The sequence below is a fragment of the Salvelinus alpinus genome, chromosome 25 (genome assembly GCF_045679555.1).
Source record: "Salvelinus alpinus chromosome 25, SLU_Salpinus.1, whole genome shotgun sequence".
Lineage (NCBI taxonomy): Eukaryota > Metazoa > Chordata > Actinopteri > Salmoniformes > Salmonidae > Salvelinus > Salvelinus alpinus.
Window position 1 is genome coordinate 24,351,221 of NC_092110.1, and position 66,782 is coordinate 24,418,002.

A 66,782-nucleotide genomic window follows, 5' to 3' on the forward strand; every position below is an offset into this window, starting at 1 on the left:
ACACATATCACATACTCCTCCAAACACATTCATACAGACATACTGCTGGATCAGACACCACTATCACACTCCACATTCCCTCTCACTGTTTAGCCCCACAGGTGTCTGTGTTTTCACAGAGGCCCCTTTTTTCCAACCAGGGGTTTAGATAGTGGATTTGGCCCCTGGAGTGTCCTGGCTACACCCGATGCACTCATTATGAAGAGCTACTTTCTGTCTCTACTCTACACTGGCCCAAATCTCACAGTAGGCAGGGAACAGACAACCTGAGTGGAAAAGCAGCCACACCTCCTGGTCAGAGTCATTATTTAACATCCATCTCTCCCCGAACCACTGTTTGAATAAGAAACACCACTGACAAGAGCAAATTCACATGATTAATATCCAAAATAGCTAAACTTTCAATTGTCAAAAGCTAGAATTAAGCGGGGCCGGGGAATGCTGTATTAGTAAAGAGTGAGAGAAAAGTGCCTTCAACACCATCAACCACAAAGAGTGCAATTCCATATCAGTCCCGATGCCATTCCATATCAGTCCCGATGCCATTCCATATCAGTCCCGATGCCATGCCATATCAGTCCCGATGCCATTCCATATCAGTCCCGATGCCATTCCATATCAGTCCCGATGCCATTCCATATCAGTCCCGATGCCATTCCATATCAGTCCCGATGCCATTCCATATCAGTCCCGATGCCATTCCATATCAGTCCCGATGCCATTCCATATTTTGCCTAGGAGTTTTTCTTTATGTGGTTTTTGGAAAAGACCCCACTTTTCCGACCCTGCCCCAATTTTCTTTAAATACGACCTTAATTGGTTTGATTTCCTACCTCCGGCCCTGTGGCGAAGGGGGTGCTGGGGGGTTCTGGTGGCAGGCGGGGTGGGGGTGGAGGAGACCCAGCCCACTGCAGGCGATCGGCACGCTTGGGTGGCTCTACAGTCTGGGCCTCCATGGCAGCGCTACCAGTCCCCTGTTTAAATGCTGTTTGTGGACAGACCTTGGAACCCCATCACTGGAAACTGACATAAATTTACACAGCAACCTCCTCATACACACACATACCCACAAGAACACACACACTTTTACTTTTACAGTTCTAATTTTGCCAGTCTGGCTAAACCTGTCTAAATGAGTCTGAATCAGGAATGCAGATATCTTCCACTCTCCCCACTAATCACTCACACACACACACACACACACACACACACACACACACACACACACACACACACACACACACACACACACACACACACACACACACACACACACACACACACACACACACACACACACACACACACACACACACAAACAGAAGCAAACAGAAGCAAACAGATGCACACACACACACACACACACACACACACACACACACACACACACACACACACACACACACACACACACACACACACACACACACACACACACACACACACACACAAGCAAACACACACACACACATATCACACCCCCTGCCTCCAAAATCAAAACCAGTCACTGACAAAAATATTTTTCTTTGTAATTTCTCTCACGGACAGACAGACAAGCCTATGAGTGCGCCTGCCGCTTGTGAGGCAGACATGAGTAATCAAAGAGGAAATAAGACGTAGCGTCTGGGTGAGGCCAAGCACAGCTCTACAGATCTGGAGCCAGGCCATTGTTCTGCCCAGCTATTGTTTCCACCACTGCTGTCAGACTGGATACCAGCCCACTGCCCACCGAACATTATACAGTACAGTACAGGCTAGCAGTGTAGGCAGAGTACTTGGCTGGAAGAGAGGGAGGTGCTGGCACATCAAAATGACAGCGGAAAGACAGTAAATACTAAAATCAAGTAAAATCTAATTTTATTAGTCACATGCGCCGAATACACCAGATGTAGACCTTACAGTGAAATGCTTACTTACGAGCCCCTAACAAACAACGCAGTTTTTTTTATTTATTATAAGAATACATTTTAGTAACAAGTCATTAAAGAGCAGCAGTAAAATAACAATAGCGAGACTATATACAGGGGGGTACCGGTACAGAGTCAATGTGCGGGGGCACCTGTTAGTTGAGGTAATTGAGGTAATATGTACATGTAGATAGAGTTATTAAAGTGACTATGCATAGATGATAACAACAGAGAGTAGCAGCGGTGTAAAGGAGTGGGTGGGAGGGGTCTAATGCAAATAGTCTGTGTAGCCATTTGATTAGATGTTCAGGAGTCTTATGGCTTGGGGGTAGAAGCTGTTTAGAAGCCTCTTGGACCTAGACTTGGCATTCCGGTACCGCTTGCCATGCGGTAACAGAGAGAACAGTCTTTGACAATTTTTAGGGCCTTCCTCTGACACCGCCTGGTATAGAGGTCCTGGATGGCAGGGAGCTTTGCCCCAGTAATGTACTGGGCCGTACGCACTACCCTCTGTAGTGCTTTGCGGTCAGGGGCCGGGCAGTTGCCGTACCAGGCAGTGATGCAACCAGTCAGGATGCTCTCGATGGTGCAGCTGTAGAACCTTTTGAGGATCTCAGGACCCATGCCATAAACAGGAAAATCAGGAAATAAAAATGATGACAATGAAAATAAAATGGGTATAGAGTGTTACAGGAGGCATTTTTTTCATTGAGCAACACCATTACAGTATATCATGAATGCCACTTTATGAGGTGTGCGCAGCAGAAAGTGGCTCTCACTGGGTCATCCTCCATCACATACAGATAATTGTTCTCAGGTATAGTATGATGCAATGGCTGCCACTGTGGTCTACCACTGATCAGATGGTTCAAGTCAAAAACATGCTCATCATCACGTTTACAGTGAAAACTACAGCCCCCTCTCTCAAACACCCTCAGAGGCTGCAGTTACAGACCTTCAGAGGTAGAGGAGAGTTTTGGCCAAGACATTGGCCTTGCTGATGACTGAGCAGACACAGTGCGCGTGGGGAAACTGGATACACACACTGAAATGCCTCAGTCTGGGGCAGGCGAGGTGTTGATTTTTACTGTAACCAGCAGCAACCAGGCCAATTGATCTGTTTAATATGGACTGGAGAGAACGGACGAGGCTCTCCTTTTTATGAACTGTGGAAAAAAAATACACATTTCCAACTGATGCTCCATCCCAGGGCATGCGGTTGAGCCGCAGGAGAAATGGACCCGCGGGGCTTCCGTAGCTCTATGATTCTCCTGAGCGCTGGAGCAGAGAGAACACAGGGACTCTTCCAAAAATGGTACACACACACACACACACACACATCCCCGGCAGACGTCTCTGTGGAAAAATGTGGTCACAGAGTGAAAGCCCAGGAGCCAGAGGGAGAGCAGGCCAGAGCAAGAATAGCATGGTGAGTCTCTCTCTCGTGGACAGGCCAGGGTAGGAGACACCATGCCCAGCTGGGACAGAACCTAGAGGGGAAAACTGGGGCAGGATATCCCAGGTCTCTGAACTCTCTATGGAGGATTTACTGGGCTGGTGAGAGAGGATCAAACCAATGCACTGATTTTGTGAGGCTGTCTTTCAGTTCAACTCATAGGCACTACATCAAGGAAGTATCATGAAATACATGTGGACTGGTGTGTGTGTGTGTGTGTGTGTGTGTGTGTGTGTGTGTGTGTGTGTGTGTGTGTGTGTGTGTGTGTGTGTGTGTGTGTGTGTGTGTGTGTGTGTGTGTGTGTGTGTGTGTGTGTGTGTGTGTGTGTGTGTGTGTGTGTGTGTGTGTGTGTGTGTGTGTGTGTGTGCACCGAAATGTGTTTCTCTGTGAGTATATGGCTGCGTTTTTTCAGTAATTGGTCTTTTGACAAATCAGATCAGCTCTGAAAAATATCTCATGTGAAAAGATCTGATTTGATTGGTCAAAAGACCAATTAGTGGAAAAAATATCAGAATTAGGCACCATGTGTAAACATGGCTGTTGTACCATCAAAGCCACTTACCCAATAATCACTGTGATTTGAAACAGCGTCGGCTACAACATATTTCACAGGCACCGAGAGGGACCTCACTCCTAATAAACAACTTTAATAAAAACAAGATGTCCGCTTCTCCGTCCAGAGAAGCAGAGCCAGACACAAGCGAACAACAAAATCGAGCAGGCTCCTCCAACCTACCCTACCTTTAAAGCTACGCCAGCCCTGCGGTTCTGCTCAAGGTTCTGGTACCATATAACACTGACTCACTTCAGACCCTGTTCCAGATTAACCCCTAACTCCTCCCCATATCTCCCCACCCTCCCTTCCATCATTAAAGGTACTGAACCACACCATTGTTCCACCTCCTATTCTTACTTCAAGAGGTCCCGGGTCGAGCCAAGGCATTTACTGTAACATGTCCGGTGAGATTATCAGCAGACAGGGTTGAGTTGGCCACAGCTCCCTGCAACAAAGGAGCAGGCTAATCTGGGCTTTGTGGAGGTCTTATGTTCAGAGCAGGTCTCCTGGTGAACTGACATCCTTCAGGAGTAACACTTGCTGTCTTATTAATGGTTAAAGCATTCCGACAGGCCTTTTGTTACTTACTTAAACCCTGCACTGGGCCTAATGGATGGCTAAAAGCCATTAGGAGAGACAACCTGCCTCTATTGTCTACTATGGTAAAGCGGCAGGGCAATCGATAGTGCTTTTCTTCCTTCTCCTCCTCCAGTGTTAATTTGAAATGTGATGGCAATATGGCTCCTGGCGAGTAAAGTAGACACCTTGGTTCAGATCAGAGGACTGAGAAACTGGGGGCCGGAGGAGCACCTGCGGTGAGAGGTAAGATCAGAGGTTCAGTTTGGAGTACATCACACTGATGTCATGCTCCTGCCGCGATCTACTCTACTAAACCATGTTCTGTTTAATTCTGTTCTGTTCTAGTGAACTATAGTCTTCTCCACTCTACTCTTTTCTATTGAACACACAATAACACTTTACTTGACACCCAACGTCATAACACGTTATGACACGGTCATAACCATGTCGCAATATGTCATAACAACTTACGTAATTTGTTATAATATGGTGATAACACTGTCATGACACATATTTACACCTGCTGTGACATATACTGCGTTATTTTATGGCTGGTTATGACACCTACATAAGAGTGTCAAAACCCACAACACCTACCTCACAAGGCAAAACATTCCATTACACCATAGCCTATGTGTCAACAGTATGTTTATACTATATCAAATGTTTTGAAATTGACCATATTACATTATCATTGTAATTGTGCACACATTGATGTCGGACATGCACCAACCCCAATGCTCTGGTGCTGTACAGTACAGAGGCAGCCAATGTGTGGTGTTCAATACAGGCCTACATACCATGAGACTTGAAGGGCTTGACATTAACCTGTTTATCCACTTGTCCTTCAGACAAGGAGGTGACTGAAAATATTTTCGTGTTGGTTGATGCAAGAAACCAGTTAACAAAATAAAATGCATTATTATTCCAATACCATTATTACAGAGAATCAGACAAATTCTGCTACCCTCTGCCTATTGGCTATTTAGCTTATTCAAGCCTGTCTCAAAATACAACACTGCCCCTTCAAGACAAAAAAAAGCTCTTTACTTGACTCGCTTTTCAAAGATGTCTGTAAATGTACACGTTTTGTGCTCTTGTAGGAAGAAATCACTCCCCTATTGCTGACTACAAATGATCTATAACTGGTCTAATAGCGCACTAACTAGCAAAATATGAACAAAATGTGCACACGTGTCTACATGCAGCTCTCGCTTTGATCTCAAAACAAGCGCATCTACTCACGACTACAGCTGTAAATACAGTCCAGTTCAATGTAAATGGCACATATCCATATATGGCAAAGGTCTATTTGCATATAGACTTACTGCAGCTCTGATTGGTTATGCTGCACTAGTCTGTGTAGAGTACGGGCTGAGTCTTGTGTGTCAATGCAATAGAATCCTACCTACTCTGACAAAAGAACCAGGAATCACCAGTATGTTGAGCAAACAGATAATCCGATGTGTGTGTGTGTGTGTGTGTGTGTGTGTGTGTGTGTGTGTGTGTGTGTGTGTGTGTGTGTGTGTGTGTGTGTGTGTGTGTGTGTGTGTGTGTGTGTGTGTGTGTGTGTGTGTGTGTGTGTGTGTGTGTGTGTGTGTGTGTGTGTGTGTGTGTGTCTTTGTACTAAAGTGAACTAGCAGGTTCCCCTTTTAGACCCGTGGCACATACAGGGGGATAGAGGTCTTTGAAGTGCTGGGTCTGCCATCCATCTCCAGCTTGCTGGCTTTCATTTCATGCCAGCTTCTGTAGAGACCAGGGATATTAAAGAGAAACGCTCACTTGGCCCCTGCCCCTCCCTACCACATCTCCATGGTGAAACTACAACTAGAGTCCTAGGCCACTGACTCAGAGACAGAGTACAGCACAACTGAATGATGTGGTGAGGAAATTATTATATTGTCAGAATGCTTTAGTGTAGGGCAGAACACAATTTAGAGAACTACAGTGAAGTAAATAGAGTATGGTGGAGCACAATATAGTGTGTTCGGCAACACTTTACTTGCTAAACACATGCAGACAGACTTAAACACACACACACACACACAGCAATATAGTCTGCCACATACCAGACAGATATGCCTTGAGGGAAACTATGACACACTAGTGTAATACATTGCAAGGCAGTTCTCCTTGTGCGTAGAAAAGGAAGGTGCTTACAGAGCAAGTATTTGATGTCTAATAATTTTTGGTCACAGACATAACATAACAAAAGCTATTGAAGTCTCATAAAACAACCCACACAACATGATCAGACATACAAAACAAGAAGAAGATACTTAACTCAAGAAAAACAACTTTGCACACACACATACTTACACACACATACACACACTACCTGAAAAAGTGCTGACCATATAGAGGAGATAAGAAAAAGGCAGAACAGTTTCTGCAAGGTCAGGAAAAGCGATCCCTCCAGGCTTGCTGTGGCAGAGTGTCCTCTAGTGGCCATTCTGTTGAATAATACCATAGTGGAGCCTGAGGTGCAGTCTCGCTGTCTCCCCTCCACAGACTGTAATAAGCCCTTCACTACCAGGCCAGCGCAGAGCCCGCAGTCACCACAGCCCTGCCACAGTGTGTGAGTGAAGGGGCCAGAAGGGGGTGAGACCAGACCACCTCACTGGACAGCTCAAGGGGACCACCACACCGTCCTATCTCCCACCACAGTCCCCCGAGCCCTCCGGAGGAACCTACCCACTCTCCCACATTTTAATTAACACTAAAACAAACAGTATGCACACAAACCCACCCTGGTTTACTGCAGACCATACGGCGAACGGCTGCTCTGAAAATAATAGAAAAGTCTGGTTTCCAGTTAGACCGCCCTGTTAAGATGGTGGAGGGGTGACACGGCGTCACCTTGTACAGTATGTACATACCTGTACTGCTGTTGGCACCCTGCTGTGCCCCAGTTACATCCACTGTCTGTCACTGAGCCACTGGCACATTGTCATCAAAGAGAGACTGCAGGCCTATGAATGTAGGAAAGTCACTCACTCACTGACACTGTCACATTGCCAGAAACAGTCAACCCCTCAGAAGAAACACAACCAATAAGTCAACTGCAGTTAACATCAGATAGCCCTATAATAAAACATTGACTTCTGATATAAACCAAAACACATACAAATCAAAATTTTTAAATAATTCATATTAGCAGAACAGCAGAGACATACAGTAAATAGCCTATACCTCCAACCCCCTTTGGGGAAAGGCCCATATCTCTGTTCTTTATGGTGATTGTTGCTGTTTTTAGAGAATGCAGTTGATAACAGATAAGGCCTCTGTTAGGACTAACACAGCCCAAAACTAATATGCCTACATATAGGAGCATGATACATGGTGCTATTGACTTTCATAAAGCCGGATAGAAAAACACACCTTGTTGGAGGATCAACATTTCAAACCCCCGGCGCTTTGGTTTTCACTAACAAGTCGCAGACGCTGTTTTTTTCTTAAGGGACGTGTCGGATGCCAACATATTTTCTGCATAAAGCCAACGCTGCTGAAGATGTAAAGCGTAGATAAAGTGCATGGAAAGCATTATGGGACTGTGAGATTTACAGAACTGGAGTCAGGGAGGAATGTTTCTGCCCCGTCGCCTTCCAAGAACAACAACACACCGCGTGCCCGCCATGCCAGAAGCGGGCGCTTTTTCGCGTCTCGGGTGGGTTGGTGCGTGTGAGGGGTGCGTTAACGTTTTTCAGCAGGCCAGCTTGGGCCTATACAGTGAAGCTGAACACTGTGCTTTGTATCGTGGCCCGTGGCACAAATCAACGGTGAACAGCTCTTGGCAGCCAAAGTGGCAACGCAAAAACGATCATGAAATTAATATTTGTCCATAAAAGTTCATTTAACACCCGTCTCCCGTGCCTCTAATATAAAGCTGTCCTTCATCAGGAGTAATGGGATGAGAAATGCCAGATATTGAGTATGAATGCCATGTTGTTACTTCAGCACAACAGCATCAATCCACATAGGACTGTCTGGCTCTATCAAACTAAATTGGACTCAACATAATACACCTCTAATCAGTCTGGAGAAGAGGGTGGATTTTGAAGATTGCCTGCTCTCCCCCAATGTTGCCTTCCCATGAAAAGTCTTACATAAGATTAGGCCTGACTAAACTAAATATTTTACTCCAAAAAAGAGTGAAACAGGTCACATAATGAAGATAAACATGTTGTCCCCCACGAAGGATGCAGCCCCCACACACAAACACACACCCTTGGGCCAATTGAGATATCGCATGTGACTAACAAATTTCAATTAATTAATATAATTATTATAAAATGCCCGATCTCTATGGAAAAATGCATAATTCACCCAAGTTTAATCTAAATCGGGCCAGTGCTGTCTGAGATATCGCGTGTGACTAACCGCCCTGCAACTCTACAGCAATTGGGCATGTTCGGCATAGAGCCCCACAGTGGACGCATCATAATACCAATAAAAACTAGCTGCCAAACACGGAAATGGTTCCAATCGTCTTTCCACCATTCATTTTTCACATAGTGAATTTTACAAACACTTCAAATTAAGTATGTGTTTGGTGTAGGCTTACCTTGGTGTGACTTTTGATGAACGTGTAATTCTCTCTCAGACAAGGTTAGTTGTATCAATATATTCGCCTCAATTTCCTCCAAAAATGTGAAATGCTAATTAGCAACAGAAGCCCTCAGCAAGACTACAAATTCCTGCAGGAAGCTCCTGAACGTCATCTCTAGCAACAGTGTCAGCTACCATTCACCAGCGCCATCAGAGACCTGTGCACAATCCATGATGAATCCATGTGCTGTATTGAAATTAATTGAATAAAGTGTTGAACTTCTTACACACCCCTTCACTTTCTTAGCTAGCCACTGACTACACTTTAGCCAGCTAGTTAGAAGAGCAGTAGATACAAAAACAGTAGATCCAAGTTTATCAAAAAAGATAATTGTTTGTACAGTATGTCACCTATTTGTCTAGTCCAGACCTTATGGCATTTTTCAAGGGTGAGCGTAAGAGCATTTAAAGGGGAGAAGACCACTATAAGTCTGTCAATGTGGAGAAGGGCAGCTACAGTGAGGGGCAACACACCAGTTTTGTCAGGACCATGAGGGATAAAGACTATCCTATCCTGTGTCGGTGAGTGTAGCTATTAAGTTAAGATTGAGCATCTTAGAAATACAATGTGTTCTATACAGCGGTCAACATTCTACAAGGAAAGAGCCACGTAATCAATTATAGTATCATTAACCAGTTTACCCCGAACACCAGACTTAGATGAATGATAACTCAGCTCTAGAATGTTGTCATTGATGAGAATGAATAAAAACATCTATTGACATTCAGAATGATTGACTTTGTTTAGACATCCAGTCTGTAGTCACATGACCAGAGACTAATCTCAAAGGCAGAGTATTTATTTATTTGGATTGGTACATGCATTCACAGTTTTGATTTATAGTATCCTTCCCACTGTATGATTGATAAAAGTTTGTTTACTTACAGTGCATTCGGAAAGTTCAGACCCCTTGACTTTTTCCCCAATTTGTTACTTTACAGCCTTATTCTAAAATGGATTAAATTGTTTTTTCTCTCATCAATCTACACACAATAAATACCCCATTATAACAAAGAAAAAACAGGTTTTTAGACATAAAAAACTGAAATATCACATTGATATAAGTATTCAGACCCTTTTACTCAGGACATTGTTGAAGCACCTTTGGCAGCGATTACAGCCTCGAGTCTTCTTGGGTATGACGCTATAAGCTTGGCTAACCTGCACTTGGGAAGTTTCTCCCATTCTTCTCTGCAGATCCTCTCAAGCTCTGTCGGGTTGGATGGGGAGCGTCGCTGCACAGCTATTTTCAGGTCTCTCCAGAGATGTTCGATCGGGTTCAAGTCCGGGCTCCAATCCTGCGTTGTCTTAGCTGTGTGCTTAGGGTTGTTGTCCTGTTGGAAGGTGAACCTTTGCACCAGTCTGAGGTCCTGAGTGCTCTGGAGCAAGTTTTCATCAAGTTTCTCTCTGTACTTTGCTCCGTTCATCCTTCCCTCGATCCTGACTAATCTCCCAGTCCCTGCCCCTGAAAAACATCCCCACAGCATGATGCTGCCACCACAAAGCTTCACCATAGGGATGATGCTTGGTTTCCTCCAGACGTGACTCTTGGAATTCAGGCTAAAGAGTTCAAGCTTGGTTTCATCAGACCTGAGAGTCTTTTGGCAAACTCCAAGCGGGCTGTCATGTGCCATTTACTGAGGAGTGGCTTCCGTCTGGCCACTCTACCATAAAGGCCTGCTTGGTGGAGTGCTGCACAGATGGTTGTCCTTCAGGAAGGTTCTCCCATCTCCACAGAGGAACTCTAGAGCTCTGTTAGAGTGACAATTGGGTTCTTGGTTACCTCCCTGACCAAGTCCCTTCTCCCCCGAATTGTTCAGTTTAGCTGGTCGACCAGCTCTAGGAAGAGTCTTGGTGGTTCCAAAATTCTTCCATTTAAGAATGATGGAGGCCACTGTGTTCTTGGGGACCTTCATTGTGTAGACATTTTTTGGTACCCTTCCCCAGATCTGTGCCTCGGCACAATCCTGTCTCGGAGCTCTACGGACAATTCCTTCACCTCATGGCTTGGTTTTGGCAATGACATGTACTGTCAACCCTGAGCCCTTACATAGACATGTGTTTGCCTTTCCAAATCATGTGCAATCAATAAAATGTACCATAGGTGGTCTCCAAACAAGTTGTAGGAACATCTCAAGGATGATCAATGAAAACAGGATGCACCTGAGCTCAATTTCGAGTCACATAGGTCTAAATACTTACAGTATGTATTTTTTTATAAATTTGCAAACATTTCTAAAAACAGGTTTTTGCTTTGTCATTATGTGATATTGTGTGTAGATGGGTGAGGAAAAACATATTAGAATAAGGCTGTAATGTAACAAAATGTAGAAAAAGTCAAGGGGTCTGTCACGGATCCCCCCGGTACTGCTGCTCATTCCGTTCACCAGCTCCGAAGGTCTACGTCACCGGCATTCACTGAACTGTATTCATTACCACCAACCCCGGACTGTCTTGTCTCATTACCCACACCTGGTTCCATTCCCCCTGATTAGTATGTGTATATATGTGCCCTCTGTTCCCCATTGTTCTTGTCTATTATCGTCCCATGTCCGTTAGTCTGTGCTCTGTTGTATCGGCTTTCGTGCTACGTGTTTGTGCACTTGTTATTACAGGTTTCGTCCCGTGTATTATTTAGACGTTTACACCTCGCTCTTTTGCTTGGGTTACATCCCTATATATATATACGTGTTTGTTTTGGGCTTAGTCCCTGTCGTTTTCATAACATACTTTATTTTGGGTGGAGAAATAAATACCCCTATTACGTATTCCTGCACCTGTCTCCTATCATTATACAGCGTGACAGGGTCTGAATACTTTCCGAATGCAATGTATCCTCATGTGAAAATTGCAGTTTATTAAATATTCTACAGCTATAATGTCATCAATCAAATCAAACTATTTATATAGCACATATAATGCATTTCAAGATGTTTAAAGTCGGGCATTGAAAGGCATGTGGCACTTAACATCCTTTCTCTTTGTAGGTCTCTATCGGTGACCAGCAGTGGTGGAAAAAGTACCCAATTGTCATACTTGACAAAAAGTATAGATACTTTAATAGAAAGTTACTCAAGTAAAAGTGAGTCAGCCAGTAAAATACTACTTGAGTAAAAGTCTACAATTATTTGGTTTTAAATATACTTAAGTATCACAAGTAAATGTAATTGCTAATTGTGTATTTGACTATTGTCCTGCTACGCATTCAAAGTATAATGAGTAATTTTGGTTGTCAGGGAAAATGTATGGAGTAAAAAGTACAATAATTTCTTTAGGAATGTAGTGAAGTAAAAGTTGTCAAAAATATAAATAGTAAAGTAAAGTACAAATACCCCAAAAATAACTTAAGTAGTACTTGAAAGTATTTTTACTTAACTATTTTACACCGCTGGTGACCAGGGGATTCTCACTACCGCATGCGAATGTTTCTGTGGAGCTCATAAGTGTAGCCATGCAGCTGCATTGGCTATTTTTGCGGTTCACAATATCGACTGTACTGGAGTGGAGGAAGCCAGCCATGCCCAACCAGGTGCAGTCAGTGGAGGACCTGTACCCGGCCTAAGATTACAAGCCTCTGTCCCGAGAGCCCACAGAGGAGGATCTTCAGTGGCTAAGGAACTGTCTCTGGGGCAGGTTCAGTGGAATGGCATATCTCCTTGAACCTGAGCCAGAATAACCGCTACCCTCCCTGTCATCCCTGTCTGTACCAGATATTTAAATAAAAAAAAAATATATATATATACTACCGTATATACTACCGTTCAAAAGTTTGGGGTCACTTAGAAATGTCCTTGTTTTTGAAAGAAAAGCTCATTTTTTGTCCATTAAAATAACATAAAATTGATCCGAAATAAAGTGCAGACATTGTTAATGTTGAAAATGACTATTGTCGCTGGAAATGGCTGATTTTCAATGGAATATCTATATTAGGCGTACAAAGGCCCATTATCAGCAACCATCACTCCTGTGTTCCAATGGCACATTGTGTTAGCTAATCCAAGTTTATCATTTTAAAAGGCTAATTGATCATTAGAAAACCCTTTTGCAATTATGTTAGCACAGCTGAAAACTGTTGTTCTGATTAAAGAATCAATAAAACTGGCCTTCTTTAGACTAGTTGAGTATCTGGAGTATCAGCATTTGTGGGTTCGATTACAGGCTCAAAATGGCCAGAAACAAATAACTTTCTTCTGAAACTCGTCAGTCTATTCTTGTTCTGAGAAATGAAGGCTATTCCATGTGAGAAATTGCCAAGAAACTGAAGATCTCGCACAACGCTGTGTACTACTCCCTTCACAGAACAGCGCAAACTGTCTCGAACCAGAATAGAAAGAGGAGTGGGAGGCCCCGGTGCACAACTGAGCAAGAGGACAAGTACATTAGAGTGTCTAGTTTGAGAAACAGACACCTCACAAGTCCTCAACTGGCAGCTTCATTAAATAGACTGGTGTTTTGTGGGTACTATTTATATCTAAGCGACCCCAAACTTTTGAACGGTAGTGTGTATATATATATGTATAAAAAAGGGCACCTGGGGCATGCAGACATCCTGGCTGGCATGGGGCTGTCGGTGGAGCAGCAGGAGGCTATACAGCAGGCAACAGTTGGACAGTCCACCAACCCAAACTTGCACACCGTGAGGACAGGGAGGTTGACTGCCAGCAATTTTGGAGCAGTAGTTAGGGCCAAGCGCACTACTCCTTCGCTGCAAAAAAGGGTCCGCAGATCACAGTCGTTCAATGGGGTGTTGTCTGTAAAGTGGGGCACAGATAACAAAGAGGAGGACATCAAGGCTTTCAAAATGGCTACAGGGATGGATGTGCAGGAGTCAGGGCTTTGGATCACGGGGTCTGGGATCAGTGTTCTCGTCACGCCTCCTGTCAGTACCTGTTTTCAGGGAAGCCAATGGTCCAAAAATATTCCACATAGTTCATACACACACACACTAGGCTCCAGGAATAGGTTATAGTACATACAAGTTTTGCTCAAAGCAGCCAACTAAATTGATGTAGTTAAAGTGTAAAGATTCACCCATTTTGAATGTTATTATTGTTTTTGTGCATCTCTGAGCGATGTTCTATCGATTCTCTGGGTCAATTCATGTTTTCATGTGTATCTGAGATATTGCCGTTCAAGCCGGCAGAAATCTGTCCGGTTTGACGTAGCACCATGATAAAGTCGCACTCACTGCACTCGAAGTTAATAGGATACGACTTTTTGATTTTTCCTTTAACTTTCTCATGGGCACAGTGGGAATTTATATCTGTGATGTTCAAATAATGTATTACTCCGTGTCTTACTTGCTGAAGGCCCCAGTCATCCCTGCCTGTACCTGACATTGTTGAAAAACAAGTGAACATTTAATGAAGATACACAAACAGTAGGCTTATATTACTTTAAAGTTTTGCTCAATGCAGCCAACTAAAGTAATGTAGTTCATCTCTGCACAGTATGTTAGTTTGTCAGCTAACTAGTCAGCCAGTTTAAGTGGAATGAATAACTGACAATATTTAAATTTAACTGACAATATTTAAAATGAACTACAAACATCAAAGCAACATCAAAGGAAAGGGCTACCTGCATCATCCCATCATCCCAGAGAGAGAGAGAGAGGGAGAGAGAGAGAGAGAGAGAGAGAGAGAGAGAGAGAGAGAGAGAGAAAGAGAGAGAGAGAGAGAGAGAGAGAGAGAGAGAGAGAGAGAGAGAGAGAGAGAGAGAGAGAGAGAGAGAGAGAGAGAGAGAGAGAGAGAGAGAGAGAGAGATGATTTTGATGCCTCTAGAAATGCAATGTTTTAACGTATCAACATCTTTATCTGGACAGAAAATCCTTTGTCATAACACAAACCCACCTTGGACAATGTGATAATTGGTCCCTCAACACTTAATCCTCATGCCTCGTTTGTTCTTGTTTCCCAATCAACAGCTACTTTTTTTTAACCTTTCTTTAACTAGGCAAGTCAGTTAAGAACAAATTACTATTTTCAATGACGGCCTAGGAACAGTGGGTTAAACTGCTTTGTTCAGGGGCAGAACGACAGAATTTTACCATGTCAGCTCAGGGATTCGATCTTGCAGCGCTCTAACCACTAGGCTACCTGCCGCCCCACTTCTCTGATGAGTGGGTCTTGGAGGTTTACAAGTGCACAGCAAGTCTGCACCAGGACATTACATTAACAATGCAGATAAGGTGGGATGAATTTTGAAATCTTTTAGTTCAGGATTTGCCCTCTAAACATGGATCTTGTTTCTCGCTATGTCTTTTGTGAGATGTATCTCACTTTCTGTGAACCTTCCGTGCTTCAGGAATGGAGGAATGTTCACAATGACTCCTGCAGGCATCAAGCTTTGGATCAAGAAGCCTTCGTCAAAATCGCCAAAATCATCTCAAGACGTGAAGATCTTCTCAAATCCCGACATCTGGACAATGGCTTTGTCCGACACAGATCCTGGATACAGATCACTGCAGTATGTTATCACCTCATTAGGTGCAACTCCCAGGAGTAGCTTGAAGAAGCGCATTGAACACTACACAGAGTAGGTTTGCTTCTGCAGATCCATCTTACTTGGAGTAGCAACTTCTATGTCAGTACAGTCAATGACCATCCTGCAGTTTCTGCTGAACATCTGAAAAGACGCAGGCAAGCACATTTGGTTCTTCTCCCGACTTGGAACAGTCTTCATGATTCTAATTTAAAAAAGCTTGTGGATCACGTGAATGAAAGTGATGGTAACATTGCTGACAATGTGCACGGGCGTGCACGGGCGGGTCGTTGACCCGTAAATTAAAGACCTGTCCCCTGACATTGGGGTTCCATAACAGGCCTGTATATATCTAAGGTCGACAGAGACAGTGACGGAATCCAACCGACATTGCTATTCCCAGCCTACAAGATAAGGTCAGTAAGTCTTTATTCACGAATTTGGGGGAATATTTTAAGACATCTTGGACTTGATATTCTAAACACCTAGAATTAATCAAGGATCTTAGGTATTCTAAACAGATTCACTGAGACGGTTTTTACTTTGTGTATTAACGAAATCGATAAGGGAGCAGGTTCGCGAAGACCTGAGGTACATGTGCACTACCATAAATAAAACTAGCTTAATAATTGAGGTCTGTGAGAAAAGGCCGACAGGTTATTAAAGGTTATTAAGAAAGGACATAAAATAGGTGCTGTGAGATAGGACGGGGATTTTGTGTAAATAGGATAACTTAAATGGTTCATTAACATGTGGTAAATTAACCATAGATCCGAATCAAAAGCCATACCTAAATAAAAGTCCTAAATTGAGAAGAGGCGAGGATATAAAATAGGGTTTGTGAGAAAGGACGGTAATTCTATGCGAACAAGATAACTTAAATGGTTAATTAACATGTGGTGAAATAATAACCATAGATCCGATTCAAAAGAAAATACTGAAATAAAGTCCAAAAAGGAAGGAGGGAAAAGAAGGGAAACCTAATATAGCGGGGTGAGATACGAGATATTAACGAGTCAAAAGTCACAAGGAACAACAGAAAAATCGGCTGCTAACTAGGGCTTTACGACCCCTGGAAATTAGCTTATAGTTGTATACGGGTGAGACCTAATTCCCTACTGGGAAGAATAGGTGAGTTAGTTTATATTTGGCTGTAAGGGATTCAGGTCTGAATAGTTAAAACTTTTACGATTGGTGATAGTTTCTGATTATTGTTTTTTTGTTTTATTGTTTAGGTAATACCAGTGAATTTGAGCAGGAAGTTAATGTATTCTAACATTATAATCTGTTTCCATTACGTAGAACAAAAGCAGATTGACTGAAGGTGCTTTTCCTTAAGGGAACTATACAGTCATCTCTCATGGCAGACCTTGTGGATCTGCTGCCATAAGGTTTGGGTTTTCTGCTCAACAAAATTAATGATTGGAGGGAGTACAATGGAATTATCATTATTATTAGGTTTTGTTTGTGGTCAACGTTTGGGTTTCTGAATCGGTGTAGTATAATGAAATGCTGACCAAGTGGTTGTATTTTTTTCTGGGAAAAGGAGTGTTTCATTGTCTCTCTTTGGAAAGATATCTTAAAGGGGTACACACACACATGGAATATTAGAAGTTATATTTTCTGAGTTTTAATTAAACACGTGAATTCTTTAGATAAGGGCATGTTCTGGGAACCTGGGATACAACATGTAGAAAATGTTTGATGGTTTTTCTTTAATTTGTCTAATATAGTAAGAAACACTTCTTTGAAAGGGTGGTATGACTTTTGACCTCTATCATGGCTTTCCTTTGTGGTCTGATCAGCCTCATGGGAGGGCCATTTGGATAATGAATTTAAGGTAATTTGTAATATTGATTTTAAGGTAATTTGTGTAAATGATAATTATAATGGAGTTTATATTTCTTTGACATATTTGTAATTTGAACCAATGAGAAGAAAGATAGGGCATAACCTTTGACTAAGGGTAGACTTCCTTAAGTCTCTCTTCCTATGGCCATAAGGGTACAATCATTTTTCTTTGTGGAGGGTTTCATAGTTGGGATTTTGATCTGATTATGTCATTTGAAACTTTGTTTTATCTTTTGACCAGTAGTACTATTTTTTATACAATACTCTCATGGAAAAGTATGGTTTAAAAATGGGGCGAAGGTGGGTTTATAAAAAACTGTCATAAGGTTATTTTGCTATTTTGGCTTAAGTAATTTTAGTAATCTAGCAAAGTTTTATTTTCCCTTAGGTAGTCAGCTGTTGTTGTATGCAGTGTAAGAAATTTAACACAACAAGGCTGTGAAATTGATATAATAGTATTATTATAGTTTGTTGTTGAACAAGGTTTTAAAGTTAGCAAGAATAAGTTTAATAATGGTAGACTTATGTTAAGTATTTAGGACATATTCTGAGCCAACAGGACAGGGACATATGACATCTGTGGTGATCCAGGATCATTGAGAGTATCGAGATAAACTTAATCGAACTAGGTAATAATCTTAAAGATTATTACCATAGACATGTTGATTTTTCTAAAAATCCATGAGTGCAGACAGGGAGACAGTGAGACATTTAGTCAATATTTGGAAACAACCCATATTTGATACTGACTGTTATAAGAAAGAGCGACAGACAGATAGAAGGAAGGGCAGACGGAGAAGCCCTCCCCACACTGCTGAGACCTTGATGGTTGGGGAGTAGCATGAGGAGAGAAGATAGAAGTGACACAGAATGGGTAGATAACAGTTACTGAGTGGAGACAAAAGGGGAATGAAAGCTTTGTTGGTTTCAGGAACTAAGGTGTTAGACACTGAACCATTGCCCAGAAATTATTCTGCACAGCAGGCCGAAATAGTAGCATTGACTAGAGCCTGCGAAATAAGAAAGGAGAGAAAGGTTACTATTTACACAGACAAGCACATAGGCATTTAAAACCATACAAAGCAGCACAGTTAAATCTTAAAGAAGATAAGACACTTGACAGAGAATTGTTACAGGATAGCCAAGAACGAACGCCCCAGGGAGAATTGGACATGTGGAAAATGAAAGGGGCAATCCTACAAGATAAGGTCTGACATAAGGATAATTTACTAATCTTACCAAAGTCATTGTTTAGATACGCAGCAATATTGATACATGGGCAGAGCCATGTATCAACCGGAGGGATGGTAGAGGTAATTAGACAACACTTTGTAGCATACGGAATAACAAACTTATTTTTTTTTTTTTATGTTCACGTTGTGTTATTTGTGCACAGAATAATCACCAGGGTAGACAGAAAGCAGGTTAGAGGAAGGATGGTAGAGCAGGTTAGGAAACACTGCAGGTTAGGAAAGACTTAGTGGCCTAGAGGATAACTACTTAATGGCCTAGAGGATAACTACTTAATGGCCTAGAGGATAACTACTTAATGGCCTAGAGGATAACTACTTTTTTTTAAAGAAGGGGTGTTTAACAATAATAGATAAGCATATTAAATGGGTAGAAGCATTCCCAACTTACTTGGCGGACACGATTATGGTAGTTAAAATATTAGGTCAAGATATTATCCCTAGAGTTGGTTTACTAGGATCTATTTCTTTAAATAATGGATGACATTTTAGCTAATCAGGTAGAACAAATAGAATGCCAGAGGTAGGGACCAGAACAGGTAGACATAGAAGTTGAAGATATACTAGCAGAACACATGAGAAGACTGTTTGTTAACCAAACCCGTATGTCCAAGATTTTGTGTCCAACAGGTGAATAACAGGAGAAGGTGATTCACTCAATCCAACCAGGAGACTGGGTGTGGATCCAGTCCCTGAGGAGAGTAGACTGGAAGCAGCCCCGTTGGGAAGGCCAATACCAGGTTCTGTTAAACCACCGCCTTTGCTATTAGAAGTGCTGAGAGAGTCACTTGGGTCCACGTTACCCACTGCAAGAAGGTATGTACACATATGAGCACGGCTGATCACACACAGAGTTAGGAGAAGAACCGAGTACCAACAGGGTCCGGAGGTTACCTCCTTAACGAAGATTTCCTATCCCGACCGTTCATCACTGTGGGTGATCCTAGAAGTGTGAGTATGGGGTGGTACCTAGCAGACCGACTAAGGGCAGGAGAGGGTTGGCGGTTTTTGGGAAGAGTAGGGACTCTGAGCTGCATCATAGTCTTGGTAACCTTTCTGATACATCCAGATCCACCACCTTCCGGTTCTAATTATATGACGACATTGTCATTGATAAGAAGTAAAATATCAACTATATAATACACTGATGAGTGACTTACAGAATAAGGAGTCAAAGAAGATCAAGATGTAGGATTTAAGGTAAACATTAAACAATTCCCTAGGAAAGTAAATAACTTTACAGGGAGTGGGTTGGCCAGATTGAAGTACTCGGCCAACCCACCTCGGTTCACTTTAACTCCTGATGAGTACCAGTGTTAAAGATACAAGAATGGTATCGAGTACATAGATGATCACAGATGTTTTAATGGCTGAAAGGTAATCGTTAATGTGACTGACTTAGGTTTGGAAGTACAGGAGAAAATTCTTAACCTCACCTTAACCTCACCTAAATTCTTAACAGCACCTATAACTGATGTAGGGTGGGCTCGTACCAGCAAAGGACGCATACGACAGAAACTACCAAAAAGGGTGTTTAGGAACTTTCGCCCCGGGGTTATTGGTCCAACCAGTTCGAGTTAGTCATCAGAGGCCAGTTATAGGAAGCTAAAATAGGCACAGGAGGAGTTTTGACCAGGATGGGAGTCTAGATGGATGCTATTGGCATCCTCAGGGAAGTTCCAGAAGAATCAAATAGGTGAAGGCTTTACCACTACCTTATTTTGGTGGTTGACAATAAATAAAAATGTGGATTGGATTAATGACATCTATTATAATTAACAGAGATTCGTGAATGATACTGGGGATGCAGTAAAGGGGTTCTCTGACCAATTATCCGCCACCTCCCTCATGACCTGGTAAAATAGACTGACTCTCGATATGTTATTGTCAGAAAAGGGCGGGGTATGTAGAATGATTGGGGTTCATTGCTGTACGTTTATTTTTTAAATAACACAGCTCCAGACGGATCAGTGACCAAGGCCCTGGCTGGATTAACCACATTAGCTCATGAATTAGCAGAAAACTCTGGGGGGGATAATTCTCTAACAAATTGGTTTGACAGTATGTTTGGGAAATGGAAAAATGCCATAATCACTGTGTTATGGGCAACCTTCACCTGTATAACAGTGTGGGTATTATGTGGCTGTTGTTTGATTCCGTGTATGCGAGGTCTCATTTCCAGGACTCTGGAGAGGTCGATGACGCAACAGATGGTGAGATATGGACCGATTCCGAGCTCTGGCCAGTGGGATGATGAATACATGCCTCCAAACCTAGTAGATGATTCTGGTTCCTTCACTGACGAGGAGCCAATGTTAGATGAGACTATCTTCAATGTTTAGACAGAGACTGTTTCTTTCATGAAGATTATGATGAAAATCCTAAACAGGAAGAGTCATAATTGGATATAGGCCTAGAACAGTCATTGATGAGTATCGAATGAAAATACAGGTATTGGTTTGGTTTATTCTTGTATAACATTTATGTTTTCATATAGTGTTTGATATATCAGTGTGTATTATTTAGTCATTAAGGGTGGATTGATAAAATAATTTATATGTTTAAAGATAATGATTAAATAATTCCACTCTGAAACCATATAATTGTACGAAATTTATTAGAATCATAAAACTATAATCTGATGATGTGTGTAGTTTTAGTCAGAATTAGAACAAGGACCTTTTGTTCCTTTTTAGTATGTAAGCAGGGTGCAAGTGTGAAACAAATGATAAGAGGAGCTATCGACAGACAAGCTGGACTACTGTGTTCCTTACAGGACATTCTGTCTCCACCCGTGGAGGGGAGAAACTGTTAGGCTTGCAGACAATTATGAAACATGTTGCAGATTAAACAATGTATCTGTGTAGTGGAAAAACACAGACTGTCTAAGCAAGGCGTAGATTAAGATTTGAACTTGTTATAAAGACTGGGTTTGCATTTTTTATGTTAGAACGTTCCCGTGAATAAACATGTTGACTATTGTAAGCTGGGACTCTTGTCTGTATCATTCAACCAGAATCTTACAAACTCTGAATTGCAGACTGAGTAGATTAATTGAAGTAATTGAAGTTTATGAACATTGATAACAAAATTATCATAACACATGTCTAACTGGCTTCACAGGTCATTTGATTAGACATGTACAACAGATGGACAGATGAACAAAATCGTTTGTGTTTTGTATGAGGAACGCATTGAGCCCACAAGTCCTTTATGAGCTAACTTGCCAGCTAACTTAAGCTAATGTAGATAACTAGCCAACCAAGGTACCTAACTAGCTAACCCACCAGGCGATATTTGGTCAACATTAGCTCACCGTTTGTGTAGTCAGACTTTTCTAAGTGGTGTCATGCGCGCTAACCAACTATCCTTGCCATAGTGCCGGCCTAACGTTAGCTAGCAAGTCTGACTACACCAACAGTGAGTTAATGTTAACTAGCTAGCTAAATATCCCTTCTCTGTTGGGCTAACTCTAGCTAGCATGTCACCATGTGAAAAAGTATGACTACACAAACTATGAGCTAACTTTAACTAGCTGGCTAGCTCACTAAAGAGGTCACAACAGTCATTATGCTGGTTTTCTTTTTACTTGTAAGGAATATGCGTTGTACATGTAACTATAGTCAGGGGTTATTTAGCATCTGTTCATAAGCACCTAGCTAACCACAGATTTTTGACCTAACAAAAATAGCTTGTTAGCAGCTAGCAAACCTTATCACACGGCTCCAGCAGCTTACAGAGGTCGGAAAACGATAAAATGCACATATGCTTATTGGAGTAGTGGTTACAATCCGGTACATAGCACAGAACCATCCTTGCTTCTGATCGACAGAGAGACCTAAGGTTAGCTAGTCGGTTAGAAAGGCCAGAGTAATTTAACAAAATCTAGTCATAAAATGCTAAGATAGGTAATTTGAAAGATGCTAAACAACAATATACACAAGAAATACAAAATATAATTTATTTAAACAAGAAACTACAAAAAGGCTATAATATCCACTAGTTATTCTATTTGACTTTACTTGTTAGGTTCCTTGCAACTTGTTGCTGAGAGTTTGCATGGAGAAATTTTTCGTTTTTTTCCACCCTGCAACACTGCCTTGAGTGATGACGTTAAAGCTTGTGACAGGATGTGTAGTTCTGCATGTTAGCCACATTAGCAGCTAATTAGCATTTCCTTTATGGTATGTAATTACAGGCAAATATATTGATAAGAGTTGCAGTACCTTGTCCGAGAGAGGTTTCCTTGGTTATCAAAACGTCAAGCCAAGGTAAGCCTACACGAAACACAGACCTTATATGAACTCGTTCTAAAATCCCCTATGGAAAAATGTATGGTGGAAAAACGATTGGAACCATTTCCGTGTTTGACCACTAGGTTTTATGGGTATTATGACTCATACTGTGGCACTCAATTGCCATCAGCCATTGAGGGGGTGCTTCCTTGGAAATCAATGAAAGCTGCTATACTGCCTGCATTGGCTCACGTCCAATGGCAGCGTCCAAGCTCAGGAATCGCCGAGGTTCAATTCTGAGGTTCAAAGAATGACGCTCACGTTCATTCTATCTTATGAGTGGAATTAATGAGAAAAAAGTTGATTTCAGTTTGTTTCTGGTGTAGCAGGTAGAAAGTCACATTGACACAATCTTGATGGCAACGCTTAACTTCCTTTCATGGGCAACGATGCGCCAGGCCAGCTAGTTAACATTAGCCTAACATTACTATATCTAGCTACATGTTGAACTTCTATCCTCTCAGGCCAGGGGCACAATGTATGAATGTATGGTTGGATCAGAATCGCCGTTATAACCAACGGTCAGTACGGAGAATTAAGTAAAACCACAAGTCCAAATCCCTATTTCCATCCACTGCTAATTTAGGAAACGGATGATTTTAGCTGGCTAGCTAGACACCGGAGGACAAAGACACAACGGGATGCAGCAATTCAAGTTTTCTGTCAATGACCTTTGGCTTCTAATGTGATGTGATTGGATTAAGCTTCTGACAAACTGGCATCCCCTGAGACTTTTTTTTTTGGTGCCCCAGGACCATTCACAGCTGAGTTTACTCAGCTTAGCTCAAAGCTGATTTGCTATTATTATTATTTTTTTAATTCAATGGAGGCCAAATGCTTGCTGACTTCCCTTGAATTCAATGCTACTGGGGACAACAATGTCATACTATTTTTGACCAGACAGCATAGATGGGCTACACATACAGAGACGGAGGGGCGTTGTTTCGTTCGCTTGGATAATCACTCCAGTGAGATACATTCAGCCTCTTGCGAATTGAAGGAAATTTATGAAACACAGAGACACAAAAGAAAATTTATTTTGTATGTTTTTCTTTTTGTCATTTTTTTGGGGAAGCCTGGCTTCCCATGGTATCCATGAAAACACGCCATAGGATACCAGTCAGTCACTATGATAACAGACATGAATTGTGAAATATGGCAAAATATATGGTCTCTATTGGATTCTTATGTGACCACAGACACCAACAAATAAACAAAATACATATTCAGTTCTAAAGAACAAGGGTATTGGCTGAACAATTAGTGCATTTAATATTGATTGGTTAAAAAATCCTTCCAACCACTTGCTCAAAAACATATTTTATGACCATATAGTAACCAGAGATACACTCATAACATGCCATTGTCTCTCTTAGGAGATAACATCACATTGACACAATGCTGATGGCAATGCTTATGGTTATGGTGACTAGCTCCCCCTGTTGGTGATCTGGCTCCTGCCTTCCTGTTCACGCCCAGAGCAGAGCAGAGACTGGAACACAGAAAAGGCTATATGGACACTACTGACCTGCAAAGCGATATTTAATTTCAGAATTTGTTCAAGTTAGGTTACGGTTAGGGTTAGGGTAAAGGTCAGTTTTAAAGTTTGGTTAGTCGTTTTACAGGTCAGGAGTGTCCTTATAACCTCTCCCCTGGAACACAGCACAGGCTTAACATATCAGACACACAACAACCCCTCCTGGTTTTTCCCTCATTACACAATTACCATAATACACCACACTCACCTCACCCCTAATAACTGTGTGGTCTGACTGAATGATAGCCAGCCTTGTTTTGGTTACACACACACCACAGTCCATCTGTTTATGTCTGGGTGGATTTCCTCTGTGTGAGTTATGAGGAAAGAGAGAGACTGTGTGAAAATGTTATTTAGCCAGAAGAGAATGTCTGTGAGTGAAACATGACACTTTAATGATCTGGAGGACACCCCTGCACCTCTTCCTGCTTGCACAACTTTGGGAATTATCTGCCAGTAGAATTGACTTGTTTGTGCAGTGCAACGCGGAAATAGTTCAAATTAGGAGCAGACAGGGTCCAAAACATGATGATGCAGCTGAAGTCTGAATGTGAAGGCATCTTCAGTTGGAAGGAGGGTGGACATTCATTCCACTTTAGTGAAAATTATGAGGTCAGTTAATTAACAAACTGAGGGGTATCCATTGAAGCAAGCTAGATCTACTCAGGGTTTCCTAAAGCTAACCAGCATCAGTTAGCTTCACATTCCAGCTCAGGCTTCATCTATACTACGACGGTGGAGATTGCTCGTCAGCCTGCTGATAACTAGCAGGGTTGTAACTGCGCGTGCATGTCGCACATGGCTAGTCGAACGCTAGACTCTTCATTGAGACAATGCTGAAACTTTATTCCATGGGCGAGTCAATTCCGCATTTAAATTTGTGCCGAAATCAAAATGAAAGAAAAGTTATCGCGCAAATTCAGCAGGCTATAGTTTGAAATAGGCTTTTATTACATATCCTTAACACCGACTTTGGTGTGCTTCTCAATGCACCTTCTCCAACTCTTATCATAAAAGATTATGTCATCATACAAGTGTTTATACTGTGCGTGAAGTTTAAAATGCATTCTGTCATTACTAAATGTGTAATGTCATATTTTAACATTTCTTTTTTTTACACAAAAACAATTGATTAATAAAATATTTAATCAGTAGTCTTCCTCAAATGAAAGGGATGATGATGCAATATTTGCAAGAGGGAAGGAATCTGATTTCATTGGTCCTCAAATCGTGGCTCAGTCATTTAATTCAGGGTGAGTGAAGTTCAGTGGATGCTGGTGGGATGAGCTATAGGAGGGCTGGCTTATAGTAATAAATGGAACGGTATCAAACATATGGAAACCATGTTTGACTCCGTTCCATTTATTACATTCCAATGACCCTGTCCTCCTATAGCTCCTCCCGCCAGACTCCACTGGTGGAGTTAGCTGTGAGCAGGTTAGTTCTGAAGGATTCGTTGCCATATAAACTTACCTGGCTAAAAGGTGAGCCACTTTCATATGACCAGGTTATCCCGATCAGAGTTGACCAAAGTTACCTCACTAACTCAGAAAGCTAAACTTAGATGTGCATGGTCCATCTTTGTGAAAAATATAAAGTGATTTCAGAATATTAAGGCAAGTTAGCTGGCTAATGCATTGATCTTGTTTTGGAGTATACTCCCCTCTGCTCTGTCTCCCCTCAATCACCCATAACATAATGACATGTACAGTGACTGTAGGCCCACTAGGTAACTGATTTTAGAACGTATTGATTCTGTGTTCTGGAACAGCCCCTAGCAATCACAGCTACATACCAGAGTGCCAATAAGAGGTTTATTTCAATAAAGTCAATATTGTTAAAAAAAAAAGCCATGACATAGCCTGGATCTTTTCTTCTGACATTGACATACACATGTCGTCATTGCAGTGATTTTTGAAAACCTTCTGTGCAGGAGAAAACAAAAAAGGCCAGAGGAGATGTCTTCTAGTATTAAAACCCAAGCAGGTAAAAAATGCCTATTTTCTGAATAATCAAAACAAATATTTACAATTCCTTTCATGAAATGTGTATTACAACAAATGTCTGAAAAGATGGCGGCAAAACAAAGGGAGATAGAAAACAAAACAATATATATTTTTGCTTTATCCACACTAAAGCATTTTGGAACTACGAAAGAATACATTCACTACCTTTGAGAGCATTCGAAATAATGAGAAAATGAAATCCTACATGATATTCATTACATTACTTTTCTCCTCTCCCCGATTAATTTTCTCATAAATATCTTTAGTGTCATCTTTCCTGATGCCTGACTGCACATTACCGTTCTTCCGTATTCTATGGGAGAAAGAGAAAGTGTGTGGTTTTTATACTTCACTAGTTTAGATAGCAGGAGTCATTCAATCCACAGTGAGACCAGAATTAATGTGCCCTTTTTGGTGGCTGAAGTATAATATAAGCTACCACTGCTGCCAGAACAACACAAGCTAAAGACTTCCCTTCATGCTTTACAGGAGAAAATAAAAAACAGATGTTATTTCTGGTAAAATGGAGCTTCACTGCCCAGAGTGTCAGTGTCTATATGGAGCAGTGATGTGAGGCAATGCAGTGATGAAGTCTAAATGGTTGTTTTTTTTCTGCTAGATATTATCTAATATTTCATTGCTACATATTTCTTTAATCTCAGGTTCCATTGTCCTGAGCTGAAAACATCTCATCCAAGCACCTGGTACAGGTACATCGTGGAAAGCCCTGACTGAGCTCAGCATAAGGTCAAGGAGGAAAATGGTATCAGAGCATGGAAAACATGTAGCCTTACTTCTATTATAGTTATTGCAATTGACTTAAGCAATGCAACAGTAAAATGAAGCATATCGCACCAATATGTCAAACTCGGTGGTTTGGCCTAGCGTCTGTCTACATGCAGTGAAACCTGTCCTCATTTATCCTCTAGAGCCAAAAACACTGAATCTTTCAACACTTTATAAATCAACTCTGTAGCCAAAACACAAAATCAGCCTTGTAATTTTCACTTTCATAGCAAGCCTAAAAAGCAAATTAATATTGAACAGCTGAACGGAAAATAGAAAAACACAGGTTGTGACCATATTCCCATGAGGAGACAGAGGGTCACCCGGAAGGCCACTTCATAAGAAGTGTGTTTAGATTGCCCTCCAACACTGATAAGCTCTGATACACACCAGCCTGCGTCTGATCTGGGAGATCGCCATTCAAATCATCATATCAAAGAGAAAACAAAAAAAGTTATAAACAATGGACCGTCAGTAAACTTTCTGAGCTGCTTCATGTACTCAAGATATCTCCAAAGATAAAAGGGAAAAGTAAGAACAAAGGAGCTCATGCATTGTGTTTGCTATAAATGAGGAGAGAAGGAAAGGTAGTCCATAGTTTTCTTTCTCGTGTCTGAACAGACCAGTCCCAGTGTTGGGGGTAAGGGGGGGGGGGCCTATTTGATCAGCCTCTTGGCCACGTCTTGGTAGGCGATCTCGATCTCTTTGTCACTGGGGCAGGTGTTGGTGAACTCCTCGTGTGTGTAGGCGTTCTGCAGGTACTGCCAGATACCTGTCATGTCCTTGGGGATGTCAAAGCCTCTGTACTTCTTGGTCACCACCTGTGGATGGAGGGGGACATTGATTAATTAATGTATTCTTAGATAAACTTCTAGAGAAGAGGTCCCTCTGTAGGCCAAGGGTGGTACAAAATGATTTGGGTAGCAGAATGCATAAATCACTAAGTGCTCTGGGCTTTGCTGTGTCAAGATGTATTCTATTTGTCCAACATAAGCATTCAATTTTATCATAAGAATAGCACAGGTAGCTTAGCTGGGGGGTTACTATAGGGACTTCGCGAACTCAACTGTGTGTGTACACTGAGTATACCAAACATTATGAACACCTTCAAAATATTGAGTTGCGCATGGACGGGGCATTCGTCGGGGCATGGACTCTACAATCACCGCCTGGTACGGCAACTGCTCCGCCCACAACCGTAAGGCTCTCCAGAGGGTAGTGAGGTCTGCAGAACGCATCACCAGGGGCAAACTACCTGCCCTCCAGGACACCTACACCACCCGATGTCACAGGAAGGCCATAAAGATCATCAAGGACAACAACCACCCAAGCCACTGCCTGTTCACCCCGCTATCATCCAGAAGGCGAGGTCAGTACAGGTGCATCAAAGCAGGGACCGAGAGACTGAAAAACAGCTTCTATCTCAAGGCCATCAGACTGTTAAACAGCCACCACTAACATTTAGCGGCCGCTGCCAACATACTGACTCAACTCCAGCCACTTTAAAAATGGGAATTGATGGAAATTATGTAAAAATGTACCACTAGCCACTTTAAACAATGCCACTTAATACAATGTTTACATACCCTACATTACCCATCTCATATGTATATACTGTACTCAATATCATCTACTGCATCTTGCCATCTTTATGTAATACATGTACCACTAGCCACTTTAAACTATGCCACTTTATGTTTACATACCCTACAGTACTCATCTCATATGTATATACCGTACTCTATACCATCTACTGCATCTGCCATGCCGTTCTGTACCACCACTCATTCATATATCTTTATGTACATATTCTTTATCCCTTTACACTTGTGTGTGTGTGTAAGGTAGTAGTTGTGGAATTGTTAGGTTAGATTACTGTTGGTTATTACTGCATTGTCGGAACTAGAAGCACAAGCATTTCGCTACACTCGCATTAACATCTGCTAACCATGTGTATGTGACTAATAAAATTTGATTTGATTTGATTTGACAAGGTATCGAAAGCGTTCCACAGGGATGCTGGCCCATCTTGACTCCAATGCTTCCAACAGTTGTGTAAAGTTATCTGGATGTCCTTTGGTTGGTGGACCATTCTTGATACACACAGGAAACTGTTGAACATGAAACTATGTAGCGTTGCAGTTTTTTGACACAAACCAGAGCACCTGGCACCTACCATCATACTCTGTTCAAATGCACTTAAATCTTTTGTCTTGCTCATTCACCCTCTGAATGACACACATACACACCAATCCACGTCTCAATTGTCTTAAGGCTTGAAAATTATTCTTGAACCTGTCTCCTCCCCTTAATATACATTGAACGTAGTGGATTTAACAGGTGACATCAATAAGGGATCATAGCTTTCACCTGGATTCACCTGGTCAGTCTATCTCATGGAAAGAGCAGTGAGTATACAATGTTCTGTACACTCAGTGTATAATGTCATGTTTATTGGCCTCTGCTCTTACCTTGACGATGTGCAGCTTGGGAAGGAGGTTGCAGTCAGCCAGTGTCATGTTGTCACCATCCAGGAACTTGCGAGTGGAGATCTTGACGTCCTCAATGCTGTTGTGGTCGATCTCGTCAGGCAGTGGGGAGCGCAGGTACTCATCCAGCTTCTGCAGGGTCTTCAACAGCCCACGCTCCAGACCTACAGCAAAAAAAGGAACATTTATCATCTCTAACTAATGTGAAGGAACATTTTATTGTTGTGCTTTTCTAATAACCAATTTTACTGGGTTCTTGCAAGTGACTGATTGTGCCTGGGAGAAATCCTCACCATCAGTATAACCAGTTTGGCTCAGCTTGGAGAGAAGAAGCCTTGTGAGGTATTGGTCGGTCACATGCATGAACCAAACGTTAATGATGAATTAATGATGAAAAATGAATAAGCTATATCAAATATAACTTGTCGTGTAAGCAGTATATAAGAGAAGTATCGGGACTGCCCCGGCTGAGCTGCTGACAGACGTGTACTACTTGGTGCATTACGTTTGTTGGAACCTCTCCAGCTTGCTGATACTAAAGAATGATTCATTTAAGATTGACTTCAGGTGTCCCTGGTGGTAATTTCCAGAACACTAGCACAACAACTGTCAACTGCATATAGCATTCACAAACCAGCCTGCCTGCATTGTGTTGAGTATTCTAGACCACTTTTCAAACCGACACTACAGGATACACACAGCAGTTCTGTAGTCTCCCACGCGAGGGCAGCATTTTATAGCAAGATGGCAGAACTTAAGCTGCCTTGCTGAAGTACTTTGAGAGAGTACATTCCTTGATCCCAGTTTTGACATTATCTTGAGGAGCCCAAATAAGGAGTAGTTCATACAACTAAAATAGATAGCAGGGGTTGGACTAATTGTGGTTCACTGAGCAAATTCGACTTATTGGAATGTTATGTATTCAAGCCAGTTGGAGAGTGTGTGACTGGGCATATTGTGTTTTACATTTTACAGTGTGACTGTCCTATAAATAGGGCATGCTTATCATTCAGATATGACTTTCAGCAATAAAGTACTGTTGACATAGCCCAGAAGATATTCAAAGCCAACCATCACGACAGGTCAATATTTCCACAGGGTGGAGAATAGAAAGAAACCATACCATCCAAGATACCAGAGGACATGAACTGATACTGTGTCATAAACAGCTTACCCCAGATTAACATGGCATACAGACAGAGAAACAATAGCCAATATGACTGAGGCAAAGCTACAGTATACTGTCATCTGTTGTCTTGTACAAAACATGTCTGTTGGCAATATATTTATAGCTGTGGCATGCCTGTTAAACAAAAGCCAGGGGAGACAAGAGAGTTGCTGTGAGCTCATTTCCAGACCATCTCGCTCTGTTGTTTTTACCAGGCTTTTGGTTGTTTCTTTAGAGAGCCCAGCCAGGTGACATGGGGTACAGGGGGAAAGTGGCAGGAATGGTACTGGGGACAGAGAGGGGCCACCACGGAGAACAAAAGCTCTATGTTGACATGGCAGCCCGCCCTCCCCCCCCGCGCTGTCACCCAGCCACCAATGACCTCAGGCTGCTGCTGTCACCTAGCAACCACAGAACTGTTGAAGCACATAGGTTTATGTGTGTGCTTGTTAATTATGTTATAGGGAGTGGAAGCTCACCTTCGTTGGCATTGGGTTTTGAGTTTTTGATGAAGGCTGAGAACTTGGCAAAGATGTCCATCCCAGCTGTGTTGGACTCAGGGTGTCTGGCACTAAGCTTGGTGAACCTACACACACACACACACACACACACAAACAGATGACACACCTGGTTAGATCTCAAACAAGCAGAGTGTATACTGTAACCTAGGTATCTACACTTGAAGGCAGTGTGATGTGCCTAGTAGGCGTGACGAGCTGTTACCACCCAGACGAGATGACTCACTTGGGTGGGCTGAGGACATCCTCCAAGAACTCCTCTATCTTGTTGACATCTGTCTTGACCTCCCCGTTGAAGGTGATGAAGGGAGGGTGTGTGCCTGGGGCCAGGTTCTGGAGGTCTGCAGGCTTCCTGGGAAGAGGAGAAGACAGGGGATTTAGTGGGCATGTCACAACACACTGGTAAATACCCATATCAGCCAAATGCAATGCATACCTTATATTGTGTAAAGCCCTTAATGTTGTTGAAATGTCTGTCTTGTTTGTATGGATGACTTTGCTGCAAAACCAAGTTCCCCCTGGGGATAAAGTTTTATACTACTACTATACAACTGAGACGTCACTGATTACTCACTAACCTATCACTTTATATCCTTATAATCCATCTAGTCTCGGTCTAGTCTTTGACAATCATCAACAATCATTAGTGTTATTCTGTTTCTTCCCAGGGTCCAGTTCTATTGCTTTCTCAGGTCAGTGGAGGTGGCTGTGGCCCACGGACAGGACACAATTCCCTGTCCCAGTTCCATGCTCAACTGTTCCAGACTTTTCTAGCCCTCTCTAGCGCTCCCCTCGCACACACAGACCCTGGGCTGGAATTTATTTTCAACAGGGTTGTGTACGTGTGTTTGTGCATGTGTGTGTATGCCAAGTTCATTCCGCTGTCCGCAGTGCTCAGAGCAGGCTTGTTTTGTTCCAGGTGTCTGGGAGGTGAGATATGATGAGAACACACACAACATAATGAGGATGTGATGAAGGACCTGTCAACAGCACAAAGCCCTTTGTCATGTTTCATAATGATCCACACAAACCAAATCACTAAATTACGAAGGAAAATAAAAACCTTTTTAGGTCATACAGTGTAGAAGTATTAGCATTGCCATGACTGAGTTAATTGACTAAATAATGTGGAGCAAATTAACTTTGATGCAGAGAACAGCCTACCACTGACCTATCCATAGAGAGTGCTTCACATGCAAGCCAAGTCAAAATGCAATGTGATGTGCGTACGTACAGTGGTTAAGATGTCCCTATAAGGGGAGATGTGAAACACACTCATAGGACCAACAAGTCACAGGGGCACCAAAACAGGAAGTGACCTCAACACTTTGGAATGAGCACAGGAAGCACACTTGCCCCATGGCAACATTAAGTGGGAGGAGGTAAAAGTGTTCTCTCAAGAAGATAAATAAAAACGATTTAATCATAGACATGTTAGTCATTGAATTGGGCCAAAAATAGTTTTCCATACCAAGGTTGCAAAATTTAAGATTAGAAATCGTAATTCTACATCTTTCCTTACTAAGTGGGCTACTCACAATCACATCAATGTGGAATGGTAGTAAATAAAATATAATGTCTTTGAGTTCCATATAGTAATAAAAAGGGATAAAATAAGACAAACTCTTTTGCAATACTTTGCCTTTCTGTTGACTGGAGAAAAAGTGAAGCCTTTATCAGTCCTGGTCTGAACAGCTGAACAAAGACATGTTTGACAGAGGGGGAAACAAACACTGTTAAGTGGGCGGACATCCTCCACTGCCTTTTACAAGACCTCCAGAAGCTTGTTTCCCATTACACACCACAGACATAGACGTACATGCGCAAATACATTCACAGACACCCACAGACAACATTCACAGACACCGAACGACAACATTCTCAGACACCCACAGACAACATTCACAGACACCCACAGACAACATTCACAGACAACATTCTGGTGCCTTCAGAGGTAAAAAAGAAGGTTGCTATTGGTACTACTCAGTCTTGTCTTGTCTAGATTACCCTCAGGACCGACCCTGGCAGAGGTAGCAGTGTTTCTGAGCTCTCTCAGGAGAAGAGATGCAAAGCGATAGAAAAGCATCTAGTGGGTTAGCTTTCCCCTCTAAACCACTTCATCAGAGAGCCTGCTGTATACTGGACTGTCTGAGTCAAACAGCAATGATGAAAGGCCCATGGAAATTAAGAGTTCATTTGACCATATCTGAAAATAATCACACATATGCCAGCAGCCTTGGCCTGGGAAGAGGAAAAATAATCAGGTTGACTCATAGAGGGACATAATGGCTGGGTAAGGAGCTGCCAGGCAGCATTACAGTGAACATGAGGAAGAAAGTTTTCTGTAGTTCCAGCCGAGGCTAAATAGTGTTCAAATTACTTTGGGAGGGGAAGATGATCCTTTTAGATCCTGTTTTAGAGTAAGAAAAATAACATCTAGGGAGGAAGTAAGCACAACCTCAATTAGCCCCTCCAAAACGCAGCTTGTTTATTTTCCAGATTTCTCAGGTTTGGAAAGGTCATGAGAAAACCAAATAAGCAATTAGGGCGGTGTGGCTGTTTGAGGTGTGGCTGGATCAAAGTGTTCTGCTAGGCTGCTACGGTCTTAGTGGAGAGCCCAGAAAAGCTCTGAGAGCCAATGAAAGAGGAGAGCAGAGAGAGAATATTCCCCTGGCTTTCCAGGAGCTAGTTGAGAGCTGAGGAGTAGCAGGCTAATCCCTTCTGGGGGACTGAGCTAGCTAGATAGTGTGGCGTGTGTTGGAGGAGTGAGCAAGCGAACTAGTGTGATGTCTGGTGGAAGAGTGAGCTAGCTAATGTGACGTGGTGGTCTGGTGTCTCCCTCACCTCTTCAGGTCCACTGTGGTGACGTTGAAGACCACTCCCTTCAGCCACAGGATCATGAAGAGTCTCTGGGAGAACGGGCAGTTCCCAATGCTCTCGCCATCACTTCCCGCCTGAGAGAGAGAGAGAGGGAAAGAGAGGGCGAGAGAGAGAGAGGAGAAGAAGGTTAGATTAGGTAAGACTACATCACCATCATTCACATGGCATTGTTTTCACCTTAAAGAAGCCTTTCACACAACCACAAAGAAAATGCACCATGGCTGGAAGGATAAGAGGCAGGGAATCCAACATCCAACATCCAACAAGATTTAAATGGCTCTTGTAAACTGATCGCAATCAAGTTAAGGTTGAGCCTTAAAATGGATAAAAGTCTTGGAACACTGATATTATCAGACCTCTGTTCTACAATCTCCAATGACCAGCGGTGTTTTACTGCACTGACCTATTTTGAGCAGACAATTATTCTTTCACACAGATTAAAGACTAGCTCCCTGAGTCCCAGAGAGCAGGCTAACCTCTGTCTCAAACCCTTTAGCACACTTCCACAGCCGCCTCCATTCATCCACACTACCAGGCAGCCAAGTGGAACACAAACCCCTGAAGTGACTGAGAGGGAGCTGGACAGCTTCTTGTTTCTTTAAACCTAAAGAGAGAGTCTGATATATTTGAGTGGGAGGGGGGATGATACAGTATGTCTGCCAGTGTCTAATCACTGTGCTCAACCATCACCATGACAACATCACTGAAGGTATTTTGATTTGTAACACATGCATGTTGATGTGTTTGATGTGTATTGAATCGTGTATACAGGGCTATTCTGTGAGACAATTGGTCTCAGCATGAGTCCCTGTGAAAATAAAGGTTAAATAAAATGTAATTTATAAAATGAACAATCGACTACATGCCATCCAAACAAGAGACGTGGACAAACTAGGCAACTGTTCTCAGACAATCTCTGGACGTGGGGAAAAACAAGCAACTACCCACTAGTACAGGCCCACTTTCACGTTGGGGATTTTCCTTACCCAAAATAGATCTGCCACCTTCACCTCCCTTTCATGACAAACTACTACTGTGCATTATGATAGTGTACACAGGCCTCCAGCCCCAGCAGTAAAAACAAGGCAGTGAGAGAGATATTCTAAACACTCCGCTGGCAGACACACTGTCCTATAAACACACCAGAGATCTCTCCAACTACCACCGCAAGCACACTCTCCCTCTCTCACTCCCGCTCATCCACCTCAAGCTGGTCTATATCAATGATGCTCTAGAGCACAAGCAAATCCCAGTTTCCAGCTTAGGTTGTGTGTGCAGAAATAGTTGTGGGAGTAAGAAAAAACGTTAGATCGAAGAGAGGGAGTTTTTGATGCAACTCTCCTCCTCTCATGTAACATTAATATGTTACATGTGTGTAGTAATTACTAAATAGGAAAGTGAAATGAAATATTCATGAGTAAAGATCTTGCTTGTGTAAACAAACATACTATAGCTGGAGGAGCCAATCGCCGTTGAGATTGACACCCAAACTACAAAACACAAATAATTTGACTGTCACTACAATGTCTTCTCTAGGCCGTCATTGTAAATAAGAATGTGTTCTTAACTGACTTGCCTAGTTAAATAAAGGTTCAATAAAATAAATAAAAATGATCTGACATTGGCCCCAATGTTCCAGTTCATTATATGCCTCTTCCTCTTTTAAGAGGATCAACTCAAGCATGGTCTCAGCCCCTTTCACACTGTCAACATCTTCCCCCATTCCACATTTACAGAACTGGTTATGGAGTGTTCCATAGACGGTGAGCACATAGAAGAATGCCATTCTTCTCAGTGCCAGTTAATTCTGAAGAATGCCCAGTATTCATTCATTCAGAAGGACAGGGACTGAAGGTAATAGGAGCATTAAGAAAAGGAATGTATCTTTTCTCACTGTCTATTACTTTAGCAAGTCTTGGCTCACTGAAAGGTGGCATGCTCATCAATTTGTCTCTCCTTGACAGTCACTTTGTAGCCTACCCTCCCTTCTACCTAGCCTCCTGTCCATCTCTTTCACTTTCTCATTCCATGTCTCTCCCTCTGGCCAGTGCAGAGGGCATCTTGAGGAAGGGGAAATTCCTCTCTGAGATTCAGGACCGTTCCAATGTCAAATACACTAATTAAAATGGCATACCACAGCCTTTTGAGTAATGGACTGGCGGAGCTGTGCCAAGATAGGGCTGGGCTTCATGACACATTTATAAAACTTTATTTTTTATTCCCATGGAGCTAACGTCCCCCTCTACCACTAGAAATCCGATAAATAATACCTATCCAAAACCTTTTTCAAAAGAGGTACGGCCTGAAGTGATCTTGTGAATGAATAGGGAACTTTGTTTCCAGAATGTTCCTGGCAGTGTGTCCGGCTAACAGCACTCTGCTGGTGTGTACAGACAGTCTGTTTGTCTCTCTGTGGTGTGGAGGCCCAGTGTGTTCTCTCTGTTTGATCTGCCTGCTGGCTGTCCTACAGGCTGGAGTTGCTGCTCTGTTGTTAGAGCTCAATTCAATAAATCAAAAGGTTGGATTAGATCACAGCCTTTGTTCAGTGTCCCCTCCTTATGATTCGATTCCTGTGTATGAAAGGCTTGCCATCAAATCGTATTGCTCTGTTTGGAACCTCAGGCAATTGTTATCTAACAAGAGACCAGTAGCTGATACTTGTGGGACTATAGAGACAACAATGTGTTATTTTCTGCTTTTATCCAGAGATTGTATTCTTGTTGGTTACTATGTGTCAGGGGTAGGAATGACAGCAAAACATGGTGACTATTCCCATGACGATGGAGGCCAGACTCATAATAAATAACTGCTTATCATTGCACAGAGATAACCAGGTGAATGGCATCTTTCAGAATACAATGGTACGTAAACATAAAGGACATGGACCGTGTCTGAAATCTGTCTTGGTTACTACTTACTTAAAGTGCATACTGTGTACTATTTATCACGTACTGTTTGGTAAAAAGTATGCCACAGGCGAAACAGATACTTTTGGTGCATTCAAGACAACTGGGAACTCTAAAACAACGAGCTCAGACTGTGAAAAATCGCGACATCAGTGATCTTCAGCTCAGAGAAGTCAGAGGAAGTTTTTTTCCCAGTTGTCTTGAAAGCACCATCAGTTATGGCTTCACATATGAACCGGACAGGATCATTTATAGCCCCACCCAGTGACCTTTCTCCATTGCCTTTCACTAACACCGGAGTGTTGTTTTGGGCTAACATTAGCTAGCATTTAGAACAACGTATTTGGGGTAAACTTGTGTACCGTAGGTCTATGCAAGTATCAATTGAAGAGTCAACTGAAGCTTAAAAGGAATGGGAGATGAAAAGCGCTATAGAAATATTATCAATTACTATACCAAAGATGGTTTATTTAGAACAAAAAAATAGAACAAAAATCTCTGACGAAGGCCAAGAGGCCGAAGCATAAGCTTCGATAGAAAAAGTGATGCTAGCAAGAGCAGTGTGTAAGTTTCTTTTTCCTTTCAAGTTATCTAATCGTTACCAGGCACCTGCAACAAGATAGCTCAGATGTACGAATGTATTTTTTAATGTTGAAAGTAAAACACACCAACAGTGGATGTACTGGTATCAAATAAAATGTTTTATTACAAACAAGAAACACATTTCAATGAAAAAAACTGAAATCCACGAAAAAATTACTTCACGGGCCTCCCGGGTGGCGCAGTGGTCTAGGGCACTGCATCGCAGTGCTAGCTGCGCCACCAGAGTCTCTGGGTTCGCGCCCAGGCTCTGTCGCAGCCGGCCGCAACCGGGAGGTCCGTGGGGCGACGCACAATTGGCATAGCGTCGTCCGGGTTAGGGAGGGTTTGGCCGGTAGGGATATCCTTGTCTCATCGCGCTCCAGCGACTCCTGTGGCGGGCCGGGCGCAGTGCGCGCTAACCAAGGGGGCCAGGTACACGGTGTTTCCTCCGACACATTGGTGCGGCTGGCTTCCGGGTTGGAGGCGCGCTGTGTTAAAGAAGCAGTGCGGCTTGGTTGGGTTGTGCTTCGGAGGACGCATGGCTTTCGACCTTCGTCTCTCCCGAGCCCGTACGGGAGTTGTAGCGATGAGACAAGATAGTAATTACTAGCGATTGGATACCACGAAAATTGGGGAGAAAATGGGACAACATTTTTTTTTACTTAAAAAAAAAAATATATACAAAAAATGACTTCACCAAAAACATTAGAAAATGAATAGCTAAATTAAATGATATACAAAATACATAACTACTTCATGGCCTCTAAAATAGTCATAAGACGTGCCTCCCTGGCACCTCCTTCTCCAGACTCCACATCTGGACCTTTCTGGGATGGAGAGGAGCCCACAGCTGCACCTTGGGAGGATGAGATGATGTCCAAACCGGTGGGGTGATGAGTGGCAGCCCCCCAGCGCCTCATCCATCACCACTTCTAGGATGCAGCTGTGGCCTCCCCTCCCTCAGTGCTGACTCCAGTGGGGGGAGCTTTCAACTCCTGAAAAATGATCACTTTCAGCATCAAAACATACTACATGTAAAGCCCTGGTATTATGCCAATTACAGTACATTTCTCTGGAATACGTGAACCTTTGTCACATGTTTCTCTTCACACTTATATACATGAATGTGCAGTTGAAGCATAGGAAATATATTGGAAAGTGCTGGTGCTCTCAGAGAAAACTTTATTAGCCAAGTACAGCACAGCAATAAATGTCAAGCTAACATACTGTGTATTTTTGCTTAAGGTTCTCCCACTCCTTTTTCACCCATGCAGGTGACAGCTCACACTCCTTCACGTAGATTCTGAAGAGACATAAGATGAAGTACAACATTAACCAAAACATGAGCAAAGTAGAGTTGTGTGAACTTTCTGTAGATAGCCAGACTGCCACATACATTATCAAATTGGAGCGCCAAGGTGAAACAGTAACGAGTGCATTTTACCATTACTTACACCATAACAGGTTATGTGTGCAATGAAACTAGACCCATTCAGGCGGTAACCATTCAGGTATAAACTAATATTGCATGGCATGAACACTACAATCAGCTCAACGCAGATGAACCAACGTGAGGAGAACTAGAAGAGTTGTTGGGACCAGCACCGCTGTGGAAAATAGAAATGTAGGCTACCGCGTTACTAACGTTATAGCTAGTGGTATTTACAAGTAGCAGCTAGCTAGCTAACATTAAATATTAAGTTGTCGCTCAACAGCAAGTAACCCTGTAGCTAAGGTTACTGTTCTAACAGTTAACTTCTAGACCTACTAAAGCATGTAACTAGCTAAAGGCATGGCAGGCTGCAGATCTGTTTTCAAATATGTATGTACGATGAAATAGTTGTGATAATTTTAAGGAGAACAAAAACGACTTACATTTGAACACCACCGTAGAAGCTTTGCTATTCTCCATCTTCCAAGTTATTTACTCAAAACTTGCAGCCCCTCCTCTTCCAATGCATTGTGGTTGTGAAATTCACAAAAAGTGTGCAGCGAATGCGTCATTGCGTTGTTCCCGCTATTCGTTCATTTCAGTTGGGCATCACCATATCTAATTGACAGCAAATTATCAGCTGTCGTCAAATCCGAAATGAGTATGACATCCAGGCATTTAAAGTATATTTGATTTTCGAAATGTCCCATGCTCAAAAACAGCCTACTTTTTAGGACTAAAGTATTGGTATTTGGACACAGCCGTGGATTTCAGCCATGTTTAGTATATGAATGGAGTGAGCAGCAGCTTTAGGAATGAGCTCATCTCCTCTCCTCAGGCTGCAGAGCCAGTGGTCAGAGATGGCCAGCCACAGTGCAGCAGCTGAGAAACCCTTTATCTTTGTGTCAGAACATGGCAGGGATGCGGTCTACTGGAACTGCAGCAGCAAAGAGCAGACACAGCCCTCTGACTTGTGTTTCCGGCAAAGAACCTAGCCCTAGTCTGCTATTCCTACTGAGACTCCCTGCAGCCCTACCTTCTCTGAGACAGAGGAGAGGAGAGGGAGAACGGTGTAGAAGGAGGGAATACAGGAATAGAATAGACTGGTGGAATTAGCATAAACCTAGTTAAGGAGAAAGGGAGGAGAAAGGGAGACAAAAGACTAGATTGAGTGGGTGAGAAGTGTCTAGGGGAAAAGAAAGCAGAGCGCAAACCACACCCCTCTCAGCACTGTTAGCTTCAGAAGCAGCATGCTGCTTGGCACTCTCCTCTCATCCTTCTTCCACAACCTCTAACAAACTCAAACTGTTTTTATGACATAGGAACAGAGTATGTGAGCGGAGTTGAGCTGTTGGAAATCCAGCTCATGAAGTCACTCCATGTCCTTTCCAACGGCTCGCTCCACGCTCACAGGAAGAAAAAAAACTACCGCTCCAAATTCGCACCAATCATTAAAATCACAATTTAACCAACATCCATCTATTTTTGTGACTACCTGGACCTACCATTTGGTTTTAAAGTATTGAAACCAAACCATATGATTTGAATGAAAAGTATTTGAATAAACATGAAGGTGAATGTAAGAAGGTCACAATTTCAAATAGGCTAAATGTCATATTAAATGTCACGTTGTATAAATGATTGGAGACACGCGCAGGAATACGTAAGAGGGGATTTTAATACTCGACCCAAAAATACAACATGCCATGAAAGGCACAGGGACGAAGCCCAAAACAAACACGTACACAAAAACACAGGGCTGTAACCCAAAAAAAAGAGCGAGGTTAAAACTTGAATAAATACAAGTGACCCATAATAACAAGTGCACAACAATACACGGGATGAGACCCATAATACCGAGTACACAATACACTCAGCACAGGTACTGACAAGACCAACAAACTTGGGAACAATAACCGACAAGACAATTGTGAAAAGAGGGCACATGTATACAATTACTAATCAGGGGAATTGGAATCAGGTGTGTGTAATGAGACAGTTCAGTGTCACTGTAACCCGTGTCTGAAGCCCTTAATTGTCAATGAATCATGGCTTAGTTCTGTCTCTCTGAGTGGTGGAACAGGCCATCTTAACACTATTCTCTCTCAAGTATCCATTGCTCTGAGCAGTGTCTCAGAACCGTTACATTCCCCAGTGTGAATACAGAGGTCCTTGTGGGGAATAACAAGCAGGAATATGGAGGAAAGGCACAGAGCTCTTTTGTTTGTGGACAGTTCTGTGGGTGTCAATGGATAAAAAACAGACCAATAAAATTTGAAGTGAGGGAAGAAATTATTTTGGGCCAGCACCGAATATGGTCATGAGATCACAGTTTCCAGAAAACAAACCAGAACCTGGGATTCAGCAGTAATCGTAATTTCACATGTTATATGTGGTAAGAACATTTCAATCCCACAGTACTTACTTAGAAATATTACTGAACAAGTATCATTCACTACACGAAATAGCCTAGCACTATCCATTTATCTTCTTACTTTTCATGTTAAAATTAGTCAGGAGTTGCTAATGATTGCATCATATTCCACATAAACTCCTCGGAGATTCCACATTGTCCCAATGTTCTTTTGCTTTGAATAGGCCCATTTCACTTACAGCAAGCAACACGTGCTACAACAGCTGACAATTACCAATGAACGTTAGGCTTTTGGTATCAAAGTAACGAGAGAACCTGAATCAACAAAGAGACACGGATCGACACGTGTATGCACACACACGCACACAAACGGTCACGTCACACACACACATAGCTGTCTGTCCGTTGGAGAGGATGACTCATGCCGAAGTCACAGAATTTCCAGGGACGCCCACCGGCGCACAATGAGACCTCAGTCAGTCCCTCCCCCCCTCCCTCCCCCGTCTACAGGAGACACACATACTGCCATGTCACCAGTGGAGAGGTCATAGATTATGATATCACTTCCCCCCTGACACGGTCTGATGGTAGAGCTACTGGTGTAAAGACCATCTTGAGCCATGTCAAGACTGATAGTACAGTAGGTCACAACTATATTGAACAAAAATATAAACGCAACATGTAAAGTGTTGGTCCCATGTTTCATGAGCTGAAATAAAACGTGCCAGGATTTTTCTATTTGCACAAAAAGCTTATTTCTCTCAAATCTGGTGGACAAATTTGGTTGCATTCCTGTTAGTGAGCATTTCTCCTTTGCCAAGTTAATCCATCCACCTGACAGGTGATGCATATCAAGAAGCTGATTAAACAGCATGATCATTACACAGGTGCACCTTGTGCTGGGGGCTTATGTTCCCTCTAAGCTGCTTGCGTGTGCAGGCGCACAGTAGCCCAAGACTGAGAGAAGCATGAGATCGAACTTCACTCAACTTTCTTGAGTTTTCCCTGTTAGTTAACACTATTAATGTTTCCCTTTACTGTGGCAATTGTGATCGAATCAACGCAATATTAGCCACTTTCAATGCAACATACCGAAACAAAACAAACTATGCAAGATGATGTTGTAGGCAGAACGCATCAGAGTAGGATTCTATTAAATACGACGTAGCCCGTACTCTACACAGACCAGTGCAGCATAACCAATCAGAGCTGCAGTAAGTCTATATGCAAATAGACCTTTGCCATATATGGATATGTGCCATTTACATTGAACTGGTGTCACGTTCCTGACCTTATTTCCTTTGTTTAGTCTTTGTTTAGTTGGTCAGGACGTGAGCTGGGTGGGTGTAGTCTATGTTATGTGTTTCTTTGTTTAGGTTTGTCTTATTGGCCTGATATGGTTCTCAATCAGAGGCAGGTGTTTTACGTTGTCTCTGATTGGGAACCATATTAAGGTAGCCTGTTTTCACTGTTGGTTTGTGGGTGATTGTTCCTGTTCGTGTGTTCCTGGTTTTTCTGTGTTCACTAGTTCGGGACTGTAGCTTCGTTGGTTTTTCGTCTGTTTATTGTTTTTGTTCATATTGAGAAGTATTCTAATAAATTATGGATACGCACCACGCTGCGCTTTGGTCCTCCTCTCCTTCGACCGACGAAAGACGTTACAACTGGACTGTATTTACAGCTGTAGTCGTGAGTAGATGCGCTTGTTTTGAGATCAAAGCGAGAGCTGCATGTAGACACGTGTGCACATTTTGTTCATATTTTGCTAGTTAGTGCGCTATTAGACCAGTTATAGATCATTTGTAGTCAGCAATAGGGGAGTGATTTCTTCCTACAAGAGCACAAAACGTGTACATTTACAGACATCTTTGAAAAGCGAGTCAAGTAAAGAGCTTTTTTTTGTCTCGAAGGGGCAGTGTTGTATTTTTAGACAGGCTTTAATAAGCTAAATAGCCAATAGGCAGAAGGTAGCAGAATTTGTCTGATTCTCTATAATAATGCATTTATTTTGTAAAGTGGTTTCTTGCATCAAACAACACAAAAAACGTTTTTTTTTATGTAGGCCTACATTGAACATCCCACATTGGCTGCTACTGTAGGCTGAATGACAGAACCGCTATTGCCATGTTAAAATGTTATGGGATACATTTTCTCCATAGTTTTTGATGGTAGGCCACTCTGGTAGGCCTACATTATGACCAAATAGCCACACTACCAAATAGCCACACCCACTTGGCCACTGTTAAAACTAACTTAAAGCAGGTACAGCCTCAAGTGTTCACAGTAAACGCGCACTGGAAGTTGCACAGAATTTTCACAATGTTCAAGTTTGCTCAGTGCCGAAAACAATTTGAGGGAACATTGCTGGGGACAATAAAAGGCCACTCTAAAATGTGCAGTTTTGTCACACAGCACAATGCCACAGGTCTCAAGTTTAGGGAGCGTGGAATTGGCATGCTGACTGCAGGAATGTCCTCCAGAGCTGTTGCCAGAGAATTGTACCATAGTTTTAGAGAATTTGGCCGTATGTCCAAACGGCCTCATTACCGCAGACCATGTGTAACCACACCATCCCAGGACCTCCACGTCTAGCTTCTTCACATGTGGAATCGTCTGGAAGGGGGGGGGGGGCACTTTAGTGGGTAAAAACAGATTCTTATTGGCTGGGTCTGGCTACCAAGTGGGTGGGCCTATGCCCTCCCAGACCCCTGCCCAGTCATGTGAAATCTATAGATTAGAGCCAAATTATTTCATTTCAATTGACTGATTCCCTTGTATGAAAATCTTTGAAATGGTTGCATTTTGCGTTTACATTTTTGTTCATTTGGAAACTATTCAGATACATTTTTCAATTTTTTTGTTACGTTACAGCCTTATTCTAAAACATATTAAATCGTTTTTTTCCTCATTAATCTACACACAATACCACATAATGACAAAGTGAAAACTGTTTTTTAGAAATGTTTGCAAATTTATTACAAATAAAAAACTGAAATATCACATTTACATAAGTATTCAGACCTTTTACTCAGTACTTTGTTGAAGCACCTTTGGCAGCGATTACACCCTCGAGTCTTCTTGGGTATGACACTACAAGCTTGGCACACCTGTATTTGGGGAGTTTCTCCCAATCTTCTCTGTAGATCCTCTCAAGCTCTGTCAGGTTGGATGGGGAGCGTCGCTGCACAGCTATTTTCAGGTCTCTCCAGAGATGTTCGATCGGGTTCAAGTCCGGGCTCTGGCTGGGCCACTCAAGGACATTCAGAGACTTGTCTCGAAGCCACTCCTGCGTTGTTTTGGGTCGTTGTCCTGTTGGAAGGTGAAACTTCACCCCAGTCTGAGAACCTGCTTCAGAGCACTCAGGACTTCATCAAGGATCTCTCTGTACTTTGTTCATTTTTCCCTCGATCATGACTTGTCTCAGTCCCTGCCGCTGAAAAACATCCCCACAGCATGGTGGTGCCAGGAATCCTCCAGATGTGACGCTTGGCATTCAGACAAATGTTCAATCTTGGTTTCATCAGACCAGAGGATCTTGTTTCTCATGGTCTGAGAGTCCTTTAGGTGATATTTGGCCAACTCCAAGCTGTCGTGCCTTTTACTGAGGAGTGGCTGGCCACTCTACCATAAAGACCTGATTGGTGGAGTGCTGCAGAGATAGTTGTCCTTCTGGAAGTTTCTCCCATCTGTCACGCCCTGACCTTAGATCCTTTTTATGTCTCTATTTGGTTTGGTCAGGGTGTGATTTGGGGTAGGTATTCTATGTTCTATTATTTGTATTTCTATGTTTTGGCCGGGTAGGGTTCTCAATCAGGGACAGCTGTCTATCGATGTCTCTGATTGAGAACCATACTTAGGTAGCCCTTTTTTCCACCTGTCTTTGTGGGAAGTTGACTTTGTTTATGGCACACACATAGCCTTTAGCTTCACGGTTTGTTTTGTAGTGTTTATTGTTTTTGTCGGCATTTCCAATAATAAAGGGATATGTACGCTCACCATGCGGCACCTTGGTCCTCTTCCTTCAACAGCCGTGACACCATCTCCAAAGAGCAGGTATTCCCAAACTGGGGTACGCAATGCCGCCGTGGGTACGCCCCCAAAAAATCAAATTTTTAACAAAAATAAATATATACAGTGGGGAGAACAAGTTTTTGATACACTGCCGATTTTGCAGGTTTTCCTACTTACAAAGCATGTAGAGGTCTGTAATTTTTTATCATAGGTACACTTCAACTGTGAGAGACGGAATCTAAAACAAAAATCCAGGAGATGTTTTAAAACAATTACTGTTTCGCATTCAAGCCAGTGAATTCTATGCGTTACAGCTGGATGAGTCAACCGACGTGGTGGACCTGGCACAGCTTCTGGTATATGTCCATTATGTTTATTGTGGGTCAATTAAGGAAGACATCCTCTTCTGCAAACCACTGGAAACCAGGACAACATGAGAGGATATTTTTAAAGTACTGGACAGCTTTGTGACATAAAATTGACTTTGGTGGTCAAGATGTGTTGGTATCTGTACTGATGGCGCAAAAGCCATGACAGGGAGACATAGTGGCGTGGTAACGCACGTGCAAGCAGTTGCTCCCGTCGCCACTTGGGTACACTGCAGCATACACCGAGAGGCTCTTGCTGCCAAGGGAAAGCCTGACAGCCTGAAAGACGTTTTGGACACAACAGTGAAAATGGCTAACTTTGTTAAAGCAAGGCCCTGAACTCTCGGGTATTTTCTGCGCTGGTAATCAAGGGGGAAAGTATTGACACGTTTTTTTGAATTGAGAGACGAGCTTAAAGTTTTATTCACTGACCATAATTTTCACTTGTCTGACCGCTTGCATGATGACGAGTTTCTCACATGACTGGCTATCTGGGTGATGTTTTTGCTCGCCTAAATGATCTGAATCTAGGATTACAGGGACTCTTTAACTCTCCTCAAAATTGAGGCTATGATTAAGAAGTTATTTTTTTGTGTGCAAATGAACTCAAGCTCAATTGTCAAATGTAATATAACAAAGCACCTGAGTGAGCTGGCTGCGCAATTTACGCAGGTACTTTCCTGAAAAGGATGACACAACTTGATTCGTTATCCCTTTCATGCCCTGCCTCCAGTCCACTTATCATATCTGAACAAGAGAGCCTCATCGAAATTGCAACAAGCGGTTCTGTGAAAATGTTATTTAATCAGAAGCCACTGCCAGATTTCTGGATAGCGCTGCGCTCAGAGTTTCTTGCCTTGGCAAATCGCGCTAAGACACTGATGCCCTTTGCAACCACGTACCTATGTGAGAGTGGATTCTCGGCCCTCACTAGCATAAACTAAATACAGGCACAGACTGTGTGTGGAAAATTATTTAAGAGTGAGATTCTGTCCAATACAACCCAACATTGCAGAGTTATGTGCATCCTTTCAAGCACACCCTTCTCATTAACCTGTGGTGAGTTATACACAATTTTCTATGAACAAATAAGGTGTGGGAGGCTTACAATGATGGCAAAAAACAACATTTGAGAGTGCGCTGACGCTGGTGCTACGCAGCTGGAGGTTGAATGTTTGAAGGGGTATGGGACTATAAATGTTTGGGAACCACTGCCATAGAGGAACTATGGAGCTCTGTCAGAGTTACCATCGGGTTCTTGGTCACCTCCCTGACCAAGGCCGTTCTCCCCCGATTGCTTAGTTTGGCCAGGCGGCAAGCTCTAGGAAGAGTCTTGGTGGTTCCAAACTTCTTCTATTTAAGAATGATGGAGGCCACTATGTTCTTGGGGACCTTCAATGCTGGAGACATTTTTTTTGGTACCCTTCTCCAGATCTGTGCCTCGACACAATCCTGTCTCCAAGCTCTACGGACAATTCCTTCGACCTAATGTCATGCATTGTCAACTGTGGGACCTTATATACACAGGTGTGTCTTTCCAAATCATGTCCAATCAATTGAATTGACCACAGGTGGACTCCAATCAAGTTGTAGAAACATCTCAAGGATGTCTCTGCTGTTTTCAATCAGGATCTCAGCGATCACTGCCTCATTGCCTGTATCCGCTATGGGTCCGCGGTCAAACGACCACCCCTCATCACTGTCAAACGCTCCCTAAAACACTTCTGCGAGCAGGCCTTTCCAAACGACCTGGCCCGGGTATCTTGGAAGGATATTGACCTCATCCCGTCAGTCGAGGATGCCTGGTCATTCTTTAAAAGTAATTTCCTCACCATCTTAGATAAGCATGCCCATTTCAAAAAATGCAGAACTAAGAACAGATATAGCCAAGGCCTTGGTTCACTCCAGACCTGACTGCCCTTGACCAGCACAAAAACATCCTGTGGCGGACTGCAATAGCATCGAATAGTCCCCGCGATATGCAACTGTTCAGGGAAGTCAGGAACCAATACACGCAGTCAGTCAGGTAAGCAAAGGGTAGCTTTTTCAAGCAGAAATTTGCATCCTGTAGCTCTAACTCCAAAAAGTTTTGGGACACAAGTCCATGGAGAACAAGAGCACCTCCTCCCAGCTGCCCACTGCACTGAGGCTAGGTAACACGGTCACCACCGATAAATCCATGATAATTGAAAATTTCAAGAAACATTTCTCTACGGCTGACCATGTTTCCTCCTGGCTACGCCAACCCCGGCCAACAGCTCCCCCCGCAGCTACTCGCCCGAGCCTCCCCAGCTTCTCCTTCACCCAAATCCAGATAGCAGATGTTCTGAAAGAGCTGCAAAACCTGGACCCGTACAAATCAGCTGGGCTAGACCCTCTCTTTCTGCAACCCCTATTACCAGCCTGTTCAACCTCTCTTTCGTATCGTCCGAGATCCCTAAAGATTGGAAAGCTGCCGCGGTCATCCCCCTCTTCAAAGGGGGTGACACTCTAGACCCAAACTGCTATAGACCTATATCTATCCTACCCTGTCTTTCTAAGGTCTTCGAAAGCCAAGTTAATAAACAGATCACTGACCATTTAGAATCCCACCGTACCTTCTCCGCTGTGCAATCCGGTTTCCGAGCCGGTCACGGGTGCACCTCAGCCACACTCAAGGTACTAAACAATATCATAACCGCCATCGATAAAAGACAGTACAGTGCAGCCGTCTTCATTGACCTGGCCAAGGCTTTCGACTCTGTCAATCACCGTATTCTTATCGGCAGACTCAATAGCCTTGGTGTCTCTGACTGCCTCGCCTGGTTCACCAACTACTTTGCAGACAGAGTTCAGTGTCAAATCGGAGGGCCTGTTGTCCGGACCTCTGGCAGTCTCTATGGGGGTACCACAGGGTTCAATTCTCGGGCCGACTCTTTTCTCTGTATATATATCAATGGTGTCGCTCTTGCTGCGGGTGATTCCCTGATCCACCTTTACGCAGACGACACCATTCTGTATACTTCTGGCCCTTCCTTGGACACTGTGCTAACTAACCTCCAAACGAGCTTCAATGCCATACAACACTCCTTCCGTGGCCTCCAACTGCTCTTAAACGCTAGTAAAACCAAATGCATGCTTTTCAACAGTTCGCTGCCCGCACCCGCCCGCCCGACTAACATCACCACCCTGGACGGTTCTGACCTAGAATATGTGGACAACTATAAATACCTAGGTGTCTGGCTAGACTGTAAACTCTCCTTCCAGAATCATATTAAACATCTCCAATCCAAAATCAAATCTAGAATCGGCTTTCTATTTCGCAACAAAGCCTCCTTCACTCACACCGCCAAACTTACCCTAGTAAAACTGACTATCCTACCGATCCTCGACTTCGGCGATGTCATCTACAAAATAGCGTCCAATACTCTACTCAGCAAACTGGATGCAGTCTATCACAGTGCCATCTGTTTTGTTACCAAATCACCTTATACTACCCACCACTGCGACCTGTATGCTCTAGTCGGCTGGCCCTCGCTACATATTCGTCGCCAGACCCACTGGCTCCAGGTCATCTATAAGTCTATGCTAGGTAAAGCTCCACCTTATCTCAGTTCACTGGTCACGATAACAACACCCACCCGTAGCACACGTTCCAGCAGGTATATCTCACTGATCATCCACAAAGCCAACACCTCATTTGGCCGCCTTTCCTTCCAGTTCTCTGCTGCCAGTGACTGGAACAAATTGCAAAAATCGCTGGAGAAGCTGGAGACTTATATTTCCCTCACCAACTTTAAACATCAGCTATCTGAGCAGCTAACCGATCACTGCAGCTGTACGTAGTCCATCTGTAAATAGCCCACCCAATATACCTTCCTCATCCCCATACTGTTTTTATTTACTTTTCTGCTCTTTTGCACACCAGTATCTCTACTTGCACATCTGCTCATTTCTCACTCCAGTGTTAATCTGCTAAATTGTAATTCTTCGCTACTATGGCCTATTTATTGCCTACCTCATGCCTTTTGCACACACTGTATATAGACTTTCTTTTTTTCTGCTGTGTCATTGACTTGTTTTGTGTTAATGGCTTGTTTATTATTTATTCCATGTGTAACTCTGTGTTGTTGTCTGTGTCACACTGCTTTGCTTTATCTTGGCCAGGTCGCAGTTGTAAATGAGAACTTGTTCTCAACTAGCCTACCTGGTTAAATAAAGGCAAAATTTAAAATTTAAATAAATGATCAATGAAAACAGGATGCACCTGAGCTCAATTTCGAGTATCATAGCAAAAGTTGCGAATTCTTATGTAAATAAGGTATCTGGTTTTTATTTGTAATAAATTATATTTTAAAAAATGTACTAGTTTTTGCTTTGTCGTTATGGGGTATTTGGTGTAGATGAGGATTTTAAAAAATGTATAACATTTTTAGAATAAGGTTGTAACGTAACAAAATGTGGAAAAAGGGAAGGGGTCTGAATACGTTCTGAATGCACTGTAGTTAGTTTCAGGATATTTTAATAAACTGGCTACTCAGCATTTTAACTGGTATATACAAACAGTGTATTTTTCTCATGTCCCATAACATTTTATGGCTTGGAACATCAGCAATAAAATTATGAGATGTCCCACTCCGCCTCCCTCTCTCTCAGCAACTCACTTTAGGGATTGTATAAATTACCAGTCAGGTCATTTTCATCAGTGCCTTTGTAATAACGATCATCCACCTAACCTTTTTAAAGAGTCCTCATTATTGAGGCCAAAATACTCCGCTCCTCTCAACCAAAGTGGTGGGAGATCAAAGCTTTAGACCGGGACCGGTAGCATGTCTATTGTTTTTCCTTTGGAGAGTTATGCCGAGTCGGCTCCAGGCCTAATTTTAGTAAAATGACGGTCATATCCTCCCCTTCGCTCACACTTAACATTCTAAATTTGGTGGGCTCAAATTCAAGCCACACTTTTACCAAATATGGAGCTGGCCAACAAGTGCTCCGCTGTTCTCCTCTCGTCTCTCACCCAGTGACACAGGAGGAATTTCCTCTGGGAAGGGAAGGGCCACATGTTATGTCACGCCTACTCTGGACTGGACAAGCATGCAGACTGGCCTGGGCTGGGAGGACTGGGCTGGCTGAAGTTGGGCTTGGTTTGGTGGACTGGTATAGGCAGAGTTGGCTGAGGTGAGGCTGTTACTTGGAAGGGATGGGCTGGGACAAAGGCGGACTTGGCTATGGCTGGGTCTGTGGTCCAAAGGATGAGAGTGTGGAGGAGTCAGACCCTACGGGAAGGAAATGCAACACACCCTGGTGTGCCTCTGAATCATGTGGACGTCATGGAGTGGAAACCAAACATCTCCCAGACAGAACCTAACGTCTCCCAGACAGACAGGCCTACAGAGGTAGTGGAGGTTAGGCTTGCAACATGAAAGGTTAATTGGGACACTGACCGAGGGGTGGAGAGGGATCAAATTTAGCTGACTGAATCATCAATAACATGACCCATTACTCTCTCCAGGTTAAGAATAATAACACAGTATGAAATTATAACTGAAAGTCAGGGATGAAGTTGAGTGAAACATAACTCAAGTAAAGTAAGAAGCAAAGAACAAGACAAACAGGGGAGGGAGAGAGAGAGACGTGTGCAGGAGACGTGAAGATGAAACCGTTTTGCTCATCTCCCTGTGACTGTCATTTAAAGAGTTTGTTCCAACACAAACACTGAGGTCAGGGTGTGCTGTGACTCTCCACCGCCTTACAAAATAACAGACCCCAGACAGATGACTCCGAGACACACACTGCGTTCCTCACCGACCATCCCAGTCCCCCTCACTCTGTACACACACATCATTAAAACGCTACATGTAGCCTTCAACATCAGTGGAGGCTGCGGAGGGGAGGATGGTTCATAATAATGGCTGGAATGGCGTGGTATCAAACAGATAAACACTGTTTGATACCATTCCATTCACTCCATTCCGGCCATTATTATGAGCCATCCTCCCCTCAGCAGCCTCCACTGTTCAACATGCATCTGATAGAGGCAACGTCAATACAACATTTGGTGGTTCCCTGAAAAGATGGCTAAAGTCTAGACCACTTTAAAGAACCACCCTTTGGCTCAAACATTGTACTATGGGTGTTAACCAGTTTGACATGGCAGCAAAGCCTGCACCATGGACACACAAACAAACACCAACCTCATTGCTCATTTTAAGCATTTGGTCCAACTGGCCAGAACACCAGACAACCCACCTTTGACCTACTGTAGCTTTTCAATCTGAACCAGAGTCTGGCACACACACAAAGATGTCCCAAAGCTTATGAGCTCATTATTACAGTAACAATGCCAAGTACTGTAAGTGGTTGACTTGAGTAGCCCATCCACACGATTGTAAAAGGTGTATAGGTTATATGGTATAATTACCATACTATGGACCTAGTGGCTAGAACAGTTCACCCACTGACACTGAAAACCAAACGCATGGCTTTAAGTTACAAAGAAATTGATGTGGATAGAGTGAAGGAGGGAGTTGGAGGGATGTGTCCGGTTGGTCCCTTGCTACTCTATCCTCTATGTTTGGATAGCTCACTAAGGGTTATCTACACTAGGCATGGCTCACTGTCGCTCATTTTACTCGTGTGTTGCTGTGAGGATGCAGGCAGCATATGAAACATGATCAGAGGGGATCGGGTCGTGACAGATTGAGTTACACTGCCTTCCCCGAGGGTAGATTCCCCTAATTTCTGAGGTTGAGCACTCGAGCACCCTCTTAGCGAAGCTGATATAACAGAGGGCTAAAGATGTCAGAGGCCATGTCTATTTGTAAACTTGTTTAAATCTGATCTATAAAGTTATATTTCTGTCCGAATTGTTGCCTGCCCTTTCCCAACACATCCTAAACCCTTTGCTATGTTCCCCCCTCTTCTCCATTTTCTCACTCCATATCCATCATTCTCCCTCATTCCTTGTTCTAAGTCAATCTTGTTTCCTGTCATTGGTCTACAAGAGAAATGCCTCATTAGCAGAGGGCTTGCTTGGGACCAGAAGGATTAAAATGGCAACTTCCTCCCAACAGGCACCAAGCCTTTCCTCTGAACAGGATGGCATGAGCACACAGACACACAGTATCATAAGAAATCCCCCTAATCGTGTGTTGTGGTACATTGCTGGGTTCATTTGGCCAAGGCCCAGTCCTGACAGTTTCAATGATGAAGCATTTTGAAGCCCAGATGCTGGGAGGAGCAAGTCCATAGTGCAGAGAAGAGCTACCGCTCACAGTTAACAGCAGTGCCACACAACAGACCATTAATCTTTGTCCCCTAACTCATGATGCTGACTGCAGCAGTACAATAGTACTTGGGGAGAATAAACTGCTATATTGATTTGACTATAAAAACTGGCTACTCTCAATTGGATTCAAATTGTCACCCCGGGGTAGAAAGAATGCCTTACGCTGAAAGATTCAGGTAAATATGCAAACAAGGGGCAAATTAAGATTGACATGCAGAAAAAAGGTTGAGGGCAAGTTAATACTAGAATAGAGGCCAAAAAACTGTTCAGTTTATTGATGGTTAACCCAGAGTGTTTAAACTGGATCTTGCATTTTTTGACAATTACAACAAAATTACATGACTAAGCAGAGGCAAAGGAGGGCAAAGATTAAACAAAACATATTCTGCTTCTACCAGTGTACAAGCTATTCAAATATGTTCCTAATAATTCTCATGCCAAACTATTATTAACCTTTGATGGAAGATCTCACATTACATGGAGTCACATGTAATGTGCTATTTAACAGTAAACAAATTGACAACATCATTTCAGCATGCTTATAGGGAAGGACACTCAACAAGCACAGCACTTACACAAATGACTGATGATTGGCTGAGAGAAATTTATGATAAAATGATTGTGGGGGCTGTTTTGTTAGACTTCAGTGCAGCTTTTGACATTATCGATCATAGTCTGCTGCTGGAAAAATGTGTGTTATGGCTTTACACCCCCTACTATAATGTAGATAAAGAGTTACTTGTCTAACAGAACACGGTGTTCTTTAATGGAAGCCTCTCAAATATAATCCAGTTAGAATCAGGAATTCCTCAGGGTAGCTGTTTAGGCCCCTTGCTTTTATCAATTTTTACAAACGACATGCCACTGACTTTGAGTAAAGCCAGAGTGTCTATGTATGAGGATGACTCAACACTATACACGCCAGCTACTACAGAGACTGAAATGACTGCAACACTCAACAAAGAGCTGCAGTTAGTTTCAGAGTGGGTGGCAAGGAATAAGTTAGCCCTAAATATTTCTAAAACTAAAAGCATTGTATTTGGAACAAAACACTCACTAAACCCTAAACCTCAACAAAATATTGTAATAAATAATGTTGAAATTGAGCAAGTTGAGATGACTATACTGCTTGGAGTAACCCTAGATTGTAAACTGTCATGGTCAAAACCATATTGATGCATTAGTAGCTAAGATGGGGAGAAGTCTGTCTATAATAAAGCGATGATCTGCCTTAACAACACCATCAACAAGGCAGGTCCTACAGGCCCTAGTTTTGTCGCACCTTGACTACTGTTCAGTCGTGTGGTCAGGTGCCACAAAGGACTTAGGAAAATTGCAATTGGCTCAGAACAGAGCAGCACGGCTGGCCCTTAGATGCACACAGAGAGCTAATATTAATAATATGCATGTCAATCTCTCCAGGCTGAAAGTGGAGGAAATTGACTTCATCACTACTTTTATTTGTGAGAGGTACTGACATGTTGAATGCACCGAGCTGTCTGTCTAAACTACTGGCACACAGCTCGGACACCCATCCATACCCCACAAGACATGCCACAAGAGGTCTCTTCAGAGTCCCCAAGTCCAGAACAGGCTATGGGAGGCACACAGTACTACATAGAGCCATGACTACATGGAACTGTATTCCACATAAACTAACTGACGCAGTAAAATTACATTTAAAAAACAGATAAAAAAACACCTTACGGTACTGCAGGGACTGTGAAGCAACACAAACATTGGCACAGACACATGTATACACACACACACACACACACACACACACACACACACACACATGATAACATACACACTATACATACATATGGATTTAGTACTGTAGATACGTTTTAGTGGTGGAGTAGGGGCCTGAGGGCATGCAGTGTGTTGTGAAATCTGTGAATGTATTGTAATGTTTTTAAAATTGTATAAACTGCCTTAATTCTGCTGGACCCCAGGAAGAGTATCTGCTGCTTTGGCAGCAGCTAATGGGGAACCATGATAAATACAAATAAACTCAGCAAAAAAAGAAACGTCCTCTCACTGTAAACTGCGTTTATTTTCAGCAAACTTAACATGTGGAAATATTTGTATGAACATAATAAGATTCAACAACTGAGACATAAACTGAACAAGTTCCACAGATATGTGACAAACAGAAATTGAATAATGTGTCCCAAAACAAAGGGGGGATCAAAATCAAAAGTAACAGTCAGTATCTGGTGTGGCCACCAGCTGCATTAAGTACTGCAGTGCATCTCATCCTCATGGACTGCACCAGATTTGCCCATTCTTGCTGTGAGATGTTACCCCCACTCTTCCACCAAGGTACCTGCAAGTTCCCGGACATTTCTGGGGGGAATGACCCTAGCCCTCACCCTCCGATCCAACAGGTCCCAGACGTGCTCAATGGGATTGAGATCTGGGCTATGCGCTGGCCATGGTAGAACACTGACATTCCTGTCTTGCACGAAATCACGCACAAAATGAGCAGTATGGCTGGTGGCATTGTCATGCTGGAGGGTCATGTCAGGATAAGCCTGCAGGAAGGGTATCACATGAGGGAGGAGGATGTCTTCCCTGTAACGCATAGCGTTGAGATTGCCTGCAATGACAACAAGCTCAGTCCGATGATGCTGTGACACACCGCCCCAGACCATGACAAACCCTCCACCTCCAAATCGATCCCGCTCCAGAGTACAGGCCTCGGTGTAATGCTCATTCCTTCGACGATAAACGAATCCGACCATCACCCCTGATAAGACAAAACCGCGACTCGTCAACGAAGAGCACTTTTTGCCAGTCCTGTCTGGTCCAGCGACGGTGGGTTTGTGCCCATAGGCAACGTTGTTGCCGGTGATTTTTGTTGAGGACCTGCCTTACAACAGGCCTGTAAGCCCTCAATCCTGCCTCCCTCCACCTATTGCGTACAGTCTGAGCACTGATGGAGGGATTGTGCGTTCCTGGTGTAACTCGGCCAGTTGTTGTTGCCATCCTGTACCTGTCCCGCAGGTGTGAAGTTCGGATGTACCGATCCTGTGCAGGTGTTGTTACACGTGGTCTGTCACTGCGAGGACGATCAGCTGTCCGTCCTGTCTCCCTGTAGCGCTGTCTTAGGTGTCTCACAGTACGGATATTGCAATTTATTGCCCTGGCCACATCTGCAGTCCTCATGCCCCCTTGCAGCATGCCTAAGGCACGTTCACGCGGATGAGCAGGGACCCTGGGCATCTTTCTTTTGGTGTTTTTCAGAGTCAGTAGAAAGGCCTCTTTAGTGTCCTAAGTTTTCATAACTGTGACCTTAATTGACTACCATCTGTAAGCTGTTAGTGTCTTAACGACCATTCCACAGGTGCATGTTCATTAATTGTTCATGGTTCATTGAACAAGCATGGGAAACAGTGTTTAAACCCTTTAACTTCACAGATCTTCATTGTATTTTGATTTTTACTAATTATCTTTGAAAGACATGGTCCTGAAAAAGGAACGTTTCTTTTTTTTGCTGAGTTTACAAATACAGAGACATATAGACACGGAGACAGTACTGGGAGAGAAGTGCAGGACATGAGCAGCTCTTTCCGTGACATCTCTCTGGTCTGAGACTGAGGGAGAAGTGTGCTGACCTTCAGGATGTTATCCTGGCAAGACATCCCTGCAGTTGTTCTTTAAAAAGCGTTGAATGGTACATTATTGGGCTCTGTTGCCATGGTGTCCGTGTGACTCTCTCCAGCAGCACATAACACAGACAGGGACATAATAGATTACTTCCGATGTTTATTGTCACTGTTGTCATTATTGATAGACGGTGGAGTTGTGCCTTTATCCCAGCATGAAATAGCCTTGCCCTTGGCAAACTTGCTGGCAGAGGGACAGCATACAAAGGTAACATACAAACTAAAGATTGAAAGCATGTCATTTCTGGTTTCATCTGTGGAGTCATCTGTATTGCTTCATGTTCCATTCAGTAACTAAGAAGGTATATGGGTGCTGGGTGATTGAGTGGCCATTGTACATTTGTCTGCCTATAAATGGCCGATGCCCTGAGTCTCGAGATAATGAGTCATTAAGGAAAAGTGACCACACTTCCAGAGAGGGTAGTCAGGAGGGATGATTCAGCCTGAGGTGTGGTAGGGGATTTGGGATTTGAGCCATCAAAATGACACCAATGGAGTCTTCAAGCCTTCATTAAAATCTCAGGCTGGGTATCATTCTGCACAACCACTTGCAGTTCAACTTTCTCTTGGCCAGATATCCCAATTACAGTTTGTAAACCAACTGTCTCATATGAGCAAACAGATGGCAGACATTACTAACTACCTATTTGACTGCTATGAGGAGGAATCAAGAGCCAACTGACTCCCAGCTAGCACTACTGCTCCTTGTATGTGTAGGCCTACTGTAAAACAATAATTAATCTGCAGGGGATCAAGGGTTAAATTGACGTCAGGTTAATTCTGCAATTCCGCATCTATAAAACCTTGAGGCCTGAACTCACTTATACAATCCAAACAATTTCCATAGACTCCTGGCTAAACCAACAGTAAACAGTGAGTAGAAAATCCGGGACACTCAAATTAGCATTTGGATTTTAGTTTACTATGTTTCACACACCCAGACAATGGGGGAAGATCTTGTGTACACAAGTGCAGCAGAGAACGATCACACAGCACAGTAACAGAGGGAGAGGTGGGGGTGAGTGGTTGTAGCCACATGTGTGGCTCACCAGGGATGATGTAACTGCTCCTGAATGCAAGGGGTGGCTCACTCTGAGGTAGCTAGCTAGCTGTAGCTGGCTGTCGCTAACACCACCCTGTCTTCTGTTATGCAGTGAAAGCCCAGTGGCCAAAGGCAAACAGTCCAGCATTATCAATACAGAACACTCATCCTCCCTCAACAAAGCCCTCTCTGCTGGATGCTGAAGATCACCTCTGTGTCAGTAGATGAGAACAAAGGAGGATAAAGAGAGAGATCCCATCTGTGTACTGAACCCAAGCACCGAACAAAACTGGGCAAAGAGTTTTTGACCAATCTGTGATAAACAATTAGGTCTAGATTTGTCTCCGTCTCCTTTCTCACACAGGCCGATGAAGAAGGCAGACTGCTAGGTCCTGTGTGTCCACCATAACTGCAGTCATATTGCAAAAAGTGAATGAGTCATCTGACAGATGGTGAGTCTGTCTATTGCCATTCATCCCTTTCATGCAGAAAAGAGCCACGTGTATCAAGATCTCACTGTCAGCAGCATCATAACCAGTGATGATCATAATCACTAGTGAAACACTGCTTGGAGGGGGGCAGTGAGTTTACATCACCATTAAAGCTTGCTTGCAGGCAAAATACGTTTTTTTCCTAATTGAATTCAGGCCCCCAAACCCTCTCACCCCTCCATTCCCCCGGGGTCACACCCCCTCGCCCTGTTTTCCCTCTCCCGCTCGTTTCCCGCTCTGCCAAACAACTGGCAGAAGACATTTAAAAACATTTACAGATCACAAACAGGGTTGATGGGAGTCTATAAAACATTTCAGTCCTATTCTAAGTCAGATATCAGTCTGAAGTCCCGAACTTTCTAGTCTAGTAGATATACCTTTTTTAATTTAGTAACTTTAGATTTATCGAAATGCACGTTCAAAGAGCTTCCTCACATACACTACAACAAGCTGTATTACTTCATCGCTAATGCATTCCAACTAAGAAGGGGGAGGTATCCTCATTCTGGCAGACTTGGTGAGGGAGAATATTGTGGGAGCCAAATGCTTCTTTCCCTTTTCTGTGTAAATTTCAGCAGTTACTCTCCGACTTCTTATAAAGTTGAGGAGTGGAAAGCCTGTTTTGTTGCACCACACCACTATCATTATCAGCCTAAGCAGGACCTAATAATAAACACATGACAGTAGTTGTATAGATATTCATTAATTCTCTCTCCAGTTGACAAATATCACAAGTTTCATCCCCCTTTCAAGTGTGCCTCGACATGACAAAAAAACAACTACGTTCCCAGATATCCCACGACCGGAATCCTGTATTTAAGTCTAGGGCAGCAATTATTTTGACCATAATGCGACCAAACGTATGGTCCCATACAATGTATGGTTTATCGATTGATTGAATGCGTCAATGTTCCGCTGATTTAAGGGCTATTGCTAAACTTTCAATTACATTTACAATTCAAGCTTATTCATAAAATGTGTACCAAATCGAGACACACTTGAAAGGGGAGATGCTTTTTTCTTCCTCTCCCTCTTATGATGGGAGAAGAGGGCCGTGGTATCCGCCCTACACGTCTGACATAAAACCACATGGCCACACTTTGGGAAGTTTCTAAAAAAAAATGTACCTACTGAAATTGTGACAAATCTTAAAACGCTTGGGCAAACTGATCACCATGTTATTTGCAAGACTCGTTGACTTGTGTAGACCTATGCACAGTAAACGACGCTTCTCCAGGCAACCGTTTTTGCAAGCAAATGGCAGCAATATAACTAAAACCAAATGGTACATAAATAAGGACAGCCCACTTTTGTAACTGTCCTACGCACTCCAAGAAATAAAAGTATATATTTTTCTACTGATAACTCCACAAACGACTAAATATATTTGTCAATTTAGGCTTAATAATAATTATGCTAACTTATTATTCAGAAGAATATTGATCATTAACAAACTAAACTTTTCCCAATGCCGAATGCGACGGCCGAAAGAGAGCCTGCTACTGGACAATCTATTCAGGGACGTACCTTCACAAAGAGCTCGATAACGGGTTCGTTATCCGCCTTGATTCCATTATGGGGTACAGACAGAGACATTGTGAACTAGACTTAAAAATGTTCCAAATTAGATATATATTATTTTCCAACAAACTTGTATCTTCAGCCTACTCGCTCTTCTTCGCCACCCCTTTCCGCGCAGTATTCGGATAACAGCTTTTCCAAGGCTAGTGACCAGCTGGACACTCGCTGCAATTCTCACACAAGAGGGCTGAGGTGCTGGGAGGAGAAAGTCGACCACAAATATAGCAATGTGCTATTGTTGCAGCCAGTCTACAAAACTGAACGCTTTCCTCGGTGTTACAGAACAGCTATAAAACGATCGTTGATCCCTTTGACTCTTCAGTCTTTTTGATTGCTTGAGTGCTGGAGTAGGATGAAGAGAGAAGGACGGGAGGGAAGAATATTTAAAGGCGTGATGTTCTCTGCAGAGCAAACAATAAAAATGTGGGCAGGGTTTCAGAGAGGAGTCTTGACGGAGGAAGGATGCCTGCTGCGCTCTCTGTGCGCCCTTGGGCAAAGTGCAGAGTCTTGCATCCACAGCCGCGGGAAGTAGGGGTGCTGAGAGTGCTTGCAATAAACCAAAATATTTTTTTTATCACAAAAGTAATGCACTGGGCCTTTACTAGTATTAGCAGACCAATCTAAACATCTGTAACCAAGCAATTTTTTTCAGCATTTCTGCTTTGGCAAAAAAGGTAGTTGTAAAATTAAGCAATAAGGCACAAGGGGGTGTGGTATATGGCCAATATACCACGGCTGAGGGCTGTTCTTATGGATGACGCAACGCAGAGTGCCTGGATACAGCCCTTAGCCATGGTATATTGGCCATATACCAAAAACCCCTGAGGTGCCTTATTGCTATTCTAAACTGGTTACCAACATAATTAGAGCAGTAAAAATACATGTTTTGTCATACCCGTGATATACAGTCTGATATACCACCGCTGTCAGCCAATCAGCATTCAGGGCTCGAACCACCCAGTTTATAACAGACCGTATATCACGGGTATGACAACTTTTATTTTTACTGCTCTAATTACATTGGAAACCTGTTCATAATAGCAATAAGGCACCTCGGGGATACCATGGCTAAGGGCTGTGTCCAGGCACTCTGTGTTGCGTCATGCATATGAACAGTCTTTAGCCGTTGTATATTGGCCGTATACCACACCTCCTTGGGCGTTATTGCTTAAATATACCACTGCTGTCAGCCAATCAGCAGTTAGGGCTCGAACCACCCAGTTTATAATTAAGAACAGTATCTTGCAAGATTTAATAGTTGGAATTGTAAGAGTTGTTGCCCTGTCCCTTTCTCTGTGATTATCATTCGAATGGAATAACATGGAAAACAACCACTTTTTGTGAAGTATTCATTTACCATTCTTAAAAAACAGTTAATGTAAATTACTGCATTGTACATAGGCTGGTCATCTAGGTTTAGAACCTGTAGACTTTCCATCACCATGAAGAAAAATAATGACCAATACAGTAATTGAGTACATTGAGACATTAAGTGGTTTGTGATGATGTGGCTCAGTTGGTAGAGCATGGTGTTTGCAATGCTAGGGTTGTGGGTTTGATTCCCATGGGGGACCAGTACGAAAAGGTATGTACTCACTGCTGTAAGTTGCTCTGGATAAGAGCATCTACTAAAATGGAAAAGGAATGAATAGACCATTTCAGTTTTCACATAGAAATAAGTTGCATTTGCAAAGTATTTCACAAATATATTTTTATATTCCACAAGTATTATCAGATTAACTGTTTTGTACAGATAATTATCAGACTCAAGTTACAAATGCTGGTAAACACACAAATGCATTTAATTACATTTTTTTCACAAAAGTAGTGCACTGGTCCTTTACTAGTCCTTTATTAGCAGACCTATATAGAAAACTGCATCCCCCAGCACCCCCACCCCAAAACTGCTTGCTGCGGCTATGCTTGCATCACTTGTATTGCCTGGGCTTTCAGAACAAAACAGAATAAATTATAGCCTACATAAAATGTTATTGCAATTACAATGTGCTGTCCATGATTCCCAAAAATGTTGATACAAAACATGAAGAAATAGTGATTTGCTTTTAGCCAAACTACTAACTAACTTTTTTAAATGATATGGCTATGGAATAGACAATCAAATAAATAACATATACTGAAAAAAAATATGAACGCAACAGGTAAAGTGTTGGTCCCGTGTTTCATGAGCTGAAATAAAAGATTCCAAGAATTTCTTCATTTGCACAAAAAGCTTATCTCTCAAATGTTGTGCTCAAATTTCTTTTCATCCCTGTCAGTGAGTATTTCTCCTTTGCCAAGATAATCCATCCACCTGACAGGTGTGGCATATCAAGAAGCTGGTTAAACAGTATGATCATTACACAGGTGCACCTTGTGCCGGGGACAATAAAATCAACACAGAGACATGGATTGACATGTGTATGCACACACACACACAGATGTCGGTCCGTTGGAGAGGATGACTCATGCCGAAGTCACAGAATGTCCAGGGAGGCCCACCGGCGTAATATGAGACCTCAGTCAGCCCCCCCCTCCCTCCCCCGTTTACAGGAGACACACATATTGCCATGTCACCAGTGGAAAGGTCAGAGATCATGATATCACTTCCCCCCTGACACGTTCTGATGGTAGAGCTACTGAGCTACTAAGATGCCAGGATTTTTCTATTGGCACAAATTGCTGATTTCTCTCAAATTTGGTGGACAAATTTGGTTGCATCCCTGTTAGTGAGCATTTATCCTTTGCCAAGATAACCCATACACCTGACAGGTTTGGCATATCAAGAAGATGATTAAACATCATGATCATTATACAGATGTACCTTTGCTGGGGACAATACAAGGCCACTCTAAAATGTGCAGTTTTGTCACACAACACAATGCCACAGATGTCTCAAGTTTTGAGGGAGCGTGCAATTGGCATGCTGACTGCAGGAATGTCCACCAGAGCTGTTGCCAGAGAATTGAATGTTAATTTCTCTACCAAAAGCAGCCTCAAACTTTGTTTTAGAGAATTTGGTAGTACGTCCAACCGGCCTCACAACCGCAGACCACGTAGTGTGGCATCGTGTGGGCGAGCGGTTTGCTGATGTCAACGTCGTGAACAGAGTGCCCCATGGTGGCGGTGGGGTTATGGTATGGGCAGGCATAAGCTACGGACAACGAACACAATTGCATTTTATTGATGGCAATTTAAATGCACAGAGATACTGTGACGAGATCCTGAGGCCCATTGTCGTGCCATTCCTCCACCACCATCGCCATTATCATGTTTCAGCATGATAATGCATGGCCCTATGTCGCAAGGATCTGTACACAATTCCTGGAAGCTGAAAATGTCCCAGTGGCCTGCATACTCACTAGTGTCACCCATTGAGCATGTTTGGGATGCTCTGGATCGACGTGTTCAACAGCGTCTTCCAGTTCCTGCCAATATCCAGCATCTTCGCACAATCAATCAACAATCAATCACAATCAACAGCCTGATGAACTCAACGTGAAGGAGATGTGTCGTGCTTCATGAGGCAAATGGTGGTCACACCAGATACTGACTGTTTTTTTGTGTTTTTTTAGGTATCTGTATTCCCAGTCATGTGAAATCCATAGATTAGGGCCTAATTCATTTATTTCAATTGACTGATTTACTTTTATGAACTGTAACTCAGTCAAATCTTTGAAATTGTTGCATGTTGTGTTTATATTTTTGTTCAGTATATTTATCTCATAGTCTGTATAGTGCCTCCAAAACAGTATGACTAGTTTGGTTAAGATAGCCTACGGAAAATTGACAGAGATACCCAAGCATATTCAAATCGTTCATATTCAAATTTTATCATACAGAAATCTCAACGAGACTGTGGAGCTGGCTCAACTCCCCCTTTGAGACCTTGTTTTGACTGTCCTCTGCATGTTGCCCGTGGCAACGACGCTGATGTAGCAGCTTGTTCAGCAGACACACAGCCTGCGTCGGACCGCCTCTGGAGCTGGTGTTACAACAAAATTATTAACCATAAAGACAACAGGTTGTTGTTCAGTTACTTTAAAACCTTCACAAGACTCATGTAGTACTTTATATATCAAAAACTTCAGAATGGACTATTTTCAGCCCATTTTTTTTAATTCTTATGACAGATGTTGTCATTAGTGATAGCTGGCAGATGAGATAAAAGGGCACTACAAAGTAATCAGTGTATCACAGCAAATATCTTTCAATTTTGTTTCAGCCAAACCATTAACTGGCTTTATAAAATGATATGGCTATGGAATAGACAATCAAACAAACATATCTATCTCATGGTCTGTACAGTGCCTTCAAAATAGTATGCTAGTTTGGATGGGAAAGCCCACGGAAAATAGATAGAGATACACAAGCATATTCAAATCGTTCATGAAAAGCAGGGATCATAAAGCAATCTCAATGACCGTGGAGCCGGCTCAACTCCCCATCCAGACCTTGTTTTGACTCGCCTCTGCATGTTGCCCAAGGCAACGACGCTGATGTAGCACCTTGCTCAATGTGCACACACTGCTGGTGTCGGCCCGCCTCTGGAGCTGGTGTTACAACAAAAGCATTAACCGTAAAGACAATCGGTTGTTTTTTAGTAAATGTAAAACCCTCACAAGATGGATTGCCCTGTTGCTGTGTGAGTGGGACGCCTCTGGCCGGGTGGAGAGGTGCCGAAGTGCCCCTGAGGACTAACGGACCAGTAGCCTTGAGGTTAGCACATTGGGTCGCTGGTTCGAATCCAGGAGCTGTGCCCTTCAGCAAGGCACTTAACCCCAATGGTGAACAATGGTGAACCCACTCCCTGTACGTGTCTAACGGGGAGTTGGGATATGCAAGAAATAAGCACCCCCCAAATTACTACATACTACCTTGTTGCCTGTGCCCAATAATGTTTGTACCATGTTGTGCTGCTGCCATGTTGTGTTTCCGCCATGTTGTTTTCATGTGTTGCTACCATGCTATGTTGTCTTAGGACTCTTTATGTAGTGTTGTGGTGTCTCTCCTGTCATGTGTTTTGTCCTATATTTTTCCACCTAGTAATCAGTAATCTAGAGCAGCTGCTCCCATAGGCCCCAAATCTGTCTTCCCAACAACGACGTCACCATACAAGACAATAAAGGACAGGCTGTCATTACTAACAGTGCCTTCTGAAGTTCTCAGACCCTTTGACTTTTTCCAAAATTTCTAACATTACAGCCTTATTCTAAAGTTGATTAAATTGTTATTTTCCTCATTCATCTACACACAATACCCCTTGATGACAAAGCAAAAACAGGTTTTTAGACACGTTTGCAAATATCACAGACCCTTTACTCAGTACTTAATTTCACGATTACAGCCTCGAGTCTTCTTGGGTATGACGCTACAAGCTTTGCACACCTTTATTTGGGAGTTTCTCCCATTCTTCTCTGCAGATCCTCTCAATTCTGTCAGGTTGGATGGGGAGCGTCTCTGCAAAGCTATTTTCAGGTTTCTCCAGAGACTTTCGATCGGATTCAAGTCTGGGCACTGGCTGGGCCACTCAAGGACATTCAGAGACTTGTCCCAAAGCAACTCCTGCATTGTCTTGGCTGTGTGCTTAGGGTCGTTGTCCTGTTGGAAGGTGAACCTTCGCCCCAGTCTGAGGTCCTGAGGGCTCTGGAGCAGATGTGTCAAGGATCTCTCTGTACTTGGCTCCGTTCATCTATTCCTCGATCCTGACTAGTCTCCCAGTCCCTTCCCCACAGCATGATCAGAGTCCTTCAGGTGCCTTTTCGCAAACTCTAAGCGGGCTGTCGTGTGCCTTTTACTGAGGAGTGGCTTCCGTCTGGCCACTCTACCATAAAGGCCTGAATGGTGTAGTACTGCAGAGATGGTTGTCCTTCCGGAAGGTTCTACCATCACCACAGAGGAAATCTGGAGCTCCGTCAGAGTGACCATCAGGTTCTTGGTCACCTCCCTGACCAAAGCCCTTCTCCCCCAATTTCTCAATTTGGCCAGGCGGCCAGCTCTAGGAAGAGTCTTGGTGGTTCCAAACTTCTTACATTTACGAATGATGGCCACTGTGTTCTTGGGGACCTGCAATAATTTTTTGGTACCCAGATCTGTGCCTCAACACAATCGTGTCTTGGAGCTGTATGGACAATTCCTTTGACGTCATGGCTTGGTTTTTGCTCTGATATGCACTGTCAACTGTGAGACCTTATATAGACAGGTGTGTGCCTTTCCAAATCATGTCCAAACAATTGAATTTACCGTAGGTGGACTCCAATCAAGTTGTAGAAACAAAGAATTATCAATGGAAAAAGGATGCACATGCACACAATTTCAAATCTCATAGCATAGGGTCTGAATACTTAAGTAAATAAGGTATGTTAAATTCGTAATAAATAAGCAAATATTCCTAAAAACCTGATTTCGCTTGGTCATTATGGGGTATAGTGTGTACAGTTGAAGTCGGAAGTTTACATACACTTAGGTTGGAGTCATTAAAACTCATTTTTCAACCACTCCACAAATTTCTTGTTAAACTATAGTTTTGGCGAGTCAGTTAGGACATCTACTTTGTGCATGACAAGTAATTTTTCCAACAATTGTTTAGAGATTATTTCACAATTCCAGTGGGTCAGAAGTTTACTTACAAAGTTGACTGTGCCTTTAAACAGCTTGGAAAATTCCAGAAAATGTCATGGCTTTAGA

At 42.8% G+C, this 66,782-nt stretch overlaps 1 protein-coding gene and 1 long non-coding RNA gene across 2 annotated transcripts; both read right to left on the reverse strand.

Moving 5' to 3' along the window:
• Positions 1 to 26,320: 26,320 nt before the first annotated feature.
• Positions 26,321 to 60,551, reverse strand: clic4 (chloride intracellular channel 4). The gene is made up of 6 exons (XM_071366282.1): positions 60,045 to 60,551; positions 34,332 to 34,441; positions 31,714 to 31,839; positions 31,449 to 31,555; positions 29,784 to 29,965; positions 26,321 to 28,133 (listed from the first exon to the last, which is right to left on the reverse strand). The coding sequence occupies exons 1-6, from the start codon at positions 60,111 to 60,113 to the stop codon at positions 27,969 to 27,971; spliced, it is 759 nt and encodes a 252-aa protein (XP_071222383.1). The 5' UTR covers positions 60,114 to 60,551; the 3' UTR covers positions 26,321 to 27,968.
• LOC139553696 (uncharacterized) lies at positions 38,421 to 40,387 on the reverse strand. Its single transcript, XR_011670706.1, has 3 exons — positions 39,731 to 40,387; positions 39,083 to 39,158; positions 38,421 to 38,850 (listed from the first exon to the last, which is right to left on the reverse strand). It is a non-coding gene; the product is annotated as an uncharacterized lncRNA (long non-coding RNA).
• Positions 60,552 to 66,782: the final 6,231 nt, after the last annotated feature.

What these genes read in the sequence shown, in the direction of transcription:
- clic4 (XM_071366282.1), bottom strand. Translation starts at nt 60,113, where the DNA reads ATGTCTCTGTCTGTACCCCATAATGGAATCAAGGCGGATAACGAACCC. An exon ending in ACCACAGTGGACCTGAAGAG is followed by an intron (nt 31,840 to 34,331) that starts GTGAGGGAGACA and finishes TCCTCTTCCCAG; the next exon opens with GAAGCCTGCAGACCTCCAGA. An exon ending in CCAAGCTGCACATCGTCAAG is followed by an intron (nt 28,134 to 29,783) that starts GTAAGAGCAGAG and finishes CTCCATCCACAG; the next exon opens with GTGGTGACCAAGAAGTACAG.